General features: G+C 37.2%; 2 protein-coding genes across 2 annotated transcripts; both read left to right on the forward strand.

The window, feature by feature from the left end:
- Window positions 1–6,072: 6,072 nt before the first annotated feature.
- fam20cb (FAM20C golgi associated secretory pathway kinase b) lies at window positions 6,073–58,770 on the forward strand. The gene is made up of 10 exons (XM_084434788.1): window positions 6,073–7,343; window positions 7,767–7,942; window positions 9,051–9,129; window positions 46,738–46,830; window positions 50,315–50,430; window positions 51,682–51,862; window positions 53,258–53,367; window positions 53,463–53,544; window positions 53,685–53,744; window positions 56,423–58,770. Exons 1-10 carry the CDS (start codon window positions 6,823–6,825, stop codon window positions 56,679–56,681), a joined length of 1,677 nt encoding a protein of 558 aa, XP_084290914.1. The 5' UTR covers window positions 6,073–6,822; the 3' UTR covers window positions 56,682–58,770.
- Window positions 58,771–62,099: 3,329 nt separating this feature from the next.
- On the forward strand, window positions 62,100–63,797 carry foxl3 (forkhead box L3; the record flags this gene model as incomplete). The annotated part of the gene is made up of 3 exons (XM_084433479.1): window positions 62,100–62,284; window positions 62,933–63,101; window positions 63,381–63,797. The coding sequence occupies exons 1-3, from the start codon at window positions 62,175–62,177 to the stop codon at window positions 63,795–63,797; spliced, it is 696 nt and encodes a 231-aa protein (XP_084289605.1). The 5' UTR covers window positions 62,100–62,174.
- Window positions 63,798–72,089: the final 8,292 nt, after the last annotated feature.

Below are 72,089 nucleotides of genomic sequence, written 5' to 3' on the forward strand. Positions count from 1 at the left end.
ACAAGTTAGTCATCCATTTTTTTTTTTCTGTTCATAAAGACTGTTCATACATTTTTTAAGTTAGTTACATAAAAAACGTAAATTAGTCTAATCTGATACTGAAACTGACTACCCCTAACTAACTGCTAGTTGGCCATACTAGTTCACAAGACACAGACTTAACTTAATGGCTATGTTTATGCACCTGGCCCCTGCTGGAGACGAGAGATAGACGTTTTTGTGAGGTATAAATTCTTGAATATCTTGTATTCAAAATAACCAAATATAAACTCGCAACTGTGAGAAGAAAAGTCAGAATTGTGAGATACATACTCACAATTATGAGTTATAAAGTCCACCTTGTGAGATATAAACGTGCAGTTGCAAGAAAAAAAGTCAGAATTGTGAGGCGCACTTCCCTTTTCTATTATTATTCCATGGTGGAAACAAGCTTCCATAGTAAAGGAAAAGGACACAACATGACATTAGATTTCTCGTGACATTTGATAAGGCAACTTGAGGACACTAAAGCTTTTGTGCTGTAAGAGACTAGCAATGCTCCTGTTTACCCTCAGGGAAAGTCCCTCACACTTAAGCAGACAGGTCAGTCTACTTTACACTCGAGGAAAGCTCAACCTTCATGAAATCTAGCTCTGTCCTCCAATAGTCATGACACGGAACCTGCTTACATGTAGCATGCATTTATGTAATACTTTAAACATGCTCTGATTTTTAGACACTCTTTGTAAGATAACAGATACGACACCCGCGTTAGACTTCTAGCCCGCAAGTCCAATAAGACCTCACAGTGCCAGAATTAGCATTTTGTCTTCAGACTTCTATACAAGAGACTATTTTTAATCTGGTAATTGGCAAACGCACAAAACCACTTAAATATGTGTGAGAGTGAGACTATAGGATCCGTTTAGAGTGGCTAGACCCTCAAAACATCTAGTTTCTCTCAAGCAAGACATCTCACACCCATTTAAACAATGCTAACAACAGACTCACAGTATATATAGAGAGAAATACACAGTTCTCATTTAGCAGCATATTTTTATGAAATGATGAAGTACGTGCTGTGAAATATGTTAAGAATAATGCTAAAGCAAGGAAAAAGGTAATCAAGATCTGCAGAGCACAGCCGTTTTACTGTACGGCAGCTGCACGCTGAGGTCGCGAGTATTTCACTGGTTTTCTGTTGCTATGTCTGCCACACAGTGATGTACTTCATGTACTAAATAACTGAACTATGAGTCAAAACACCATGACCTGACAGCTCCCTTGGCCTAACTCAAGCAGAACAGCTCTGCCAATGCACTGTAATCTCATGTTTATGCTGGTGTTTGTATCCAGCCTCCTATAACAATACACCACGGTGACATTTTGCAGGGAGACAGCCCTGGTAATAAAGGTCTTAGCAAACACTGCTACCTGCCACAGCCAAGTGTCTACTAACTTATAACTGCGAGAAGCTGCTAGAAGATAACCTGCCGAGTCAGCATTCATATAATTGCCATAGGAGCTGTGAGTGGTACGATTGTAGAGAGAAGGAAACAGTCAAGACAGCAGAGAAAAAGTTTGCCTTTTCAAAAGTTCGGGGAAAACTTCATAAGGTAATTATAATGGATATTCACATTAAAAGCCTGCCAAAACATCCATAAGGCGAGTCTGACATGCTTATCAAGGGCTTGAAATTGTTGTTAATAATCTTCAACAGAATGATTAGCTAAAGGTATAAGGTAGATCTCAGCAGTCAAACCTAAGCACACGTTGTGCTATCCCTATTCGCACAAGTAGAATTTTTAATTGATGTGCTGATAACAACAACCCCTCTTCAAATTACCACGAGATATGCAAATTAACTCTCAGATTCTCGGCTGTACAGTCGGATTCATGAGTGAATAAGTCCTACATTTATTCAAATCATCTAGCTGAGTTCCTTCGCTTAGCGATGCTAGTCTATGACAACAAACGAAGAATACTTGGCTGTCATTTTCAGTTGAATATATATATAGTGCTTGAGCAAAATAACAAACAGTGTGGCACAGATGACTGTTATTTGGACAGGGCAAGGAGGCTGTTACTATAATCACTGCAGACCAGCCATCCTTAGGGATGCACATTAAAACCCACACACTGGAATAAACACAAGCCTAACGAAATCATTTGAGCTAGAAAGCTTCACTGTCAAACCTCACACTCATTAAAACCATCCGCGCAGAGCTAATTATAGTTTTATATGGGGCCTGTAGTGCGCAACTTATTTCTCTGGTTCATCCACTCAAGACATAAACATTGCATGCTTCGGTTGTGTGACCTCTCACTTCTCGACGCTTGCTTAAACAAACATATAGACGAAAAAGGTGTAGTTGCAAAATGTTGCTATAAATAAAAAAGGTGAAGACAGAAGGGAAACAGAGTGGGGGCCGCGTAAGAGTGCAGGGACAGGCAGATCTTTCATAATGTTATTGCTCTGGCTTATTTTAGTCTTGTGTGTTACCACATATCTGCTGGCCCACGAGTACAATCTCTTCATGAGTACACTGTTTACCTCTTCTGCTATCATAAAAATCATCCTATTTCTAGCTATCATATGACTCTGTTTGTTTACTGTAGCTGACTGCATATGCAGGTTAAACAAAAATAACCTGTTTTACTTTAGAAAATGTCAAAAATGATTTTTCATCTTTATAATTGAAGAGTGCCATCAGTCTCAATCTGAAATCTAAAATAGTAAACGTAATCTTTTCTATGTGTATTTTTTGTATCTTTTCTAAGTCGTGCTAACATTTTTAAAAAAGGCTGTTCAAGTGTAAAACCTAAGATTGTCCTTTTATATGCTGCACTTCATGCACAAAATAATGTTCAGTTGGTTTCACTTTCATGGACTTTTAGTTTGTTTTTTGTCTGTTTCCTGTGTTTTAGTTTTCCCGCCATTCATCTGTTACCATGGATATTCATTTAATTATCACAGCTGATTATTAAGTTCATTATCATTGAGTATTTAAGTTTCTCATTTCCTTCCATTTGTTTGCTTTTATTAATAAACCTTGTTATTATTTTGAAACTCTTAACCTGCCTTCATCATCTTTGGACTTTAAATGTTACAGAAATATAGTTCTAATTCAGTTATCATGTTTTGACTCTTTTAATTTATTTAAATTTTATTTACACAATCTAAATGTGCACATTGATTCTTAAATTCCACAGTGTTTAATTTACACATCCAAGTTTTAATTCACACCAACCTTGGTGATAACATCTATGAACTGCCTGTTTCTCAACCAAACACAACCAATATGTGTTTAATATAATATAATTATGCCACTTTTATCTATTTTGAGTCATTATAAAATTGGTGTCTTTTTTACTTTTGTGATTTTTTATCTTGATGCATTTTCTGCATCCGTTCAGTCCTTGCTACCTCAGCATCATAGATTAAGTACACTAAAAACAAAATGTGGCAATGTGCATAAATTATGTCCGTAAATTATATAGTCTCTTCAACAAAAAGAAGAAGTATAGCATTACTTAAATTGAAGTACTGTGATCATCCCTTAAGTCAAAATTAAGTTGTGTTTCTATACATTTAAGTATGCCTTTTGGAAGCATGTAATAAAGCAAGTCTCATAATATGAATAATAACTGAATGCAACAGAAACATGCTTTTGGGGAGTTTGGGAATTGTAGGTCAAGTAAAAAATATAAGCATTGTCCTGTCACTGAAATGTGTCTTACTTTAATGCTAATTTTCAGATGAAATCAATCCCATTACACCTCCTCACTGTTCCCTTCTGATCATTGACTGAAGTTGAAGCATATTGACTATACTTTAAATTAATTTCAACTTCCATCAAACCCACGCTCCCACTCTCTATCGCTATCCGAGCAAATTGTAGCATAAATCTCTGACTAAATAATGAATAGACATGTCAGCCAAAGCTTTCATGCCCTCGCCCTATCTGTATCTGTATCTCTATCTTCAGTATAATCCCCTATCTCTGTCCACAGAACTGTATCTAATGGTCCACCCTGATACCTTGCAGAGACATACAGGAGTGGTCATAAATCTATTCAGCCTTATTTACAGCCTCTGCTGTAGTCAGCGCTTTGAAAGGAACAAATCCTCTGTGTTCCCTTTGCCATCTGTGGAGCTCTCAAGCCAGTGCCATTCTGCTGGCCTGCTCACTATGAGAGATGCAACGGAGGTGGACCGAGTGTTGACACAAGCTGCGCATTCTGGTTTGAATGGCTTGTCTGTTGTCTCAGTCATTTTTGACATCCTTGCTTTTCAAACGACACATACTGTAGGCGAAGGACACGGCTGAGTTAATGTTACGAAGGAGTTATAGTTGTGTTAAGCCAGTTCTTATCATAGGAATATGATCTTATCACAGGGAATGCAATGAAAGAACAGAAGCTCTCTCATAGTGAAATCAAACCTTGTTTGAAATCAGTGATCATCAATTAGCTCTTTCCTCAGGCAAGAACCCAAACAACACTCGGTTTTGGGGTATTGGCACAAAATTCAGCAGGGAATTTGAGAAAAACTCCTTCTGCAGACAATCAGCCATTCATTGTCATCTCTGACGGTTCACTTGTCTGAAATGTGACATTTGACCTTATATATTATAATTAAGTGATAAGTGCTGTCTACATGTCTCTGTCTTGTACTGAACCTGCTCTTTGTATAGGGAGACACATGTTCATTCATGATCAGATCAAAGTAAATTTTAATTACATATTTTATTTCATTATCTTTATTGTTCCAGCCTTTATTGTTCCTGTTCATCTTTGCTGCTTATATTTTATGCTTTGTGTCAATCTCATGCATTATTTAAATACATATTTGGAGCTTTACAGCATAGAATTGTGGAGTTGATGAAATGAAGATTGCATTTAGAGCAATGCTTCTCAACCAGGGGGTCGCGACCCACTAGCGGGCCACAGCACTTCTGAAGGGGCCTAAATTTATTTCTAAACCATGGAAACAAAAAAACAAAACAAAAAACAAATATATATATATAGCTCCAACGACATTTCTCTTTACAAATTCTCGTTTTAGACTTCTAATTCGTTACCGGTGTTTTGTTTTGCTCTAAATACGTCATGCGTTGGTTCAGCAGTCACTCTTCCGCCGGAACTAGACTCGCGTACGGCCATTACCGGTGATTATAGTTTATAAAGTTATAAATATGGATTTTTTTTCTTACAAAGACGCATCGCTTCGCCTCAGAAGGCCTTTATTAACACCCTGGAGCCGTGTGGAGCACTTTAATGATGGATGGATTGTTGGATGGATGCACTTTTTTGGCCTTCAAAATGTAAGGTACCATTCACTCCCATTGTAAAGATATTTTTTAATATAACTCCAGCTGAAAGAAGAAAGTAATACACAGGATGGCTTGAGGGTGAGTAAATTATGGGATAATTTTCATTTTTGAGTGAACCAACCCTTTAAATGGATAGACCAACCCCCCAAAAAATGTCACAATTTACTCACCCTATAATGTAGAAACCTTAAAAGTCACAATACTCTATTATTCCACAATGTGTGATATATATTTCACATCTTCTGAAGCTATGCAATTGTTTTGGATATGAAAATAAAGTCACATTGTGAGTGATTTACTAAAAATCTTGAGGTCATCTTCTCTGTGTGTTCATGAGAGAATAAGTGACGTCTGATTTATGAGCTAATCAATGAATCAGATGATCCAGTTCATAATGCCCTGTCTGAACAATTTCTTCACAAATGAGTCATCCTTCTCTATTTTTGTGTTTCACAGGAGGAGTAAAATCACATGTTAGGATTAACAGTAAACAATATACAATTTTCACTTTTAGGTGAACTCACTTTAATGAGGGTTCTTTCTTCTAATCATATTATTTTACCTCATCATTTGCAGTAGCCTAGGCCTATCCCTCTTTGTCAACTGCTCCATGACATGCCACATGGAAAAAGTCCAGAAATTTTCCACCGAAATAGGTGGTAGAGAGGGCATATGCGTGTTAAATACATCTTAAAAAGTCATTTCAGACAAAAATGGGTAGTAGTGTGTGTTCAGACGCCCTCTTCTTGCACAATTTGACGCTACAGGAAGCAAGCCTGGACTGTCTGTCTTCTGTTTTCAAGCTCAGCCAATCCTCTATGTGCGAGGGGCTTCAGCATCATGATATTTAACACACCCACCCTGAACTCCGACAGAGGTATTTCCTCAAGCGCCTGTCAACGGGCAGGTATCACCTTCATACCAGCTGGATGTTCAGGATGAAACGTTGAAACTTTCTCCACAGATCCCATTTATCGACGGAAGGAGCTCGATGCGATGCCAGACTTTTTCGAAACCTGCCATGCGTTCATCGCTTTCAACGACTGAACAGCCTCGATTTGTAGCTACTGGATGAGAAAAGCGAATGAACTTGTGCAGCTGCGGCATCGAGAACACGCACTTTTGTGGATAATTTATCTGATGAGGCTTGACTTAATTATATTTCGCAAAGACTTGCAGCGTAACAGCTATTACGTGTTAAAATAGACTATGAGCGATTGTGTCGAGACTGTTCTCGTGTCTCGTCAACTGACTGCACGGGAGGACTTTAATCGCGAGCGCACGTAAATAACTGGATTATTGTTTCGCATGGATGTGGATGAGCGCTTTTTCTAAATAAACCCTAATTTCTGCCCTTAAACTGGAAAATGAAAACGAAAACGTTCCATGTGTTCTTCTCACAAAATTGGGAGCCCGTGTTTTATGTACTGTTGGCGATGTAGTGCGCTTGCTCACTTTTATCCCTGCCATTCCAAACAAGTCATTTCTCGAACAAGAGACCCTGAAGATGATCCTCTTTAGAAAATTCCGCGTCTTGATTCTGATGGTGTTTCTTATAGCCTGCTCTATGCACATTATGATAGACTTGTTACCGAAGCTGGAGAGACGGAGCAGTAGCGCGTGCTCGTGCTCGCACACACCCAGCGAAGAGCCGCAGAACTGGGCTAAGCATCGAGCCAAGCCGGGATCAGAGTCCGGCTGGCCTAATAAACACACTCTCAGAATACTTCAAGACTTCAGCAACGAGCCGAACTCAAACCTGTCCTCTCACTCGCTGGAAAAGATCACCGTTGGGGAGAGACCTGAGGCTTTGAAAAGATTTGAGCAGTTGACAGGTGACGAGAAGAGGCACGCGACGCGGGACTCTACCCTGAAGAACGCAGTTGTGAAGGGTTCGAGGCTCTCTGCGCTATTTGACCATCCTTTGTACAACAGGCCATTGCCTACTTTAAATGAAGATGAAGACACTTTATTCAATGTCAACACTGATATAAGATTTGACCCTAAAGCTGCACAGAACCCAGAGTGGTAGGTTGAGAATCTCAGGGGGTTTCTTTCTGTTTTCCCCAATTAATATCAATTTACTCATAACAACAACAATAATAAGTGTAGTGATAATATTATCTATTATAATAATAATAGCTAACTGCATGATTTGTATTATCTTAGAACTTTAAAAATGTTGGGCACTTTTTGGACACATTTTGGTCACCTCACCTCTGGTAACAGATTACTCTAAATTGTAATGTAGAAACATGCATTTTTCTGTAAAGCTGCTTTGAAATGAAATGTATTGTGAAAAGCCCTACACAAATAAATGTGAATTGAATTGAATTAAACGAATTGTTATTATCATCATGCATTTGATCTTGATGATGTCAATAAACTGATGCGTTCAGAACAACATATTATGCTTATTCATTGCATTTGGGACATGTTGTCTTTCCGCAGGAATGGGGAAGGTAAAGATGGGGATTATGCTCCTACCGGCGAGATGTCCTCAGACTCATACCCAAACTGGCTCCGCTTCCACATTGGGATCAACCGGTATGAGCTTTACTCCAGGCACAACCCAGTCATTGATGCAATGCTGAAGGATCTGGTGTCGCAAAGGATCACAAGTGTTGGTAAGACAACATTTGAGATTACACAATTAAGTAGCATTAAATGGGGAAGTGATTTTTAGGATTGCAGTGGTTGTGATGCGTGATTTGAGTGCAGCGTCATCTTTCAGTGCTGCTCCTCTTAACAGATTTAAATAGATACTTTGAATGAAGTTTCTCAAAGATAATAGCTAGACTCTTCCTGCACTCTGGCTGCGGATGCATCAATAAAATTGGACTGAGATTCACTGGTAGTGGATTCCAGCAGGGTAAATGAACGAGAAGAGCGTGCAATTTAGACTTAATCAAACGCCATGCTGTGGAAAAGTATCTCCTGCCAAGCATTCATATTGTCAAGTAGACTTGTGCTTGATGGGCTGCATTTATGTGAAGCCCCAAGGTCAATTTCTCAACTTATTATTAACAGGCTCTCCTGAATACTTGATTCTGATTGGATGATTGCTGTATTCTGTGTTCAGAATATTTTTGTATAATAATCACTAAACTACATATTTGACCACTGTCCTTGGCAACCAATCTCACTCGTATCAACCCGCTCTCTCTTTCTTCTCGGATGATGGATTTCGTGTCCATTTATTTACTTATTTGCTAAGTAGCTGTGTAATAAGTTACAGAATGCATATTCACATTATCACAAAACAAACCAATTTAGGATGATCCATTAAGGAACAAAGACCCCCTGTTTGGGATCTGTGTTTATTTAATTTTATAGGAAGTTGCATGTTAATCTACGGTGATAGTGATCTTTAAAAAACCTGGTATGGGCACAGCAGCCTAATAAGTGACTTGAGGCGGTGTCCCTTTGTTTTCTTCATCTGTTTGTGATTGCCTGCATATTCATTACAACAATTCATTACAGCTTTTAAAAAAGGTCTTATCAACTTCCCGAAAAGGACAGTGTGTATGGCCAAAATACACTTATTGCCTTTCGTTTTTTTCAACCTTGTATAATCAAAAACAAGACTATAACCATCTACGATTACAGGACAAAGAATTTTCACATTGTTATTACCACTTGCATAATGAGTCTTATCTTAAATGGTTAATTGTAAGAAAGCTCAAGTTGTTTTCCTGAGACGAGTGTTTAGCGCCACTCTTGTTCTCTCTGTAGCAATGAAATCTGGAGGCACGCAGCTGAAGCTCATCATGACATTCCAGAACTATGGCCAGGCGCTCTTCAAGCCCATGAAGTAAGTGATGCAGCAATAGGAAAATGTTAATGAAATGACTAATTTACCCATGGTTAAACATTATAGTTGTGTGAACATCTATAATCTCAGCAGCTTTGATTTTTACATCTTCTGATTGTCTTATGGGACTATTTCCTGTGCTATATAGTTGTCTATACTCTGTTATTAAATCTTCTGACGGACACCATTGTGTGGTACTTTTAGCTCATCTGCTCAATTCTATTTGGATATGTCTGTTATTATAATCGTGTGATAATATGCTGGGATCAGAGCTATTGAAAATGGATTTATAGTCGTCTGCGTAGTGATCCACAATGGACGGATCACATCCTATTTGAAAAGTAGGTTACAAAGGGAGGGAGGTTGTTTTTACGGATTTGACAACCCCTCAGCACAAATAATAGTTGCCTCCCTGTAATTTTCCAGATCTATAAATGGCAGCAAGTAAATCTTTGGTGTCATTGTCAGATTCAGAGCAGCAGCCCCTCCATCTGCATGCGCCTTAACTATCTGTTTCACAGACACTGCTTATGCTTTCTCTGGCAGATTAGTATTTAATGTCTTAGTGGTTTCATTATTATCATTGAGATCCTCTCTGTTTCCTCAATGGTTTTTCATAGCACCACCGGTTAAAGAGTAATGTATACAGGATGTGGGCCTTGGTGACTGAATCATTTCTAATGTGTTGGTCGACCGTATGTCCTGCCAGCTGAGTGCCTTTATTGGCCATGAAGCTGGTGTTCAGACTGCAGACATCCTGCATTCATAAAGACACGCTTTAGCATTGACAAACTTTAATATGAGACGCGTTTCCGTGTGTGAGCATGAAATCGAAGAGCTGATCAATATTCTTGAATTTTATATAGACAAATGTAAAATGTCCATGTTGTTTTCTGTATTCTTCGATAATGTTTTCAGAATTAAGGAAGCCAAATAGGAGGCACATGTGTCCCAGAGGATTCAGTCGTTCAGAGATGTTCTTGGTTTGTTCTTGGGGAGTATTTGAGGAGAGATGAGAACAATGGGTCTTTGGTGACAAGATGCTGATAAATGTTATTAGAGAGAGGAGGTCTGAGCCCAGGCTGTTCCTGCTATAATTAGCACAGACCAACAAAGACACATTTATTTCTTTTCCAGCCACAAGCTAAACACTTCACCCCCATCTTGCTTTTGGAGATCATCTTTTCTCTTGCATTCTCCTTTTTCACTGATAGTTTGAAACCCAGGACTTGCTCGACCTTCTTTGAGGACACGATCTCAGATGTTTGCCAGCCAGTACATTGCTAATGTAATCAAAGTCAAGATGAAACTTCAAACGTCTTTACTCATCTTGCCTTTGTTTGTAATTACATTTTGTAAATATTGTTTTCATGAACTGATTTGTCTACGTGCTTTCCATGCCTTCTCTGAAGTCAGGCAAGGATGTGTTCTTGCAACACTTGTGGTTGAGTATGACGTTTCTTTCGTTTTGATTCATGTCAAGTCAAGTCAAGTCAAGTCATCTTCATTTATATAGCGCTTTTAACAATGTAGATTGTCTCAAAGCAGCTTCACAGAGATAAATGTATAATATAACGTAAGATTGTTTTGGCTTTATAGCGGTTCTTTAATAAAGTTATTTTCCAGCTAAAGTTATTTTTGATTGATTCGCTTCCGTCGCAACGATCATTTGTTTTTAAATTAGGGGCCGCCAAGACGACACCATTCTCTCTACACAGACTTTAAACGCGAACCTGTGAGAAACGCTGATGGCGTTCAGATGCACATTAAGAACGGGTTCTATAGTTATGTGCGTTTGAATATATGTGTGCAGGTTTGGAATTCCCTACAAACCAAACCTAAACAAATTACTGGTGTTTCCTTATAGTTTTGATTCAGAATTTTATTTTATTTTATCAATTCGGGGTAGATACGCAAATTGAGTTTTCCCGACGACGCGTTATCTGTAGAGTGGGAAAGGGATCCTCCATAGGGAGAGACTAGTTGGCCCTTCAGCACTGCATTGACATCGGGTCCAGGCGAAGGTCCTTCATCAGATCTGGAAACGGCCTGGATCCGGCAGGCTGCGGGAAAACCTTGGGATAAACAAAGACACTAAAATTAGCGTAGATGCCATTCTTCTCATGATGTAACAAGTACATCAGGATTTATGGGAAGTGTTCCCGGTTCCAGCTGACCTAATCTATGCAGCCTAATATTGAATTATAGAAGTCTATAATGTATTATGTGAACGCTATGTCAAAGAGATGTGTCTTTAATCTAGATTTGAACTGACAGAGTGTGTCTGCTTCCCGGACAATGGTAGGAAGGCTGTTCCAAAGTTTTGGTGCTAAATAGGAAAAGGATCTACCGCCAGCAGTCGATTTAGATATTCTAGGTATTATCAACTGGCCGGAATTTTGAGATCGCAATAGACGTGAAGGAGTATAATGCGTTAAGAGCTCGCTCAAGTACCGCGGAGCTAAACCATTTAGTGCTTTGTAAGTAATCAGCAATATTTTAAAATTGATGCGATGTTTAATAGGGAGCCAGTGCAGTTTTGACAGAACCGGGCTAATATGGTCATACTTCCTGGTTCTGGTAAGAACTCGAGCTGCTGCGTTTTGGACCAGCTGTAGTTTGTTTATTAAGCGTGCAGGGCAACCACCCAGTAGAGCATTACAATAATCTAGCCTTGAGGTCATGAACGCATGGACTAATTGTTCCGCATTTGTCAATGAGAGCATATGGCGTAATTTAGATATATTTTTAAGATGGAAAAATGCGGTTTTACAGATACTAGACACGTGACTTTCAAATGAAAGATTGGTATCAAAGAGCACACCCAGGTTCCTAACCGACGACGAAGACTTAACAGAGCAGCCATCAAGTGTTAGACAGTATTCTAGGTTATTACGTGAGGAAGTTTTTTGTCCAATAATTAGAATCTCTGTTTTTTCAGAATTTAGAAGTAGGAAATTACGAGTCATCCAGTTTTTTATATCAGCTATGCATTCTGTTAATTTAGTGAATTGGTAAGTTTCGTTAGGTTTTGAAGAAATATAGAGCTGAGTATCGTCGGCATAACAGTGGAAGCTAATTCCATGTTTCCTAATAATATCTCCTAATGGCAGCATGTACAGAGTGAACAGCAGCGGTCCTAGTACTGAGCCCTGTGGTACGCCATACTGAACTTGTGATTGATAAGACATCTCTTCATTTACTGCTACAAACTGATAACGGTCAGATAAGTATGATTTAAACCATGCTAGTGCAATTCCACTAATGCCAACATAGTTTTCTAGTCTATTTAAAAGAATGTCGTGGTCAATGGTGTCAAACGCAGCACTAAGATCGAGTAACACTAATAGAGAGACACAACCACGATCGGATGATAAGAGCAAATCATTTGTTACTCTAACGAGAGCAGTCTCAGTACTATGGTATGGTCTAAATCCGGACTGAAAATCCTCGCAGATATCATTTCTTTCTAGAAAGGAACATAGTTGTGAAGATACTGCCTTTTCTAGTATCTTTGACAGAAAGGGTAGATTCGAGATCGGCCTGTAATTGACTAATTCTGAAGGATCAAGTTGCATTTTTTTAACAAGCGGTTTAATCATAGCCAGCTTAAAGTTTTTTGGTACGTATCCTAGAGACAAAGAGGAATTAATGATATTAAGAAGAGGATCTATGACCTCTGGAAGCATCTCTTTCAGTAGCTTAGTCGGTATAGGGTCTAACATACATGTTGTAGATTTAGATGATTTAACGAGTTTAGTAAATTCTTCCTCTCCTATAGCAATGAATGAATCAAATTTTTCCTCAGGGAGACTACAATGCACTGCCTGATGCGATACTGTAGTAGACGGTTGCATAGTTATAATTTTCTCCCTGATATTATCAATCTTATAAGTGAAGAAGTTCATAAAGTCATTACTGCTGTGCTGCTTGGAACCTTCTGTGTTTGAAGCTTTCTTTTTCGTTAGTTTAGCCACTGTTTCAAATAAATACCTAGGATTATGTTTATTTTCTTCTAATAGGTTTGAAAAATAAGCAGATCTAGCAGCTTTTAAAGCCTCTCTGTAAGCAATCGAGCTCTCTTTCCATGAAATGCGAAATACCTCTAATTTTGTTTTCTTCCAGTTGCGCTCCATTTTTCTGGCTGCTCTCTTAAGGGCCCGAGTGTGCTCGTTGTACCACGGCGTTGGATTATTTTCTTTAATCTTCTTTAAGCGCAAAGGAGCAACTGTGTCTAAAGTGCTGGAAAAGAGAGAGTTAAAAGTCCACATGTTCAAATATGTTCAAATATGCCACACACTCAGATATTCCTATATTACTGTATAGCCTGAGGAAATTGCTTAATCAGCTATAATTATCTTAATCATATTAGCTGAGAAATAATAGAAAACTTTGCTCATTTGCTCAGCTTCATGTTGTTCCAAACCTGTATATTTTTCTTTCTTTTCTGGAGCACAAAATAAGATGTTTAGCAGAATGTTCCTGCTGCTCCTCCCAATGAAAGCGAATGGTGACCAGAGGCTGTCAAACTCTAAAAATAAGAGAAAGATCTTAAGCAAATAACGATTTAAAGGTCATATGGTTCTTTTTTTTAATCATTTTTTGGCACATAGTTGCCATTCGCTTTCATTCTATGGAAACGAGCAGCCTCAAAACCACAAATAACATCTCCTTTTATGATCTAAAGAACAAAGGAAACTATACAGGTGTGGTGCAGCATTAAATGTTTCATTCATTTATTCATTTATGGCTTGTGTTTTTGGCAGAGGCACTGAGCTCCTGAAATAGAAAACTGGTTAGATTGTTAGCAAATTCCCTGTGATCATTTGATAGAATAAAAGCTGCTTGATTGGTCTCAAAAGCAGGTAATTTGGTCTGGAATTCTTATGTGGTTTCTGCTTAGGCTAGTACTTAGGCTATTTAACAGAATTAATGAAACTCTGTGATGAATGGGTGTGTGAGTGGATTAGTGGGTGGACAGATCAGAGGGAGTGATAGTTTTTAAGAACTTCCACAGTTGGGCTTCTCGAGGTTTAATAAAGAAAAGATACAAGAACTCAATGTAGGAGAGGCGAGCTCCTCTGAATGCATCATTACTCAAGCACTATTTAAAGATAAAGGAGATTTCAATAGCAAACAGACGCGTCTTAAAGGCTGCTCTCTGAGGCATGAAATGCTTAAAAATGGATCTTCCTCTGTTCTGAGATAGAGGCGAATGGACAACAACACAATTGTTCTCATCTGCTTGCGTTGTTTGACATATCCCTGTAAATATCACATGACAAGCACACAGCACTGACTTTGAGCAGTGGTTCTCCACTGGTTTTGCTTTAGGACTTAGTTTGTGAGAGTCAATGGAAATCAAATGTCAATTCAAATACTGAAAATGTTTCTTTGACAAAAGTTTACTAGATTTTTTACTGAAAATGTATTAATATTACTATGAACTGTATTGGTCCAACAATATTAGGGATGCACCGATATCAAAATTTGGGCAATACTGATAACCGATAATTCTTTAGTTGAAAGCCGATAACCGATATATTGGCCAATAAATCTGAATCCAAATGTTTTGATCACAAAACAAAAGTCTCACCATTAAAACCCATGTCCCAAGCACACAATTATAATGTTCTCATTATAATTTTATGTAGCTTATATGACAGACTTGCACTGCACATAACTGTATTTTCCTTTTTTAAGTGATTCCAATCATATTTCAAGCAATTCAAAAACATCATGGTGAACAGTGAGCATCTGAATTGTCTGCTGAAGGAAATAATCCATTATTTATCGGCTTTAATATATCGGCCATATTTTCTTTTCAGGCCGATAACGATAACATTAAAATGTAACATATTTTAGCCGATACCGATATGGTGGCCGATGTATTGTGCATCCCTAAACAATATGCAAAATTACTAATTATACACAGATTATTCTAATATAGCTTGAATGTGAACATTTTGTTTTAGATTTGATTTAGGTGTGTAAATTAAAAAAATGATATTGTGTAGTGGGCACAAACCAAAAAAGTTAAGCATATTAAAAATGGTCTTTTTTTACCATATGTTGTTTTGTTCTTAGTTTTTGAGGCATATTTGTCATATTTATTTTGTCATCCTAACTATGGTTGATTATATAGTTAAGTGCATTTTATTATTCACATTTAGCTTTTTTTATTTATTTTTTCATGTTGTCTGGACCCACCTGTTGAGGACAACTAGATAGAGAACATCTTAGTACGTGTGCATGACTATGAGTTTCAGAGTTTGAATGAAATGAATCAGATGAATGAGTGTTTGCCTGATATCTCTCACTCATGAAACCTCCATTAGTGTTGATCCACCATGAAGCTGACTGCAGCCCCCCCACAGAAACACTGACATGCTTCATCCATAATTAGCTCCTCCCTGGTCACACTAGACAGGATTTTTTGGACAAACATGCTGTCATTGATTAAGCTAATCTGATGAGTCATTCCGTTGCTGCACGTTTAGCTGTTTGACTGATGAGAGATGCTAATGTAAAATTTATTCTAGAGGTAAAAATTTCACCAAGGAGAAAGAGACAGACCACTTATAATTTGAGAATGGAAGTCTCACCCCTCAGTTAAGAGAACCAGTTAATCAGCTTTTTGTTAGTTGCTTACTGTAGATTAGAACATCTGTGTGCTTTAGCTGGATCCCCCTGACATATAGATTTTGCTAGATTGTGTGGAAATCATTTATAATAAACACAATATTGCATAAAAAAACAAGAATTGGTGACGTTAATATAATATACTATAATGTTATGTTCACTATAGTTAATGATGTATAAAAGACAGAAAACAGATAAAGAATTTATTGTAAAATAATTCATCTGATTGAATCGCATTAATTACAACCTATTTTTTCAATTCAAAATGGAGAAAATTACCAAAGAAACGAGTAGTTTGCATCACTGGATATGTTTATCTTACCTCACTCTTTCACAGTTAAAACTGAAGAGTCATGCTGCAATTCACGTTTTGGCTTCTGTGTAGAGTAAAGCCCGCCTTCTATGATTTGATTGGCCATCTCAATCATTTTGTCATTGATGAGCACTGTTAGACCACTTAAGCAGACCATCTTGAAAAATCTACTTTTAAAACTTTTTGTCATCCTAAAAACAAACAGAGTGGTGTGTAATAAAGTCCATATGTTACTGAAAAGTGATCTTGACAAGCACTTTTTGAGATTTCATTATTTTCCCTTGCATTCCCATTGCATTAAAGCTACATGATTCCATTTAGGAGTAAAAAAAAAAAAAAGGTAGGCCAGTGGACATTGGACCTAATCATCAAAATAAAAGCTTTTATTTCATAATGAAGTTTCAGCATTTGCAAACATGGATGTCAGAGTCAATCTTTCTTTTTATAAAACTGCAATAATCTAAAATAGCTCCCAGCCACTACTTGACAACACTTATGCTGTCAATACTTTGAGAATTTTCTTTGCTTTAACATTAACTAGGGCTGGACTGGGACTGAAAAATAGCCTGAGCCCAATCCTGGCCCATCACAAACCAAAGCAGATAATCTCCCACTAAATGTATCACTTATGCATATACAAACTACTGCCTGCTGTACTTTCTTGTTGATATTGATTTTGTATTGTGTGTGAAAAAGACATGTTTACATTGAAAAGGCAGTGCAATTAAATTACACAACAAATGAAAAAATCTATAAAGCTTAAGTGTGCAATTTTTTTTAATGTTCAAATACTTTCTTATATCCCAGATTTATATAAATAAGTACATTTTTTGTAGGCTCACTTCCTGAGAAATGTTAACACTGTGGTTCTGTGCATCCAGAACATCACAACACAACCACATTGGCTGGGACTATGTTTGACTAAACAGTTGGCGAGACACTTGATCTGTCCATTTGGAAAAGCCCCGGTGCCATTAACTTGTCTTTATGCGTTGTGTTTAGTCATGCTGAAAGCGTCTTTGTTATTTCATGTGGTTTATACTGATGCTTGTGATTCATAGTCTCAGAAGCATGTACTTCAGGGGTGTCTGTCATAAAGTATTACTGTCTGAATGATCTGAGGTTTTGTGCATCGACAAGGTTAATGATATCTGCCCTGGCAGCGCAGTTCTACCAGAAAGACTCGGGAGGCAAAATAACGTAACAAAGCATACATTTATTAACAGCCCAGCAAGCAAGTATTTATAAAGTTCTTTGGCGTAGGCCCCATCCGTAGCTCGCAATCCGAGGGTAACGGAATCTGCATTTCCTGCCTGAAGACGAAGGCAGGGGCGCAGCCGACCCCCCGGGAGGTACGGACAGGACCATCCTGGTGGTGGTGGGGAGGATGGAGGTAATTGATGGCATCAGCATCTGCGAACTCAGACATGTGTAAGTACCGATCTTTTATACTGCAAATATTAGAACACGATTGGTTAGATGTGAAGGTAATAAGTGACGTAACAATTGAGTCTTCCTGGCAGAACTTTTTCCACAGATCTGTTCCCATCCAAGATATGACTCTCATGATGACAGACCTTAAGTCTTCCATAAGACAGCTCAGAGCTCACTCACATTTGTAGGGCTTTTGCTTAGTTCTTGTCCTGTCTTTATCAAGGCCTTTTTGCAGGTCTTTGACTCAAAAAAGGGAAACCATGAAATTCCATGTCGCTTTAAAGAATTCATTTTCTCAGTTTTGTTTGCAGTGTTCATTTATTAGAGATCAGTAATTGATTTGACCAATATTTTTTACTGATACGTTTCTACAATACTGGGACCATCGATAAATGGCATAATTTAGTGGATCTCTAAAGATTTGCACCCAACAATGCAACTGTGCGTTCAAAAGGAAGTGGTCACATGTGAAGTAACATACTTAATTTAAGAAATATGCAACATTTTAAACTTAGCAGTGAGTCAATATATACGTATAAGTCTAACAGCTAAGTGTAAAGTCTAATTTAAAAAGGAATAATACAAATAATATTTATAATGCATATTATATAATTAGTTGTGGTACACTGAAAAAATGTTGCTGCCTTCAATTTTTAAGTACAATCAACTTGGATGTTTAAGTCATTTCAACTTAAATAACATTAAACTGACTTAAGTGTTTAATGTATTTTGATGAGTTAAAGCAATGTAAAAACATAAGGTATCATAACTTATTGATCATATCATTTACAGTGTACCAAGGGTTTTGAAATGTATTATTACTACGACTATTATACTGCTACTAATTATTATACATTTTTCTCCCAAAAACAAACGTTTACAAAAACAATATCAGCCAATCTCTGTTACGTAGTGTCTGTCTGTTGGTGTAGTTTTAACAGCAGATGGGTATATAAGCAGCATCACAGAGCACAACAGCAGAAACAGATCTATTTTATAACCTGTAGTTACTGTCAGTCGAGTACCTCGGGGAATAATTATCTGATAATTGAGGCACAAGGTAAAATACTGTTTTCACAGTTGTTAAAATTCTTGATCGTCACTCTTAATTATAACAGCACAGGCGTTACATGCACGATTTTATCTGTTCTCATTAGGACAAATTCCCTAATTGGTCCTGAATGTTTCAGATCTGAAACATAACCCTGAATAATGGCATAATTGGGGGACAACAGAATGCACACACCTTGGGGACAACAGAGTACCATAATACTAACTCTGTGAAGTTCTCTGCAGTGTACTGCAGCTTATGAGCAACACCGAAGCTTTGAAGACGTCTGTTCTACAGCTTCAGATAGAGCTGATCTGTGGAGGACGAGGACTGCTCGGCTGAATGGCCTTGACTTTCCTCTTAACTTTCCTCTCACTTGTGTTGGAGTAACGGTGAGGTTGGGTAGACAAAATAAATGATGTAACTGGCCTTGGATACAAATGCCCACAACTAATCTGTGTTAGCAGGCGGACTCCCTCCCTCTTACCCTGTCTCTTTCGCTTCTTCCCTCACATTCTTTCTATTTCTCCTTCTGCTTCTTCCAGGATTACGGCAGATACTTGTTTGTGTTGTGATAAGCGCTTCACTATATCCAGGAAAAGCACGTTGCATTGTACCTCTTAAGCCTCTGCATCAGGGCTCTTTGCTCCTCTCCATAGACTTTCATAGTGAAGGATCAAGAGAAAAGAGAATAACATCGCAGGGTCATTCCTACTGTGCCATACATTTTTATGTCCCCATCATATATGTCTTAATATATTGGAACTCACAATGTTTGAGGATTGAATTCATATTAGTTTGATTTTCTTCTCTTTTTTATCATGGTATTACAGTTATGTGAACAAACATGGGGTAATATTTGATTCATTTCACCAGTTTGCTTCGAGCAGATGCCACTTGTCCCCAGGTACACTAACTTCTGACATAAAAAATTTACAGTTTATTAAAAAATATTCTAGATTCAGTTCCTAGAATGAGAAATATTCTGGTTTCATCATATGAAGTCTCTTATGCTCACCAATGCTTCATTTGTTTGTTTAAAATACAGTAAAAAAAGTCAAATAAAATATTTTGAATATGATGGTAAAATATTTATTTTATTATAAATATTTATATTTATTCTTTTATTTTTTAAACCATTTTAAATAACTGCTTTCTATATTAATAAATTTTAAAGTGTCATTTATTCCTGTGATGGCAAAGCTGCAATTTTCAGCATCATTGCTCTAGTTTTCAGTGTCACATGATTTGGTGCTCAAGAAAAATGTCTCATTACTATCAATTTTGAAAACAGTACTTGCTGCTCAATATTTTTGTGGAAAACATGATTTTTTTTTCAGGATTCTTTGATGAATAGAAAGTTCAAAAGAACAGCATTTATTTGAAAAACAGTTTTTGTAACAATGTAAATGTCTTTACTGTCACATTTGATCAATTTGTTGTGTCCTTGCTGAATAAAAGTAACATCTTTCTTAAAAAAAAAAAACTCCCATACTGATCCCATACTTTTGAAAGGTAATGTGTATATATTTTCCTAGTCTTTTGTAATAACCCATTAACTAACAGAAATCAGGTCTTTAATACTCCAGGAAGTGACATCATTTTAAGTGGAAAAACTACAGCCAAAACATCATTATTAGCTATGAATTAAAAAAAAAATGCAATGTTCTATGGTATTTATTGGTTTCTCATTCAATCTTGGTATGTCAAATTGGTATGATAATACCCACCAACATTTCAAAAGAGAGTTAAAAAATATGTCAAAATGAATTTAACACCGTCATATATCTATGACACGTCTCAATCCTCACTGAGAAATTGCTCTTTATTTCCACCCTGTTAGATTCCATCCTGTTAATTTTATTTGATAGCCTGCCATACCCTTTTCATAGAAATTGCAACTCAAATATATTACATTTTTAAAAGTCAAAAGGTACTGCATAACAGGAATGACCCAACAATAGATTAACATCTTTTAAAACTGAAAGAGTGACAATTGTCTGCATCTTAGACTATAGGCATAATTCTAATGTGCTGTTAGACTGGGAGATGTAGGCGAATAACTGAACAGCACTAGAGCAAAACAACTTGCAGAAAACCATTGATCTGTTTACTCAGGATTGCAGAAAAAGGCAATAGACCTGAGAAAACATGTGACCCCATTTGTGGCACAGCATATGCAAATATGAGCTTTGGAGTCTAATTTCTGGTTGATGCACATGGTTTTGTGTCTAATCTCCAATCATGCAATGATGCAGCCATTATAATTTGGGCATTAGAATAATGCTGTTGCTCAGTTAGAGGATTCAGAGGAAATGGCTTTTGTCATGCACAGACACACCTTCACAATAGCCAACACCCAAAAAGCTCTTATTGAGAAACTGTCTCAAAGTTCGCCATAATCCTTGTCTCAACAAACACAGTACCTCCTAAAAAGCAGCTTAACCAACACACATTATATAAGCCTAATGAGTCATTCCAAGAGTACAATGTATGAAGTTTTTTTGGGGGGTCAGGAAGTCAATGAATACTTGCACAACCAGTATACCTAAAAACATTATGCATGCACACACTGTATATAGAGTGAGGGAACTGCAGGATATTTCTCTATTGTCTACCCTTCCTCTATAATCTATATAGCCTGTAATCTACTCGCTCTTCAGAAAGGCAGTATGCCACGTACTTCACTCTACCAGTGGGACTGCTGAGGATTTCAGGGCTTGCAGCCTAGCAAATGTGTTTTTTTCCTTCTTTCCCCTGTCTTTTGTGTCTATGCTCTGGGAATTATGAAAGGAACTTCTATATAGCTGGAAAATGTGAACTCTTCAAACCAAGCCAGCATCAAAAGTGCAGTTAATCCAAGCTTTCTCTCACAGACTTGTTTTTCCCCCCTCTAAAGCATCTCAGACTGTTTCTATAAATGTTTAATGATTTCGATTCTGGCACTGCTTTCCTCAGCGTGGCCGATATGTTTCCTATTGTGCTACGGCCAGCTACTGGATTCCATGTTCTCACCACACGGTCAATAGCGTGTGATTTCAGTTGAATTTTAGAGTATTTTGACCCTTTGAACGAAGCTATATTTCTTTGTGTTAGATCTCAGAAGCCTTTGTCTCTTTTAGTCTGTGTTGCTTTAATTACAGGTGCCTGTCTGTCATCTTTTCACAATTATAAAAGAATCAGATAAACCTTAAAGGAATTTTCCAGGTTCCATATAAGTTATCAATCAACTGCATGTGTGGCAAAAACCACAAAAATAATTTCGACTTCAGGCACTTACAATGAATAGGAGGTGAATAGGGCCAATCTATGAACTTAAAAAAGTTACATTTAAAAAAAAATGACTAGCACAACTTTACAACTCTAAGAATTGACCATGTTTGAACAAAAACAAAAATCTTATTTTTAACAAATGCTGAAAACAGTTGCTTAATTTTGCCTTCTTGTGAAAACCTTGATATATATTCTTTGAAAAAATAATAGCATTTATTTGAAATAAACATTATAAACGTATTTACTGTCACTTCTGATCAATTAAATGCAACCTTTCTGAATAAAAGTAAAACATTTAAAAAGTAGTGACCAAGTAGTGTGCTTTTACATTTATTCTTAGTTTTTACATTTCTGTTTTTAAATCCTCCCAAATTTGGCCCCATTCACTTCCAACATTGAACTCTTGTAACACTGATTTATTTTTACAGAAAATGATGGACGAATCGAAGTGTGTTGTGTTAATCAGCATTATACCACCCATACTATCGATTGATCTTAACTTATATTGAACTTGGAATATTATTTTTGAAAACACTCCTGAAGGGGAAGCGCTCGCACCTAAGTGAGGAGTGAAAGCGCAATGTCTGCGAAAGCCAGTGTTTTTTTTTTTTTTTGACGTTAGACTGTTGTAACCAGGGCTGGGCCTTTTCTTGCCCTTTAATTTATAGAGCTCTGCTTATCAACTCTCGCTTTACTTTTCCACCCACTAATTTACCTAATTTCATGGTGGGATGCTTACCACAGACTCAGGGAGTTTTTTTTCCCTGTTCATTGCTTACGGCTGCATTTTTACCTGGGCATGATGTTTGTTATGGGGGCTGTAAGGAATACTAAAATATTACTCTGGATTAAAGAACTGCAATTGTGATGTGTTGACTTTTTAAACAGAAAGTAATCTAACGTGTATTTATGGAGAAGAGGTTTGCATTAGTCTCCGTTAGGGAGTCTGCAACTGCACTGCAGGGGGCCTGGCAATTATTATTATTAGATCTTTGAGGAAAAAAATGCATTAAATAAAATGCAATATTATGTTCAACCACTTCTACCAATTCACTATAAGAAGTTAACATTTAGCTAAATGTATAATTGTCCTTCAATTCGGTAATGGATATTTTAATTGCTTTGCAATGTGAGCATCATAGCAAAGAATGTATATGCATTAAGTTTACGCGTCGTATTATAGGCCAGGCTTAAAATGTGACACTCAATTTTATATGTTATGTAACAGGGGTCTCTGGCTGTCCACCAAAGAAGTCATTGGCCTCAGAAGGTTGAAGACACCTGGTCTAAATGATTTAAACATACAACAAAGGGATGCTGCTTTTGCAATTAAGTATGAGAAAATAAGAAAACATGTTGGGCACAAGTCAGGCCTTGCCAGCACCGTTGCCACCAACAGTCAGACCAGACTCCAGCAGTATAATTACTCTAATTGTCTCGGCAATAAATCTGAAGCCAGACATGAAAGAATTCAGGGAACATCTTTAATTACACTCAGTGGGGACCAAATAAGCACTTAGCAACTTAAAAGATGTTTTATATAGAATTTATCTAGGGAATGTTTGATTTTAAAATATTTGGAGGAATGCTTCAAAAATGGTGTCTCTTCAGTTTGTTGATGTGCTAAAGCTTAAGCCTCTTTTCACTTCAGAAGACCTATTAAAACAGTGGCAAACAAGGAGACTTGTTCTCATGTCTAAATCATTTCCAAGCACAGGAAAGCTGATTGATTTTGCATTTGAAGCACTTCCAGTGCAATATGTTGTTGTCATCAAGAATTTCAGTGCGCAACCAGTCAGGAAACTGATCTTGAGGGTCCACCCATCCCCCCCCCCCCCCCCCCCCCCCTCCCTCCGTGATGGGACAGAAGAGCGTCTCTGGTGCAGGTGCAGTGTTCTGCTATTGTCCGTCTTCTGATTGCTCCCCCTCAGGGCCTGAGGAGTGGGTGTTGACTGCCCGCCTATGGGAAATACACACTATGGTAGTAAAAGGAGACAGCGGGAGACAGGAGGGGTGAAGATTTTAGCTCGGTTTCAAAACCTAGTGAGCAACCTTGTGAGTCTACGTACATAGGCAGCAGTTTAAATTAACTGAAATCGAACCTCATAAGTGACTAATGTAGAAGGCTTTTCTTAAGGTGCTGCCACATTAGTGAAGTTTCTGTGAAATTTCATGGTCAAAAAAAGTTCCATTGTCTATTGTCAATAGTGTAGCTCACACACAATTCACTTTCAAACCAAGCAGCTTTCTGTTGGTTAACCCAGCAAATTTGTGTGACCAACTTGAACCCATTTCAAAATCTGCCTGAGGGAAACTTTGAAAAATACAGTAAGTATCAGAAATACAGTAAAATACAGTACTATTGAAATAATATTACAATTTAAAATTAATGTTTTGTATTTTAATATATTTAAAATTGTAATTTATTTGTGTGAGGCAAAGCTGAATTGTCAGCAGTTATTACTCTTCATTGTCAAATGATTCTTCAGAAATCATTCTAATATGCTGAGTTGGTGTTCAAGAAACATTTCATTTTGAAAACAGTTGTGCTGATTCATATTTTTGTGGAAATGTGATGTTTTCAAGATTCTTCAATGAATAGAAAGTTTAAAAGAACTGCATTTAATGAAATTATATATATATATATATATATATATATAACTCTGTTAGTGAGTCCGATTTCTCATAAGGCGGAGCTTTCTCTGTAGTCGAAAGAGAGGAGTTAAACATGCAAAATATTTATTAATACTTTTCAGTATTTAGGGAAAAATAGAAGTATTTTTAATCTACTGTACATTTGTTCACCAATGGATCCTGCTTGGAGCACAGCTGTGAGGTTTAGGAGCATAACAAAAGATGACATGTAATAGTGTGATAATGTTATATTGAGAGCAAAGAAGTTTACTTGTCATAAACAGTACAAGGCCTCTTGTAAGAGTCTTTCTCAGCAGTGACATTTTTACCGCTGCTGTCAGAACACCAAGGACAGGAAACAACAGAACACCCTTCTGCAGGCAGATGTTTCTTCCATTCACAGCGTGGCCTCAGTAAATCCCTTTGGGCAAAGTAGCCAAGCTGTTTACAAGGAAAATAGAGACCAGCATCCCAGCAAAAGAGGAAATGCCTTTTAATCGCATGCAGTCGCTCTTCTGAATTATCTGTGCAGCTGCAAGTGAGGTTGACACCATCCTTCCTGACCTGAGAAAAAGTCTGAAAATGTCGATAAATGTCAAGTGCTTGATCTGAAGCCTGTTGACAGGGTATTATAGAAGGAAAAAGCATTTAAACATCCTGCCGATTCCCTTTTGTTTTATCGCCGGCAATTTTCTGTTTCTGCATGTGGACGGCAGATTTCCCATCCTTAGAGCAGCAATCACTAAATGCTTTGTATGCAAGCACTATGTGACTATGCTTGTATGGCTTGCAGACTTTCAGTTTCTGTGATGCATTAAATATTGTTTATGTGAATTCTGTAAAGTAAATGAAGTAAAATGTTATTATTTCTGCTTCTTCGGGGAGAGACACACAAACTTGTCTTTATTAGTATAATAGATAATATCTTGGAAGCCTTAGTAATAATAGGTTTGTAATTATAAACAAATCAGTAATGTTTTGCAGAATATGCCAACATTTTCCGGCCGAAGTGTTTAAAGCTGTCACAGAGTAATATTATAGACATTATATGTCAAATTTCCAGAATGATAATCATATTGTACAATAGGTACATTGGCTTTTCAGTCATGTGAACTATGTCAGTCAAGAAAGGCATCAAGTATAATTATTGAATAATGATTAACTTGTTTTAATCTTTTTTTGCACATTTAAAAAACATTTGACCCTTGTCCCCTTCATCTGTTTGATCCTTTCCTTCCTTCTTTCCTTCCTTTGCTCCCCTGGGTTAAGCAGTAGTTCAAGATCAAGTAAAACTAAATAATTAGGTATAAGTAATATTTGTCCCTTGATTTCTAGTCATTGGTGTTATCAATGTTATCAGTGCAATTTTGAAAATACAATAAGTTGTGGATAAATACTTCCAGGTAAAAGTTCTGAGTAAGAAGAGGCTTTTTTTATTATGTGATTATGTCAAGATGTTAATTTCTTACCATCAGATTAGATTTTTTTTTTGAGAATGACCCTTCACTCAGAACTTTTCCACTGAGAAACAGTTTCGTTCGCGTCTTGTGTCCTTTACAGCATCTTGCACATGACTTAAGTTAAAATAAGTTAAACTTTCCACTCTCCTGCGTCTCAGATTAACAGCAAAAACGCGTTCTGTTTAAAGAAAACATTTAATGAATAGTTTAAATAAATTTGTCTTACACCTACATAAATATGTTGTTTGAGTCCTAATTCCCAGTGAGAGGTCTGGTGTATGTATTTCCATGTTCCGTATCTGGTGCCAAATCTGGCTCATAACAGCATCTCTCTATTCTCCACACCCATTCTCTCTTCCCGCCCAGATAGATATCACTGCCTTCAGAATGACCATCCCCTCCGGAGAGTTTTTTCTTCTCTTTCTCTCCCGTGTCCCGCTCGTCCGCGTCTGTCTCGATATCTCTCAATGTCTTTCTGCCCTCACGCTGCGCTCTGGCCTCGGATCCTGTCCATTAAGCCGTTTCCAGCAGCTCTGTAATATGAAGGAATGGAGTGCCCTCGGCACCCTGACATTCTAGCTGTGTCATCATTAACCTGCCCGTCTGTGTATCTGCCCTCTGCGGGGCTTGCGTTTGCTGCATGGCTGAGGCGGGCGCTGGAATGGCACAAATGATGTGCTTTTTATTAGACGTTGGGGTTATCCTATTAAGGCGAAGGTAGAGTGGGGTGGATATGATATTGAGTGTAAAGCCCTAAAAAGCTCTCTGAATGCCGTCTAGAGATAATCCCTACCTTCACAACACAGACGTGCTCTTTTCTAAGCCTTTTCCCCATGCACTTATACACATTGATCCAAGAGCACTCCTAAACTGCTCACTGAATGCATGGTGATAAGAGAATAATTATTGCTATTATATCAGCTAAATATTGAGATTTTTTCAGCTCGCATATTTTAATAATCAAATAAATTATTATTTCCCCCTATATAACGGTAAAGAAAACAAAAACAATAAGATAAGTTATGTCACAACCATGAAATATGCTACTTGCTGGCCTTTATTTATTTATTTTATTTTTTGTGCCCCTATTATGCATTTTCAAATATTGCCTTTCATGAAGTGTGTAATAATGCTGTTTGTGAATGTAAAAGGTCTGAAAGTTTTAAAGGTCAAAGTGCACAACAAATAAAGTTATTGTCACATTAAATAAAGAATCGATTTGAACTGCCAAAATGAGTCGTCATCAATTCCATTCTCACTCGCCTACCTAGCATTGAGCATTGAGGAAGCCTCTGGAGCTGAAGTTCAGATATGGTAATGATCATTTCGTTTCTGTCACACGCTGTAAGCGGTAGACCAATCACAACAGACTGGGCCGTCTGACCAATCAGAGCAGAGTAGACCAGAAAGGAGGGGTTTAGAGAGACTGAAACTTTAAGAAATGAGGTGATGTGCAATGTATATTATGGGAAATTTAAAATGTTTTTTTGATCTTGGATGTATGTAAACCTGTTGTAGGAGACCTCTAGCCTGGAATTCCAGACCTAAATCTAAAAGATGAATGGTCTGGCGTCGACTAATAAAAATCGGCCAGCTCGAGGGGCGGCACCAAGCATGCATTTGAAAATCTCACTGCACGCAATTGGATAACACTACGACCAATCACAACAATAAACCCCATACGCTTAGCTATGATGCGTTGAACACACTGTTCTGATGACGCAAGAGTTGCAACTATGGCAGCTGAGAAGGCCATTCTTTGTGAAGAATTTTGTGAGCCTGATGAAGTCGGTATAAATATGTGTTTAATACTACAAAATATGCCCGATGTTACAGTTACTGCACTTGCCGCCCAGAACAAAAGAGAACATCCCAATCGAGTGAAGGGATTTGTGGAAACTGAAATGGAAGCACACATCTTACCTAATTCAGACTAAAACACATCTATTTAGCCCTCACATACTGACTTTATTTGTAGGTCATACTGTTTTAATACCCTGTATTTTCTTTCTCATTTTTAGGAAAAGCACTTAATTACCATTGTTTATTTCTATACCAAATGTCATACACTTGCAATGAAGCTAAAAATATAAACAACTACATCATTATGTTGATATCCTATATTTTTACAATAAAACTTACGACAAACATGTCTTCTAATATCCTCAGTTGTTGCATATACCGAGCTGCATGGAACACATTTGTAAATTACTTTCCATTGTGCGAGTTCACTTTAATACCGCGTGCTTTATATACATGTTGCTGCTGATTGGACTGCAGTTCTGACACACCCACCAAACAAGAGAAAACGTATCTCAAACCCCGTTGCACACCGGTACACGCCGTTTCCAGGAAACATGACGTTCAACCCGGAAACCGTAGCAAAACGTTGCGCACCGTTTTGAACTTGACCGTGCCCGTTTAGCTCGGCTCTGGCCCGCCTATATCAGATAACCCGATGTGATTGGTGCAGCTCAGATTGAGGGGCATATTTAATGAGCATCATTATTCGACACCAGAGTAACTCGCTGAGCAAATTCAACTTGTGCTCTCGCGAGAACTCTGGATTACCAGGGTAGGAGACCTCAGAAATAAAAATAGGAATCTTTAAAATTGCATAATAGGTGCACTTTAAGATAATTTGCTGGTTTTATTTTGTTTTGTTTTCTAGACTTGACAGATGTCTTGTACAGAAGACTGAAGAGACAAAAAAAAGTTATTGGGTTCCACAGGAATTCCAGTCGGAATTCTGTTACTGCGTTAAACAGAGCTAAGAGTAGCTGAAAACATAATCAAAATAGCCATAATGTTAAATAAATAAACACAATGTTGAGATTGTGTACTAATTTCCGGAGCTTTCTGCAGGCACAGATTCCATGTGGGTCTAGTTATTGTAAAATGTCTAGTTGACTCATCCTGTGCTGTAAATAATCGACCTTTAAATGCACACATACACACAACACACTCACAGCAGCTTATGACCATTAGGCTGTTGGAATGCTAGACATTCCTGGTAATGCCCCTTAAGAGAGTAATATGGGAATATAGGATATAAATTATGTAAAGCCTTCTCCCAAGAGCTCTGTCATATCCTGCTGTTTTGCTTTTGACTGCGTTGCAGCAAACTCTGTGTTGTTTTCCAGTCAGAAGATAACACCTAATGCTGCGGACCGATATTCGCCTCAGTAAAAAGGCTTTTCCACTGTAAGACAATGGCTAATGTGGTAGCTTGTATTTAACAATAAAGCAAACGTCCCCTTGTAAAGTCAAGAGTTGGTCATCCCCTGAGCAGTTATTCTGCTGTTCCCAGGGTTAGCATTAGCATTGTTTTCCTGTGGTTGAAGAATTGCCTTTGTGTTCTCAGCTGCAGGCTTTAGTCTGAGGAGAGACAATTAAGGTGTGCTACGTGCACTGAGAGCCAAATCCAAAATGGAGGACTCAGCCTGACTAATTAGTGCTAATTGCTGTATAGGCAAAGCAATTTGCTTGTTTTCTCTTCTGTACTGTAAGTCATACATCTTAAGACACCACTTTCCTTTCAGAGCTTTGCAGTGTACCATGAGCATGCTGACACTTACGATTGTTTTAGAGGCAACAGTGATTAATGGGCTTTTTAAAAAGGTGTTGTATTGTCTGATCCTTACATTTCTGTTTTATAAAGCTTTTTCACTTGACATTTTAGATACAGAATGTAATCACTCGTTTTCGGTTCTGTGTTGTTGTTCCTTTTGAAAGAAGAACATGGAGTCGATAAGATTAAGTTATGTCACAACCATGAAAGATGATTTGCTACTTGCTGCTCATTTGTATTTATTTTTTTATTTGTTTTGTTTTGTTTTTCTTGTTTTTTTTCTATATGTACAGTATTACAGCCATCCAATCTTGAGGTTGAGCATGCTTCTATGATTGTCATTCTATACAGTTTCAATAAAGATAATAAAAATAAGTGGGATTTGCGTGGATGGGGGCATCTATGTTTTGACAAATTTTAGGAGTACACTAGAATATAGATGACCTCAAAGCTAAAATCTAAAAGCCATAAAAACTAAAAATTTTGATTTTATGTAGCCTGCAAACCTGTTTAGTGAAACTTAGGTCTAGATCGAGCTGTGAAAGCCTGTAATGGATGCCACTACTATCAAAACAAAAGACAATAAAGAGCATGGAGGTTGCACCAGATACTGAAGTCAATCGATAAAGTGCCTTGAAAAATGTTAAGGAGAAAACAAAAACAAAATTTTTATTGAGATCTTTGTTTGATGGGAATCACAATAACCTCAATTATAGCCTACTTGTTTTCAGCAAAATCTCGGCAAAATCTCAGATGATGCATTTAACATTGACCTCGTCAGGGCTTTGTTCTGTTTTTATAAGCAATGAAAAGGACATGTTTGCCTAGAAAAGCATGGCTGAGCACCAGAAATCAATGAGAAATACTCACTGATCCCATGGGTCAGTTGTAATTATAAATGATAATGGCAGATGCTTTCTTGCTGCTGGAAAGCAGTGGCTGAGATGGAGCAGTCAATTCCAGTTACTGTACATGGAGGTGTTTGGAACTCCAGTATTGCACAAACTTGACATGGCCCATAAGTAGAGTCGGAAATGACAGGGGCTTGGGGCAAAAATGCCAAGTTTGTCCCCAAAATGTCCCTAAAATGTCCCTATTAGGGGTGTAAGAAAATATTGATACACTGGAATATTGCGATATTATATTTGGCGATACTGTATCGATTCTCAAAAACACTGTATCGATATTTGTTACTTTAAATCCAAGATTCGTTTCAGTGGCTTTGTGTTAGGTTTAAACCCGACCGCCAGATGGCAGTGTTATCTGAGAATGCAAACTGTGAAGGGGAGATGCAAACATGGGTGAATCGCTAGCATTAGCATTAGCAAATCCAGCTCACAAGATGATACAATTATTCCGGTTCTGGCGCGGTGATTAGTGATATAAATGCAAATGCAGATCCCACAGTTTTTGATTTTGTTTTTGCTCAGGTTTAATGCATATGGTGGTATGTTCTTTATAAAAAAAAAAAAAAATTATTACTGTCTTACAGTATCGCAATATATCGTATTGTACCTCTGTAACGTGATACGTATTGTATCGCCAGATTCTTGCCAATACAAAGCCCTAGTCCCTACAGAATTAATTTAAATCTATTATGACTTTTGCGAACCAATCACATGCATTTCTGTTGAGTGTATGAATGTAATGATCCAATCAGAGTCGTTTAGTTTAGACCAGTGATAAAGAGTTTTGTTTAGTGCTCACGCTCACTGAATTATGCTCTCTTGCGGATTCTCTCATCATAAACAATGAAGTGCAGATACAATGTAAAAGAGAATCGTTTAGCAATGTAGACAAAGATTATAATGGAAGTTTTTGCGAGAGTGCATAACTCATGCTAGACTGAAGTCATGGACTGCTTCAGTGATGGGGAATGTGTTTGCTTTCTGTATTTATTCTCAGTAGTACGAAGAACAAACCGGTTTTCGAACTAAGACAACCAATGTAAAGTCTTAATTTTCTAATGCATAAAAAGCAATAAACTGATTCATAAATAGTTTTTAACTTGTTTTGTCTGTGTAGCCTACAAGGAAGAGCCAATTTATGTATTAATCAACATTAAAAATCATTATTACAATATCACAAACAATAATGATTTGTCATAATGCAGTTCTGCCCTGTAATTAATTCCTGTTTTTTTATGTTTATAATTATATACTTCATGTAGGCTATTTGCATGCAATTGTCATGTAAATAAACATGCCATGTTAGATGCAGATTCTGTTCCACCTTTGCACTGTTCTGATTTTTGATGATGTTGATAAAATTGTATTGATAACAGTCTAAGTAATTAGTTAAATTTACGCATTTGACATAAAATACAACAGATACATTTAATAAGGTGATCATAAAAATTGCCCCTGAAAATCAATTCCAGTGGACAATATTGCCCCTAAATGGAAAAGTTCATTTCTGGCCCTGCCCATAATTAATATAAAATTTAGCATGAACTTGGTTCCTTGCAGAGCATATGCCCTCTGTTTTATAATTTAACCAATTAAACAATACAGTTGAAAACAGTAGCTCGTACTGTTCGACGTGTCGACTGATTGGGATCAAGCTTAGGGAGCCTGTCATCTTCAAGTATTGTTAAAACGAGCCAATGCACATTGGCGTGCGTGAATTGCATCACACGCTCCGCCCCGCAACGTGGGTATAAATATGGAAGTGGATGCACACACTAGTTGTCTTTCGCTTCGGAGCCGATCTGTGTATCGATGTCTCTGAAGAGTGTTTTCTATACAACGAGCGAGTGTGTCTGTGTTCTTCTGGAAGACTCTCCCAGTGCGGGTGTTTCTACAGCGAGTGCAGGTTGGTAGCATGCCATGGCGTGAAGTGCATGAGGAGGACTTCCCTGAAGTGCATGAGGAGCTTACTATGTCGTAGACAGCACCTTTCTCTGCCAGAAACCGGCTAAGTAGTTCCTCCCCCCTCAGTTTCCGTCAAGGGAGGGAGCTGCAAAGGGATATGAGGCTATCCCTCCAGTGGAGCAGTCTGTCGTGCAGATCGCAAGCTTCTAGGCTAACCCTAACAGCATCAAATTTTGTGTTTGTGTTTGTTGACGGTTGGTTAGAGGGTGTAGAAGTGAGTGCTTCACTCTTTCAGTTCAAGCGCTGCCCCAGACGAGGCAGACCCAGCCCTGGCTTTTCTCTGCTCCTTGCGGTTATAACAGGACAGAATGCAAAGCCTCAGGACCTCAGACCAGCTCGTCTGTTACGGAGACCAGCAGAAGGGAAGCCTGTTTCCAAGCTGAGGTTGGCCCACTGGATAAGTGGTTGCCATCATCTTGGTGTATATTTCCAAGGCGCATATTTCCAAGGCCTAACTCTCGGATGCACTGGTGGAACCTGTGCTGGGCCGGGTCCATATGTTGTGGTCCCTACGGCCCATATGTGTATTCTTCCACGGTACGGCTCCCTGCGGCATGCCCGTGTCTTCCCTTGGCAGAGCCTGCTCTGCCGTCACTGATTGGTTGCGTCTCCCCCTGTTATAGGCTGGAGCCACCTCAGTGACATTCCATATGTTGTGCTGCCCGGTAAATCGCCCAGTTCATATGTGTTATTCCCCACATGTTACCTCCCTTCGGTCAGGATGTGGCCTCCGCAACGTATTCCTTCCAACGAAAGGTTAATGCTTTACCAGTGGCAGTAACTTGGGGGGATCAGGAGCCTTTTTTCTAGGCACTGGAAGGTGGCAGCACTAGTGGCGTTTTAATAGGGATCCCAATCAGTCGACTTGTCAACTACGTTGAACGTGAGCGACTGAAAGGGAACGTCTCGGTTACGTATGTAACCCTCGTTCCCTGAAGGAGGTAAAGGAGATGTAGTCCTGTCGCCACTATTGCTGGACCACCGCTGACTCCGGGCTCCGCTCAGCTCCTCAGCAAAAAACAACGAGTGCGTGCATCCACTTCCGTATTTATACCCGTGCTGCGGGGCGGAGCGTGTGATGCAATTCACGCACGCTCGTTTTAACAATACTCGAAGATGACAGGCTCCCTAAGAGTGATCCCAATCAGTCGACGCGTCGACTACGTCTCCGTTCCCTCCTTCAAGGAACGAGGGTTACATACCTTACCGAGACGTATCACATCACTGCATGTTTTACAATATATTTTAATTTAACAAAAAGTCTTAAAATAAGTAACAACTGACAGGCGAATGTTTGATGTTTAAACTTTATTGGTCATTTTGACAGATGTATTGGCAGTGTGATTCATCGATTTGAATCTCTTTTTGTAACCTAGTTTATGACTGTTATTCTTGGTTAACATTCAGTGTCACGTTTGATTTTAGGTCATTACAAATCATGTGTCCCATTTCACCATTTCATCATTAACCCACCCTGGGGTTTTTTACGACCAGCAGAAAGTGATAAAGCTTGGTAATAGAGACTGACAGGGTCACAGCCTTGATCATGGATACAAAGCTCTATTTCACATCAGAGGCACCTAGGTACAGCATTCATGGCTGAACGCCCCATAGACCTCGTCTTAAACGATACACGTTTATGTTTGAATGACCAAAATAAATGAATAAAGGAGTGAGAGTTTTGATTCAGTGAGGTCGGCCAGCCAATGAGAGAGGAGACGAGCAGACCTGCAGGGCAGAGATAGGAGCTATTTGTCTCTGGATGTTAGGCCTGTGTGGATCATGGAGTTTCAGTACGCTGTCTCTCAAGGATGATACTAGGCAGTGGGTGAAATAGGAAATCGTATTTTTAAGCCCATTTTTAAATCAAAGACTTTAATTAACTTGTAAAATACGAGTAAGATGAGAACATTCTGGGAGTTCTGGGAGACCTCCAGTTAGACTTTCAGTGATTTCAGAGAGTTTGTTATCCAGTGAGGGTCTATGTGTATTGCTGCAATATTTCCACAGAGCCTTATGATAATATAAATATATAATATAAAAAAAAAAAAAAAAAAAGACATAAAAAAAAAAAATGTAACTGTAGTAATGCATTATCATTAATTATAATGATACATTACGGTCCGTTTATTGTTTATATTATTTTATATTTTAACGTGCATTTAGTTTTTGGTTATATTAAGTAATAATTATATATATATTTTTTTTATATATATTATATATACATATTATATAATATATAATTATATAAGTCCTTATTTTATAAATATAATTAATATATGTACTTATCTTTTTTCTTTAATTTGTATCTAATTTATCTTGTTTTATTTTATGTATATAATTTTTATGTTAACAATCCTCGGTTATAGTAAATAATAATAATAATAATAATAATCCTGACATAATTTTATTATATTTTAACTTGTATCTAGGTTCTCTTTTATTTTTGTTTGTTTGTTTGTTTTGTGTTATTATATTATTTGTTTTGTTGTTTTTTTATAATTTTTTTAAACATGGATTTAATTCTTGGCTATAGTGAATGATGATGATGATGATGATTATGATTATGATGATAAGCATTCTGGCAACATTTTTACTTTCTATTTTTACTATTCTATTTTATTTTATCTGCATTTAGGTTTTCTTTGATTATTTATAGTGACCCATGAAATTGTCATATGAAAGTCAAATGAAATATATACCACAATGCATCCGAAAACTTTTTGCGTCTCAAAACATATCTAATCACTAAATGTATCGTATTGTTGCCCAAACCCAGGCGATTCCCACCTCTGCCATTCCTCCACTTTGAGATGTGTGACAGCAGCCCCTTCAACATTGGAGAGCCCAGATCAAACCACAAGACTGAAAGCACACCATCCACACACTGCACACTTTAACCTGACCTTAACCACTTGTCAGGCGGGAGATGTGTTCTGTGGCTTGTGTGTGTGTGTGTGTGTGTGTGTGTGTGTGTGTGTGTGTGTGTGTGTGTGTGTGTGTGTGTGTGTGTGTGCACATGTGGGGGGTGTTATCCCAGACGTGCCATCATACAGGGAGCCCTGTCAGCCCAGGCCAGTAAATCTGTCAGAGATTATGTGCAGATGATGGATTCCTCTTTATGGCTTGTTGATCTGGCTGGAATATTTACACGATGCCATTACAGGGATGATGCGCATGAGAGGCTGATGCTGTGGTCTCACTTATTTAAGCCTGCCTGTCTTTCAGCTCAGTGTGTGCTCTCTTTTTTTTCTCTCTTTCTCTCTCTCTTCATTAACCCCTAGCTCTTCCTCTCTGACTCTCTCCATTTGTGTGTGTTTGTGTGTGTGTACTGTTTCCTGTGAGTGCCTGGGTTTTCTTTGCAGTCAGGTTCTATTAGTCCATTGTCATCTCAGAAGTCTCATGTTCAGTGATTGTGAGAGCACTCAATGCTTATCTCAGAAACACAATACATGTGCAAAGGATCTTTCATTATTTTCAGCCTAGCCAAGTTTCTCATAGCAAATTTTTTTGCTCTGTACAAAAAGCAGCCTGTTCCTGAGGTTTTTTTTTGTTTGTTTTTGTCTTGCGAGTTGTAGTCTTGTATTCACGTCAAGCCATTTTTCACACTTGTACTGGATTTAAAGAAAACAGCTGGCTCTCAGAGCTTCATATCATAGGCTACCCTTGAGCACATCTGTGAAAGTGTGAGAAAAGAGAGAGAGGTGAAATGCAAACATTACACTTGATATTAAAGGTGATATATATTTTTTCACTCTTAAAAGTTTGATTCTAGATCCTAGATTAACCTAGCCTGGATGCCAGCCGAACTTAGCCCCGCCCACAACATTTTATCCGTTGTGGAGCTATTATGCCCGAACCAAAGCTGTTCGGACCAATCAAATTGTCAGGGCGGGCTTTATACGATGATGGACAGATGATCAACAGTAACGTAATCATCCACGTCACCAAAGAGCGCTTGGGTTGAATTTGTTTACAACAAAGATGACTGCCGCTGGAGAATTGAGATTTCACACTTACAAATAAGTCAGATAGAATAAATGCGTATTTGGCGTACTTTCCGAGGAAAGGGCTCCGAGCTTGGTATTCGGCCCGAACCCAAAGTACCCCCCCGTATTTCAGGCTGTGGAAGAACAGGCCAAGAGTGAGTGGAGGGATGCTGAAAACTGTCAAGGAATGTTAGGTGAGTGTACAGAGTGAATAAATATATGCCTCCTCTCATGCTGATAGGGACTAGACATGGTAATTGTTTGATGACAAGTTGATTGGATTGATTATTTGAACGTGCTCCTCCCGAACTTTGTTTATGAAACATCATGTGTAGATTCCGCCATCGCATCTGTTATAGAAGATATCGACAACGCATTAATTTGAAAAGAGGAACAGAGAACCGCGATCAAGGCATTTGTCGATCAGAAAGATGAATGAAGAACATACGTCACTTACTCCGTTGCTCTGATTGGTTGTAGGTCTATCCAATTGAGTGCAGAGGCATTTTCCTTCCTGGTTCAGTTGAAACACACCCCTTAATCACAGCCCGATGGAGCAGTATCAGACTCATATTCTGACTAGAATCGGAGTATGATGACGTCAGGCTAAGATTAACCCTGTAAAGCCTGAGAAATATAATAATATTAGTCAGAAAAATCTCATTTTTGAAATCGAACTGTTAGACAAAATATCTTTAAAAAGTTTGCATGTGTATTTCATGTAGGGCTGCATGATATATCGAAATAATCAAATGTACATTATGATTTGCATATCAAAACGGCTTGCAATAACTGCAGGATTTAAAAAAAAAAGGTCGCCACAGACAGCAGAGAGTAGACTGGACTCATGACTGTCGCATACGTGTAATATGCTTAATGTTATTAAATGCAACATGCGAAGTACTCACACGCACAGAAAGCCGCCTCTCAGAGAGTGCATGATCCCGAGTTCAGTTCTCTTCCACAGCTTATATGGCCAAATTCACACACAGTTATGTCAAAATGCCTGTCTTGGTGAGTATTCATGTAAACACAGTCAGTTATGTCTTAAGTGGACTAAACAGTTGAGAAAGGACACGTGTAGCTCTTAAAGTGAGAGCAGCCTAATAAACCTGTTTCCATACTGTATGTGTGCTTAATGTTAATCAAACAACAAAAGACTAAGAGAAAATCACTCACTGCTCCTGACTAAACAACTTTTGTAGCTTTAAAGGGATACTCCACTTTTTTTGGAAATAGGCTCATTTTACAACTCCCCCAGTTTTCGAATCCATTCAGCCGATCTCCGGGTCTGGCGGTACCACTTTTAGCATAGCTTAGCATAGATCATTGAATCGGACAAGACCATTAGCATCTCTCTCAAAAAAATGACCAAAGAGTTTCAATATTTTTCCTATTTAAAACTTGACTCTTCTGTAGTTACATCGTGTACTAAGACCGACGGAAAATGAAAAGATATGGCTAGGAACTATACTCTCATTCCTGCGTAATAATCAAGAAACTTTGCTGCCGTACCATGAGTCCAGCAGGCGTAATGATATGACGCAGTGCCTGAAAATAGTCCCCAGCTCGGAAACTTCCAACGTGACCGGGACTAAGTTTGTCTAACCTATTAGACCTATTTTCAGGCGCTGCGTCATATCATTACGCCAGACCCGGAGATCGACTGAATGGATTCGAAAACGGTAAAACTCAACTGTTTAACTCTGGGGGAGTTGTAAAATGAACCTATTTCCAAAAAAAGTAGAGTGTCCCTTTAATAAGAATCAGTATGTATTTAATTCATCCATACCTGGTTTACACAGATGTTAAAATGAAATTTTTTACGTAATGCTACAGTAAAACACTGCTGTTAACTTTCAGAATTTATAAGGATTCTTTCTTCTCACAAAAAGAAGAATGTGAAACATGTATGTTGGTTCTATTGTTTTCAGTTTTTAAATATTTAAATATAATTGAAATTTATTCTACACACTTAAAGCATTATCGAATATCGCATTATTTAACGAGTTATCGCATATCACATTTTATGTTATATCATATTTGATACTGCATGCTTTTTTTGGCTCATATATTATGATATAGTAAAAATATGGAGCTCAAAACTCAAGGAATGTGAAAAGAGACCTAAATTGAGCAAATCTGCAATTTGGTGCTGATATGGCCAAAAAGTAAGAAGAAATTGATTTAAACAGTGAGAATTTAACAACATCAGATCACTTGCATAACATGCATATAAATATCTGTTGTCACTCTACAGTAGATTTTACAATGATATGTCTTTTCATTATGGGGGGCAAAACATAATGCAATACGAGACTGTTTGTCCAGGCAATGGAAGACAGAGGGGGCAGAGTACTGCACCATTCAGAACTTTTTAAATACCAGTTCAAATCATATTTTTGAAAGCCCATTTGAATGTGAGGATGAAGAAATAAAATTAATTGTATTTTTAGAACAGAAAAACAGATATATTCAAGTGTAGCAGTTTTTTTTTGTTGTTTTTTTTTTATGCTAACTTTAAAAAGCCTTGATGTTTGAATGTTTATAGTGGACAGAGATAATGGTAAATAGATTAATCTATTAGTTTTTGCAGACCAGGATGGAAGAACACAGCATTTCCCAGAAGGCATCACCTGTGTTGAATTTCTTTGAATTATTGTTCTGTAAATTTCTCTTCTTTTCATTCCAATTCAAATTTCCATTCATTGTGCTTCTTGTGGGTTGTGGTAATTGAATTCAAATTCACATTCAGGGAGCCAGATCATCATTTCATTTTGAATTTTGCCTAATCCTACTGGCGTTGATGGATAGATTTGGAAAAATAATGACTGCTTTCACAAACACTCGCTGAAACCTCATCCATTATTTTTGCAATCTCATTAATGCCAAAACACCAAACAACAAAAATACGTGTGGGAGTGACATGTAGGTGAGTAAATGATGACAAAACTTGTGAACTGGCCCTTTGACGCTCACAATTAAGCACATTAAATTCATAAAGCCTATATTCCAAAAAGTATATGCTGGCCTTGTGCGTAAGCAAATTTAGAAATGTAACTCAATAAACCTGTCAGAGCTTTAAAATAAAAAAAGCCGCATCCAGAGACAGAGAGAAAAGCATTTCTCTGTGGAATTTTTACAGCAGGTCTGAATATCCCCTCACATAAAGCAGGCTCAAGGTCGACGTCAGTCTCTTCTCTCATGCTCATCAACAACTCGACCGCCACTGTCAGATGCAATACTAAATACCAGACATCCCCACTGACCTGCCAGTAGCACTTCTAAGCCAGATAGGAGGAATGGTTTGGCCTTAACTCAGGAGAGGTCGCCCTTAAGAGATGGAAAAGCATCAACCACTTACATTTTCAAACAAAGAAAAATTACGCCGCTGTTTGCTTTGACAAGTTCCTTAAAACAATGATGCATGTCACTGGTGCAGAACAAGTAGAAAACGGTAGAAAAGAGGCCTGGCTAAATATATAGCAGCATTTCTGCACTTTTCTGTGTTTTTTTTTAACTCTAATGTTATTATGCAGTGCTGTGAGAAACAGCGACTGCTGAAGTTTGTAATGTGAGCCGCCTCTTGACATTACCTGTTACCTGTTATCACAAACAAGCCAGAATGTAGCTTTATTCCCGTCCTGGTGCCTCCTTCTCTAATATTTGCTCCCAACGCCATGACATTCGCTCCAAAGGTCGTTTCTGCATGCTTCTGCAGTTTAAACAATGCTCCGTTTGATCATCATTCACAGTCAAAAAGTCACTGAGTGGCTCTGGTGGAAAACAGCTTGGGAAGTGACCAAATTTAGTACTTGCACCAACAGTTTTTCTTTTAAGTGAAAGTTCACCTAGAAATGATAATTCTGTCATCATTTACTCCCTCATGTCGCTCCAAACCTGTCAGACTTTTTTCTTCTGTGGAACAAAAAAAATATATATTTTGAAGAATGTCCAAGCTGTTCCTTTGTATATAATGAAAGTGAATGGGGACAGTGGCTGGTATTGTATGAAAAAGAGCAGCTTGGCCAATACTGCTTGATAACTCATTTTGTGTTCAAGTCATTCAGGTTTGAAAAGATGCAAGGATCAGTAAATAATGACTACCGGTAATCATTTTTTTATTTTTGGGTGAACTGTCCCTTTAAGGCTCCAGAAGTGTCTGCTTGAACATTGTTTTTTCTTCATTCGCAATCGCAGTCTGACCAACACACCTCCTAAGAATGCTGGGATAAGCTTTTACAAGTGCTGCAGCCATCAGGCTTTGTGAGATGAATTTGCTTTCATGGCTACTGTGTGAGCTTTTTTCGTGTTTGTCCAGTGTAAAGCCAACTAAGGGATTTGGCAGAATATAGTGTCCTAGATACTGTGTCCTGTTTGATTCATTTGTTTGCTCCTGTGTGTTTTCTTAATAGATCAGGGTTTTATTATACATTTTTTTGGTGGTTGTCTGTACCTTTTGCACTTTGTCCATCAGGAATTTTCTAATCTGCTACTGTTTTATTGTTTGCAATGCCAGCTTTTACATGTAGCCATGGCCTTGAAACCTTATGTGTACAGTGCGAGACTGATATAGGCCTATATCTCAGCCAGGGCGATTGATCGGCTGATATTTGGCTATTTCATGCCGGGTTTGGACTAATTAACAAAAGTTCCTAGCATCTGTTTAGTGTCAGCTCCAAAACCTGGGATGTTAATTGAATGAAATCCATTAGAAACTGTTGTACAATGACTATAAATTCTATATTACTCAAAATGTCATGTTCTTTATTTCAATATACAGGGTGGGCCATTTATATGGATACACCATAATAACATGGGAATGGTTGGTGATATTAAAGTCCTGTTTGTGGCACATTAGTATATGTGAGGGGGCAAACTCCTCAAGATGGGTGGTGACCATCACATATACTAATGTGCCACAAACAGGACTTTAATATCACCAACCATTCCCATGTTATTACGGTGTACTGTATCCATATAAATGGCCCACCCTGTAGTTGCTTGCTTGGCATCCTCAAACAGCCAACAATTGAGTTAATGAACTACTAATTAGTTCAGGGGTCGGCAACCCAAAATGTTGAAAGAGCCATATTGGACCAAATAAAAAAATAAAAAAATCTGTCTGGAGCCGCAAAAATTTAAAAGCCTTATATAAGCCTTATAATGAAGGCAACACATGCTGTAAGTGTCTATATTAGCTTTATTAGCCCCCTAGTATCAAAATGATAAGTGGGCTACAAATACATAATGAGCATTCATGATTAAATGTTTGTTGACAGAAATGTTGAAATTAAATATTTATTATACACATTTTTACAATGTTGAAAAACTTTAACCCTTTCACACGTTAGTTTAAAATATTCTGACTGACCCCCCAGCGTGAGTTTTTCAAGGCGACCGTTATTTAGAATGTGTCGCTTTATGGTTTCCATGGTGACGCGTCATTGCGTGTCACGTGACACACTGCAGCAACAACATCGCTGAATGAATGATGATCTGCTTTTATGTCATTTTTCCTTTTATTCAAAATATTCACACATTTGTTAGATATGGCATGAAATATCTGATATTCCGATTGTCAAATATATGCAAGTGGAAGTGTTTTGTTGTTTAAACACCTTTATAACGATCGCGTTAGTTGAGCTGTATGCGCGATGGGCGCCGTTTGTGCCGCAGACGCAGTTCAGAGAATCGGATCTGTTGGATTTACAACACGTGAATTCATCCTCTTCTCCCGAAATACATAAAAGTAAGTGGCTGGTGAACTGGGAGGAGAATAGAGTAAACTTTAAAGTTACTTACACAATGTGTATGTTATCTGATATGAATAAAACGTGTCTAATTATAATGGAAAGGATTATTATTGCCTCTTCCTTTGACATCAGTGTGTATTTTACAAACTCTAAATGTATTTTTTTTTTAGTACTTATATGTTTGAAACCTAAAATAAACATTATGTGGTTGAAAACACTGAGAAGTTGTGATATATGACAGCTCTGAACGCGCCTGTCTCTGGCTCAGCGCCAGCCAATGCGCGAAAGCACATTTGAATTTAGCAGTTGATCACGTCATGCACTAATCACACCGATGTGATCGTACGTTCGAAAGGGTTTTAAGAATGTTTGTCATGTTTTTCCTCCTACAGAAATTATATTAAAACAAAAAATATTTTTTCCATTTTCATATTTTTGAAAAAGCTCCAGGGAGCCACTAGGGCGGCGCTTAAGAGCCGCATGCGGCTCTAGAGCCGCGGGTTGCCGACCCCTGAATTAGTTGAATGAATAATAATAATTAGAGATGCACAATATGTAAGTACAGTATCGCTAATAGCCAGTGTTTGAGTTTTTTAAAATCTTAAATATAGGCAGACACTGGATATGTAATTGCGAGCTAATTAAATGTTCAAAATGAATATCCATTGTTAATATTATACATTATAATGTTGTGATGCCTAAGTTCACTTGTAGCATTCATTTCTTTTTATTGTTTTATTTGCAATTTATTTACACAAAATAGTATTAAATGTCAGTATCAGCCATTTATGGTTATTGGCCATAACATAAAAATATAATAGTATTATTCCAATATTGCCGTTTATATTGCCATTATATAAGTCGACGACTAGCGTTTATACTAGTGTCTTTGTTAGCCTGTTTGCATGAATCAATAATCTATTGGCTTGGCAGGAGTAAACAGAGTGTTTACCTTGAAGTGCAGGGTCATGGAGAGCGCTCTCTCAGCGTATTTTGATCACTAGAGACATTCTGCTCTCAGCTGAGTTGGTTTTAAGATCCCAGAGGGCGGCCCATCTTGAGGCTCATTTAAGTGTAGGCTACTTTAAGAGTGGCCACCATTCCCATGGCGTCTTTTATGGTGAACCACATCCACCGATCGCGCATTTGAAGAAAATGTAGGAAAAAAATCACCTTGAGCTGAGCTTTCAATCTATATCCCAACAACCCCCCACGCACACAGATTGCACCTGTTTTTCCTTTTGTTTTTATATTCAGCACCTCATAAACTTGTCTTTGTTGGTTTGTTAATTTAATGAAATCCATTAGAAACTGTTGTTACTCTAAATGCTATGTTCTCTATTTTTTTTTATTTTTATGTAGCTGTCTTTACATTTCTATATGTTGTCTTTAAAGAGGTTTTTTTTTTTTCCTCTCTCCGAGGTGTAGTTAATGTCGAATGTAGGAAACTAAGCGTTACAGAATTCTTCGGAGGGATTGTTTTGACCCTTTGACAGGCTGGCCTGTGTCTGGTTACTTTTGTTATAATTTTCTGGTCCAGCAGCCAGTCGAATGTTGTTTTCCTCATGTCTCTCTGGGGTTTTACGGGAATAAATGAGAGCTCTCAAGCTCCAGCTTAACAAGGTTGTCTGGAGTGCCAGCGTGAGTGGAGGGAGTTTCGAGTTCTCCACCCACAGAACACTCCTCAGAGGGTTTTGCCATCAGCTGCGGTCTATGAGCTTTTAAAAAGCCTGTGTATTATTATTATTATTTATTTTTTTCCTTTTGGGACCATTTGTGTTATGGAGCTGATGTTAATCACAAATTTTACCTTGATGGAATCCTATTTGATGAATAGCATATACAGAATAGAGGCAGATGTGTGCAGATGCTAAGTGCTGTCACCGCAGCGGAGGCCTCGGCTGGGTCAAGTCCTTGGGCACAGTGGTGCTCAATAAGTGCTTAGAGACTTAATATTACTTTACAGTGCATTAGACAGTGAGCTATCATAATAACTGTGAAAACAAGCCTGATGCGGTTCCCGGAGTACTGAAATTATGAGCTAAAGCAAGTGGAATTGTGGTACACTGTCTGTCACACAAGTGAACAGGTGTTTCCTTCAGAGACTTTTATGTCCAATTATGATTTTTATTAAAACAGCTTTGTGCTTTGGAAGGTGTGTTTTTTTTTTTCTTTGTTTGTTTTTTGGTTCTTTAAAAATGTTGTATAAATGTATAGAGATACACTATCGTTCACAAGTTTGGGGTCGGTAAGATTGAAATTTATTTGATCAAAAATATAGTAAATTTGTGTAATATAATAATTTAAAATGTGTTTTCTATTTTGATATTTTAAAATGTAATTTATTTCTGTGATGCAAATCATTTCTGTCTTTAGTGTCACATGATCCTTCAGAAATCATACTAATATGCTGATTTGGTGCTCGAGAAACATTTCTGAATATTATTATCAATTCTGAAAAGAGTTGTGCTGAAACCATGATACAGTATTTTTAGGATTCTTTGCTGAATATTAAGTTCAAAAGAACAGCTTTTAATTGAAGTAGAAATCTTTTGCAACATTATAATTGTCTTTCACTTTTAATCAGTTTAATGCATTATGCTGAATAATAGTGTTCATTTCTTTGAAAAAATCGAACTTTTGTACAGTAGTCTATTTTTTTAAATCTTAAAATGAATTTTTTTTAAATGACCCAGTATTTCAAATAGACAGTGGTGTTGGCGAAGAGCTTGTGTGTGAATAAACATCTCCTATGAGATATTTTATTGAGATTTATATTGTGCATCATTTCTAGTCAATTTTGTTACACAATTTCATGTGTATAAATAAATATTTAATATGTTTTTAATCGTAAATAGACTGTCGTGGACAAATGAAGAAAAAAATATTGTGAGAGTGAAAAGTCCTTTAGGGGTGTTTACTTTCCACACACACACAAAAAAAAAAAAACACATACACACTTCTCTGCCAATTAAACATCTGAGCGTCTGAGGGCAAGCGTCCAATGGGTTCATCACCAGGACACTTCTGGGTTTGTTGCAGAAGTAGGCCTGTTTCTTCCGGCAGAAACACAAATCCATTTTAATTCTCTTCATGCCTGAAAAGAGGTTCACAGTTGGCGAGTGGAGCGATATTATCCGGGGCTCTGAGGAGCGAACTGCAGAAGAATGTGAAGTTGGAGACTCTCGTTTGGCAGGTCCCATGCTGTGTTATTTAACGATCGGTGAGCGTGTCAGTCTCACAGCTGCGCCTTGAACGACTGCCGCCAGCTGAGGACGATACTGAATGCCTGATTTCGCCAAGATAAGGATCTGTTTCCATTACAGAGCTGGCACTCCTCCCGCCAGCTACCTTGCCTTCGGTTTGCCACAAAGATGTTGGGATGTGACAAGATTCAGTTCCCAGAGAAGTCATTGTTTTGAACCGTCCTTACATGATTAAGGCTGTTACGAAAGGCGAGAAACCCAGCTGGATTTAATTGTTCTGACATTCGGACAGCATTCAGAGAGAGAGAGAGAAGGGAAGAGCAGAGAGAGAAATCTCAAGTATGTTTGAAATGGAGTCTGCTGAAAACATTTCAGCGGGACCGTATGAAGTCGGCCCAGGTTAAAAATAGTTTCTCTGGCTCTTGTCTGTGGAGAAATGTTTGCCTGGAACTTGATATGTCCTCCAATGACCTACAAGTATTGATTAAATGATATTGTTTTCATATTGTTTGGCCTGTTATTAACTGCTCATGTACAATATCATAATTTTGGATGTTTCAATGAAATCAAAATGGAAGTTCTGTGGCTTTAAGTCCATGTCAGTTAGCTTAAGAGCCATCAGTATGGTAGTGTACTCCTAAACGCTAACAAAATTAGCCTTTAGAAATATAACATTAATGGGAAAACTGACTGGGAAATGATTGATGACTCATCCTGCACTACACAGATTTCTGTCCAATGAAATGCTCTCTTAGACAAAAATATCCCTCCCCCTAAAACGTCCTGCAAATTCTAACAATAGCAGATCATGGCCCTTTGATTACTATTTAAAAAAAGAAGGACAAGCCATTTGAAATGTCCCATTCAAACATACTCTTTCCAGAGGAAATAAGGGGATGTTTACACGACACCGTTTTCAACTAAAACCGTAAAACTTTGTATGCGTTTTGGCCGTTCGTTTACACGACAACGCAAACGTTTGAAACCGGCAGCTGAATAGAGCGTTTTAGTCGTTTTCGTGGATCCGTGTGAATGGGAATCGTTTTGACAATGGTGTCGTCTGTACGCGGAAAACTCAAAAGGAAAAACTTCTCCGTTTTAAGCATATTGTTATTGTGTCAAAACAGGAAGGAAAACTGTTCTTCAAGCAATTTTGTGATCTTTAATATACAAGCTTTAAGGTATTAGCATGAAAATGAAAGTTATTGTCTCTGTCAATTATTTTAGTAATAATTAAAATAAGGTATTTTTTCAAAAATATGTTAAGAAAAGACATTTCCTTCCAGACATCAATCCAGAAATAATGGAGTTTTCTTGACAGGGTGGCTTTAGTTTCAAGGGCTAGGGCTGTGATTATGGCTTTGTTGATGAAAGGGGCTCACAGCAGATTAACCTTTGCCTTGCAGGCAGACACGGGAGCAGGAGACACCCCCAGACTTCTTCTACTTCTCCGATTTCGAGAGGCACAATGCCGAGATCGCAGCATATCATCTAGACAGGTAAAGCGCCATAAATGTCAGCCTCTGGCATGAATAGAGTGTGTGGGATGTTTGTCTTCCTCTGAATATATGTGTATGGATACATGCACCACATGCTACTTATAAGTATGTTTGCCTGCTTGTGTATATGAACCTGTGGGGCCGCGTTTGTTTGCACAAGAATGTTTTGTGTGCGTGTGGATGTATAACGCTTGTGGTGTCCTGCATGTTTTCAGCACGTTTGAACTTGTGTTTGTATGTATGTGTGAAAGTACAGCATGTGAGCATATCTCGGGGCAGTAAGCAGTTTGAAACCTGCAGTTTAACACTTATAAACACCAAATGCAGAGAGAATATAATGACTCACTCCGAATGAACGCAAACACATCCGTCAGTATCTGATCACCGATCGAGCTCCATCCAACAATGTCTGCTTATTGGTGATTACCCTTCTGATGAATGTCAGTTAGTGATTGAGAGGCTTTAATTTGTGTCAGCCGCAACAACCCGTGTACATCTGTCATTGTCAGCTCATTGCAGCCGAGTTTATTGGTTGTTTGCTATGTGAGTCAGATTTTCCTCGATTGTGATCTGAGACTCTGGGATTTATTCCCATTATAGTTCATTTCCATTCTCATCTCGTTTTCTCCTCATCATTGTGATGGGTGTGAACATCCGGAAACATTGTCCGGCCCTGTCGAAGAGGAGACTCAATGGATAAAAAACATTTGAGAAAAAAAGTCTAATCTAATCTAATATAATATAATATAATATAATATAATATAATATAATATAATATAATATAATATAATATAATATAATATAATATATTATAATATAATATAATATAATATAAAATAATATAATATAATATAATATAATATAATATAATATAATATAATATAATATACAGTTCAAAAGTTTGGGGCCAATATGAATTATTTTTAAAGAAAGAAATACTTTAAGCAAGGATTCAGAAATACACTCCCACTACTGTCTAGCTGTTTTTTTAGAACAATATCCTTATGATGTTTATGCAAACCAGGTGTGCATGTAAATACATTATTTTATACAGTATATTAAGTATATGGAATACTTAATGTGAACTTTTAAGTACATTCCATCAACTCCATATAGTTTTTTTTTTTTTTTTCATATAGCTCACTTTTTTTTTATGTATATTACTTTAAGTTTGGATTTAATTCTACTTATTTAATTCTTTCTCTCTATTCTCTTGTGTATATTTGTATGTAAGTAAGTATCTAGAGCTTCTGGAAACCAGACCAAATTCCTTGTGTGGTTTTGCACACCTGCAGAATAAAACACACATTCTGATTCTGAATTTGATCAAAAGTGACAGTAAATAGATTTATAATGTTACTTTTGAACTTTCTAATGAATGCTGAATGCTATATTTATTAGTGCTGTTAAATCGATCAATCGATTAAAATTTTTGTTTATACAAAATATGTGCATATATATTATATTATAGTGTCTGTGTGTATAAATATACAGCACTAATAAATGTGACCCTGGACCACAAAACCAGTCAAATTTTTTGCAATTGAGATCTATACATCATCTAAAAGCTGAATAAATAAGCTTTCCATTGATGTATGTATTTGTTAGGATAGGACAATATTTGGTCGAGACACAACTATTAGAAAATCTGGAATCTCAGGGTGCAAAAAAATCGAAACATTGAGAAAATCGCCTTTAAAGTTGTCCATTTATGTTCGCGATTGTGCTGCATTCACTCACAAAAATAAATGTTTTATATATTTACGGTAGGAAATGTACTTAATATCTTCATGGAACATGATCTTTACTTAATATCCTAATGATTTTTGGCATAAAAGAAAAATCGACCATTTTGACCCATACAATGTATTGTTGGCTATTGCCGTGCCAATGTTACTGGTTTTGTGATCCAGGGTCACATATATATATATATATATGTATGAAAATTAAGCTTTTCCATCAGAGGAATACATTTTAATAATATAAAGAATACATTTTAAAATATATTATATCGGTATATCATATAACACAGAAAACAGTTATTTTAAATTGTAATAATATTTCTCAGTATTATTGTTTTACTGTATTTTTGCTCAAATAAGATAAGAAATAAAAATTAAGAACAGAATAAGATGTTAGGTGTTAGTATAGATGTTAGTAATTATATTTATATTTAGTCTTATCTTACACAATTTTACTTCTCACATATTTACCAGTATTATTTAGTTTGAATATGTTTAAGAATGCTTATTTTAGCTAGAAAACAAATATCCATCAAGAAGATGATTTTTGGAGTATAATGTCTACTTGTAGTTTCTCGGGAGAGGAGGCCCAACCATACACATCTGAAGGTCCCTCACATGATCGGCGTGTTGTCTTGTCCTGTTCTGTTCTCTAGCCGGCACTGGATCCTCCTCTCCGGCAGTGCGAGCGTGAGTCAGACTGAACCCAGCATGAGTCTTGGGCACAATATAATCATTCAGCAGGCCCAGACCGGCCTGGTCCGCCTCGCTTCTGCACATCTGGCCGGGAGTAAAATCTAGTCAGAACACACAGGCATGTGTGTGGGTAGAAAGCGCAAACCAAGAACATGAAAAAAACACCAGCTTTTCTAAATAAAGTTCATCTGGGTTAGACAAAAGTGCAGGTTGTTATTTCTATTTTAAAGCGCCATCACCCAGTGGGCCTCTCTGCCCTCGCAAAGCCCACCACGGCTAAATCTGACAACGTACCATTAATTATCGGATTTTAGCTGATGGGAAACGCTTATTGTAGCGTGGCTTTGGGGAGGAAGACGGGATTGAGGGAGAAGAGAGGTTTGAAAGGACAACTTTTCATTTGCCCCACAGTTCCCACTGAGTTATGCATCGGACAGTGAAAGCGCTCCCGCACACAAACTCTCTCTGTCATCTCTGTCAGCATGACTGGGCAATTAGTAGCTTCAAGTGCTTTTATCCCTTCGGCCCTCGTCCATTAGTTGTTTTCAGGGTGGGTTTTTTTTCCAAGTTGCCCTGTCAGCAGAGAGTCTACACTTGCACGCAGGGTGAACATGTTTTAAAACATGGATGAGCAGACCACGCTCACAAATAACCAGGAAGAAAGCCAACACATTTATGTTACATTCAGTAATAAATTCAGCTTCGTGCAAGGTCAGTTCCGTCAAAAGATACAGTATGAAATATGAAATATACAGTAAGTAAAAGGGTTTTGATAGGAAACGAATGTTTCATCCCTTGACAGGCTAGTGATTTATTATTCACAATCTGTGAAGTGTATTTTATGTAGTGTACTTTGAGCGCCCTCTACTGGTGAAAGTTATTACCAATTTTACCTCCCATAGTTTCTTCCCACAATTCTCTATGAATGAGTGTTTTTATTTATTTGAGCAAATCTGTACATAAGCTGCAACATTTTTTATTGGGCTTCGATCCGTATGTGGTATCCATGTAAAAACGAACTTATGTCTCATTTGATTGATGATCAGGATCCTGGATTTCCGCCGAGTGCCGCCGGTGACTGGGCGACTGGTGAATATGACCAAAGAGATCAGAGATGTGACCCGTGACAAAAAACTGTGGAGAACCTTTTTCATTTCACCAGGTACTCAACATCCAGCAGTCACTCTCTCGTCACTTATTATCAATTTACTGACTAAAGGGGACTTATCAAAATCAATAGTTTTGGCCCAAATAGCCCTTACTGAGGCAAGATCATTTCTTATCACCAATTCAAACTATGCTTTTTCTGATCTTTCTGATCTCTTTTGTGCTTATCTTTATTATCTAATCAGAGGATTCTGCGATTTTCTACTACTGTAGGTAACCAGTAGATGGCGCTGTTGGTCAATTAATTGTCAAGTGAGAACTCATTTGACACCACCTTCAGATTTATGCCAAATAATCCCCTTGATAGGCTGCAATTAAAATATGTACACTACCTTTATTGTGAAATAAGCCTATTATTTATTACAATTAAAAAATAACTGTTTTCTATTTAAAAATAGCAAAGCTGTATTTTTCAGCATCATTACTCCAGTCTTCAGTGTCACATGATCCTTCACAAATCATTCTTATTTGCTGATTTGATGCTCAAGAAACATTTCTTATTATCAATGTTTGAAACAGTTTTTCCGCTTGATATTTTTGTGGTAAATGTGACACATTTTTTCAACATTCTTTGATGAATACAAAGTTTAAAAGAGCAGCATTCATTTGAAATAGAAATCTTTTGTAACATTATAAATGTCTTTACTGTCATTAAATGCATCATTGTTGAAGAAAAGTATTAATTCCTTAAGTTCTTTTACAAAACAAAATCTTTCCGCAAACTGTCGTGTATATTAACGTCATGACAATGGTTTTTAATTAACTAATTATTTGATGCTGCCACAGAATTTTAAAACAAAAATCATAATTTAAAGTCAATGTGAAATGCTATTTACTTCCAATACAATAATGTGATAGTTTTCCAAGTGAAACCAAATATTCAACAACAACTGTTTGATCTCAATATTTATTTGCCCTTAACCTGCATGTGAGTTTTCCTTTCAGTTAGAGGAACCAAACAGCACATTACATTTTCATAAAATTCATAGTAATCTAGACACATGTTTAAGGAGGATGCATGATAATTACTCATTTTTATCTATATGAAACAATATACCAATACAGAGTAAATAAACAGCAATACTGAGCTAAATATATATTTTTCGTTTTTATCATTTAATTTCTGGAAATTGGGCTTAATAATGCCAGGAACATGTATTTGGATTTAATGTTGACTTTAAAATCATCATTATAAATATATCGAACTGTCTGTCTGTTTTTTTATCACGCTCTATCATCCCTGCAGCCAATAACATCTGTTTCTACGGTGAATGTTCATACTACTGCTCCACTGAGCATGCTCTGTGCGGGAAGCCTGACCAGATCGAGGGCTCTTTAGCAGCTTTCCTGCCCGACCTGGCCTTGGCCAAGCGCAGGACCTGGAGAAACCCCTGGAGACGATCCTATCACAAACGCAAGAAAGCAGAGTGAGGAATACACAGCACACCTCATTTAGAGAAATACATCCCAAGAAACGTTCATATATTTGCTGTTAGGGTGCTTTCACACTTGGTCCGATTGCCTGGTTCGGACCCGAGTTTGATTGCTCCCTCCTCCATTATTTGGGTCCAAACGATGGCGCGTTTGCATCATCAAGGCAGCAGCTGTTTAACCCTGTCTCTTGGTGATGACGATGCAGGAGAAGGAGAAAACAGCGTTCACATCATCCAAACCAACCGAACTCTGACGTCAATCGAACCCGAGTGAGCACCAAAAGTGCTAGTGTGAAAGCACCCTTAAAGGGATAGTTCACCCAAAAATGAAAATTAGCCCATGGTTTACTCAACCTCAAGCCATCCAAGGTGTATATGACATTATTCTTTTAGACGAACACAATCGGAGTTATATTTTAAAATATCCTGGCTCTTCCAAGCTTCATAATGGGAGTGAATGGGGGACGAGATTTTGAAGCCCTAAAAAATGCATCCATCCATCATAAAAAGTAATCCATACGGCTCCGGGGTGTTAATAAAGGCCTTCTGATGAGAAGCGATAGGTTTTTGTAAGTATAATATCCATATTTAAAACGTAAAAAAAATAAATGCTATAATAACTAGCTTCCGGCAAGGCTAACCCCTGACCTGACGTATGACGCAATGACGAACGTGGAAGCGCAGAGGATTGAGCAAAACAAAACACCGGTCACGAATTAGAAGTCTAAAACAAGAAATTTTAAAGAGAAACGTCAGAGAATTTCGATATAAGAGAAGAAGAGCTTGAGTTTGTTGCACAGCTTACGACACTCTTACATCCTGCGTCATATATTGCGTCAGGGGTTACTCTTGTGGCGCGTAGTATGTGTACGGTCGTCTGCTGGAAGCTAGTTATTATAGCTAACAAAGTTTTAAATATGTATTTTTTTCTTACACAAACGCATCGCTTCGCTTCAGAAGACCTTTATTAACCCCCTGGAGCCATATGGATTATTTTTTATGATGGATGGATGCGCTAATTTGGGCTTCCAAATTTTGAATTCCACCCATTCACACCAATTATATGTTTTTGTCCAGTTTTTGTCTGAAAGAAGATAGTCATATACACTTAGGATGGCTTGAGGGTGAGTCATTTTTGGGTTAACTATCCCTTTAAAGATCACTGTTTCATTGGAACTGTGCTGAATTGATTCAGATGCCAAAATGTAGGACATATTCATTATAAAACTCAGTAATAGTAGTGTAGTTGCTCACTTCTAATCGTCCAGTTTCTCCTCAGATTATCATGATAGCCCTCCAGTGTCTCATTACATTGAGTTTCAGCATGTTTTTCTTTGTACAGTGTGTGTGTTAGCGTGACACTAATGAGGTGTGTGTGTGTGTTTGTAGGTGGGAGGTGGATCCAGATTATTGTGAAGAGGTGAAGCAGACGCCACCCTATGACAGCGGCACACGCCTGCTGGACATCATGGACATGACCATTTTTGATTTCCTCATGGGTAAGACGATCTCACAGAAGTGCATCATTTGTACCTGAACACAAAACTAAAGCTGAAATTCAGTCAAGGTATTTATATAATAAATGTCTTCAAAGGAAACATGGATCGTCATCATTATGAGACTTTTGAAAAATTTGGAAATGAAACTTTCATTATTCACCTTGATAATGGGAGAGGGTAAGACATTATTCTCTCTCTTTTTTTAACTGTCAATGAAAAAAGCTTCTTAAATTCATTACTATTAATGTGCTGTGTGTGTTTTCTGAAGCATTGTCATACAAATGTCTTTTCTATCTGATTTGTCTCTTAATCTTCAGCTTTGGGAAACATTCTCATGATGAGCTCTCCATACTGGTGCCTTTGAGTCAGTGCTGCAGGTCAGTATTATTTATTATTCAGTATTTGTCATATCACTGCAAGAATCTCCAAAAGTTGTTTAGATCAAGGCTGTCAAACTTAACATGTGAATGTGATTGTGGCGTTTAACAAAAGCCATTTCACTTTGTATGGTAGAAATTAATTATCAATTCAGTAGTTCGCCTGCCCATTAATAGTTAATGGTAAACGAACATGGCTTGCTGTCCTTGAAGGAGGCTCGAACCCAAGACTCGGCTCAAGCTCCGAGCTCTGAACTAAACCCCCTATAACGGTACTACATAATGGAAGAATGAGAGAAATAGAGGAGGTGGAGGGATGCTGGAAGACGTATCGCTGGGGCAGCAAGATATGCTCGTAATGATGATCGTCAGGACTGAATGATAAGGCTCCTCCCAAACCTGCGTTTGGAACTTCATTAAAAGCTCAACAAATATCAAATGTTAAATTGAAACACAATCATGTTATTTGCACAAACATGAATGAAAAGAATAAGATTAAATACACAAAGTGTAGGAAAAGTTATATTATTATATATCATGGTCTGTCTAAATACTTTGATTCTAATTGGCTGGAAGGTGTGAATTTTACAGTACAGTACACTCGCACACGGAGTCAGAGATGAGAGATGGTGCACACACAGAAACATTCAGGAGCACAGAAACTCTTCAACGCTGCTGCGAGACTTTTAGAAATAAAATAGCTTCACTTATTCGCTACATGATATTTCTCCGCAACTGTTTTTGAAGTAATTAAAATCACAGCTTCACCGTTAGTAATTCACACAGGCATCTCTCTCTCTCTTTATATATATATAATTCATAATTTATTCACATTTATTTGAATAAATTATAGCATTTATTTATAAATAAATAATATATATATATATATATATATATATATATATATATATATATATATATATATATATATACACTCACCTAAAGGATTATTAGGAACACCTGTTCAATTTCTCATTAATGCAATTATCTAATCAACCAATCACATGGCAGTTGCTTGTGTGGTTTAGGGGTGTGGTCCTGGTCAAGACAATCTCCTGAACTCCAAACTGAATGTCAGAATGGGAAAGAAAGGTGATTTAAGCAATTTTGAGCGTGGCATGGTTGTTGGTGCCAGACGGGCCGGTCTGAGTATTTCACAATCTGCTCAGTTACTGGGATTTTCACGCACAACCATTTCTAGGGTTTACAAAGAATGGTGTGAAAAGGGAAAAACATCCAGTATGCGGCAGTCCTGTGGGCGAAAATGCCTTGTTGATGCTAGAGGTCAGAGGAGAATGGGCCGACTGATTCAAGCTGATAGAAGAGCAACTTTGACTGAAATAACCACTCGTTACAACCGAGGTATGCAGCAAAGCATTTGTGAAGCCACAACACGCACAACCTTGAGGCGGATGGGCTACAACAGCAGAAGACCCCACCGGGTACCACTCATCTCCACTACAAATAGAAAAAAGAGGCTACAATTTGCACGAGCTCACCAAAATTGGACAGTTGAAGACTGGAAAAATGTTGCCTGGTCTGATGAGTCTCGATTTCTGTTGAGACATTCAGATGGTAGAGTCAGAATTTGCCGTAAACAGAATGAGAACATGGATCCATCATGCCTTGTTACCACTGTGCAGGCTGGTGGTGGTGGTGTAATGGTGTGGGGGATGTTTTCTTGGCACACTTTAGGCCCCTTAGTGCCAATTGGGCATCGTTTAAATGCCATGGCCTACCTGAGCATTGTTTCTGACCATGTCCATCCCTTTATGACCACCATGTACCCATCCTCTGATGGCTACTTCCAGCAGGATAATGCACCATGTCACAAAGCTCGAATCATTTCAAATTGGTTTCTTGAACATGACAATGAGTTCACTGTACCAAAATGGCCCCCACAGTCACCAGATCTCAACCCAATAGAGCATCTTTGGGATGTGGTGGAACGGGAGCTTCGTGCCCTGGATGTGCATCCCACAAATCTACATCAACTGCAAGATGCTATCCTATCAATATGGGCCAACATTTCTAAAGAATGCTTTCAGCACCTTGTTGAATCAATGCCACGTAGAATTAAGGCAGTTCTGAAGGCGAAAGGGGGTCAAACACAGTATTAGTATGGTGTTCCTAATAATCCTTTAGGTGAGTGTATATATATATATATATATAAATAAATGCTATAATTTATTCAAATAAATCTAATCTTTCCACACTACTTATTTATTATTATACTATCTTATTATATACATATATATATATACACTATCTTATACTATCTTATATCTGATTTAAAGCGGGCAGAATGCTAGTACCGTAACTGATGAAAGAACCCCTATAACCGTAACTAATGAAAATAACCGCCTATTTTACCCTTTCGGTCAAATATTGTGCTGCAAACATCAATAACCGCTTAACTTGTCAATGCTGTCAAATGACCATGGTATAAGTGGAATAATCCACGGCTAACTGTGAATTAAACAATTTTTCCGCTTAATGCACAGTTAGCCGTGGATTATCCCTTACTTATTTAATCATGTTTTGAAATAGTTATTTATAAATATTAATTATTTCTATGAACTGTTATTATAAATAATATTTGATTCATTGAAATAAAAAATATTTGATTAGTCCTAAATAATCAATTGATTTGATTATGTCTGATCTGTTCGACTCAGGATGAAGAAGTCCACTCATTTACGGCTTCAGCTGCTGGCTAAGGAGGAGTACAAACTGAGTGTTCTGATGGAGGAAAGTCTACAGGCGGACACGCTGACGCCCATCCTCATTAAACCTCACCTGGAGGCCATGGACCGTCGGCTACGCCTGGTGCTTCAAGTACTTACCGACTGCATTGAGAAGGAGGGCTACAGTAACGTAGTAGAGGACGACCTGGGCACAGAGGGCTTGAACACGGGCACGGTCCCACAGAGGTAGTGGGCACAGACTGATCATATGCTCCCTGCGGGTCCTTTGAAGTCCCGCCACAGCTCTATAGACCATGAACGTCTTGCAAGAGATGACTTTTCTGAATTCAGTGAATTCCAAAGACTCATTCCTCAACCAATGGACCACGTGTTCAAATAAGGACACACCGTAGACAGAGAAAGCAGTCCAGCATTTATTTGATCCAAAATGTAAGATGATCTTCACATGTAACAGCCGGTTTTATAAAGCAGTGGTTCTCAACTGGTGAAGCATCACCTAAAATGAGGTCACAGACTTGTTCTGATGACGTATAATTATTATTTATGTACTTTATAAAAAGTGGCCATTTTTCCTATTCAGCCTATATCAGGTTAAAAATGTGGCATACTATTGGGTTTATACAGTTCTTATTAGGCCTAATAATCATTTTCAGTGTAAAAAGGATATTTTTAGTTTTATTTTTTTATAGTGAATAACTTTGTTCCTATGTTGAGTTGCCACTTAATATGAGATGTAAAGCAAAACCAGTTGAGAACCACAGTTATAACAGATCTAAATACATAACAAAAACGCTTATATTTCCATGTCTTTGCAGAACATCATTTAACCAGTATTTGCTGTCCCTTTGGGAAAGTATTTGAACTTTAGAGATATATCGACTATTTTTATTTTATTTTAAAGTTTGGCTGAAGTATTTGCAGCTAAAGAAGGTTCAAACTACAGCTTCACAAACTCTTTCGCCGCTGTACATGACATGTGCATCTGTCTGAATATATGTGGACTTTCAAATAAAATACTTTATACTCTCTCCATACAAGGAGGAATAAGAGGGACTGTGCATTCATATAGCAACGTATTTTTCATGACCTTATTTCGGACAAAAAGCTTTGAGTGAAATATTAGTTTTCTCCCAAAACTGTCCCCGACTGTCATGTAATGTTATAGCTGATCAGAGATTATTTATTGAGTTTCATATTTATTGTTCTTTAAGCATGCCACTCATACATTCTGTTACATGAAATCAAAGAGGTAAATTTATCTGATACATTAAACCAGTTGCAGTATTTGTGCTATAGCGAGTAGATAAGTAACAATGTGCAGTATATGTTTGAAAAAAGTTGATGGTTTACTGCATTGTCCTTAACATTTAACAACTCACATCATTCTGGCTTTGCCTACTCTACCTGCACATCAAGATCTGTTTTCAGTGAAATCGAAGGCGATATCGAAAATTCAACATTCAAATATCAATAATCAACATTGTCAGTGACTGCTGCATTTTCACCCACATCATGTGACCTGTAAATGGAGCCCTTAAATTGCACAAGGATGCTGATTAAATAATGTCAGATTAATGACTAGAATTTTCATGCTATTAAACAAAAATTGTGAAAACAATGTGAAATTATGTGAATGATGTTCTTTAGATCTAATGGATGATATACACATTTTTTTGGTCCTTTGACTTTTTGACCACGCTAAAAAAAAAACATTTAAAATTCTTCAATTCGTTTTTTTTTTTTTCATTGACACAGCTCTTAAAGAAACAGTACATGAGAGTTAACATGCATGAATACCACTCGGTTTAGTCGTCGGCAGTAGCACAGAGGTCATGTTAGTTTTGCTGATTGAGCTTTTTTCTTAGTATAATTTTGTATATGATATGCTGCAGCGTATGTATAGACATGCATGTACACTGTAACATTCGTTGTCTTTTTAGTTCAGGGTGGGAAGGATGTGGGTGTTTATGTCCAGCTCTCTACAGCCTTTGTTGTGCTACAAAACACATTTCTACTTACACTGCTGAAAACGTTCTGTAAATACCGTGTGAATCCAGTGCCTGTGCAATTAGAGAAATACTTGAATACTCGGTTGTGGAGATGTGAGAGTAATCAGCAGAATAAATGTGGTTTATTATATTATGGCTACATTGCAATTTCATACGATTTGTTGTTTTCTTCATACCTACAGTTAGTATTTTCACAGTTTCAAAGGAGTACAGTATGTTTTGCTGTTGCTGTCATATTTTGTCTCTTAACGGGACCTTTTGTTTCAGTTTGTCCATTGGTTATGGTACAATAAACAGAGATTAAGCAAATGATGGAATACAGATAATCTTTTTTAATGTAACCTATATAATAATACCAGTGTAGTAATCATAGACTTTTAAATACGGACTGCTTTGCACTTTTTTTCATAAAGAATGTGATATATTATTAGGTAACGCTTTACAATAAGTCTCATTTGTTAACATTAGTTAATGCATTAGGCTAACTAACATGAATTAACAATGAACACTTTGTTCTTACAGCATTTATTAACCATTGTTAATGTAAGTTTATAAAAATGTTCATGTTCATGTTAGTTCACAGTGCATTAAAGGGATACTCCACTTTAAAATGAAAATTCTGTCATCATATACTCACCCTCATGTTGTTTCAAACCTGTATGAATTTCTTTCTTCTGCTGAACAGAAAGGAAGATATTTAGAAGAATGTCAGTAACCAGACAGTTTCTGGTCTCATTGACTTCCATAGTAGGAAAAAATATATACTATGGAAGTCAATGAGACCAGAAACTGTCTGGTTACTGATATTCTTCTAAATATCTTCCTTTCTGTTCAGCAGAAGAAAGAAATTCATACAGGTTTGAAACAACATGAGGGTGAGTATATGATGACAGAATTTTCATTTTAAAGTGGAGTATCCCTTTAACAAATGTTTAACAGATAAACCATTGATCATAAAAATGTATTAATAAATGTTGAGATTTACATTAGATTAATAAATGCTGTATAAGTATTGTTCATTGTTAGTTCATGTTAACTAGTAAATGAAACCTTATTGTAAAGTGTTATCGGTTACACTTCATTTTAAGGTGTCCGGTTTACAGTGTAATTATATATGGACTGAGTAATATGAATTAACTACATGTTCTTACTATATGGTTAGGGTTATGAATGGGGTTTGATTTAGGGTTAATTGCATGTAATTATGCATAATTTAGTACTACAGTTACTACATGTAACATATGTAATAAGAACACTGTAAAACAAAGTGTTACTGTGTTATCTTTATCACTAAAAATATATTCAGAAAACAATTGCTTCAATTTAATACCTACAAAATCACCTTTAGAGCAAATGTTTGTTCTAATAACAATCAAATATAGAAATTTGTTGAAATAAGTCCAACTGATCAATCATCTCTAGATCAGCTACTGACCATAAATGACCAGTTAGAGGCCTATGTAAAAAATCGGTAATAATTAAAGGGATTAGACAATTAATGGGCTGTTAACATGACATGGTTATACATTAGCTAATGATGGTATTAATTAATGATCCATCTGAACAATTTTAAAAGCTGTCCAACTGTACCTGAAGCCCACTGTTCCACTTTAACATGATCAGTTAAATGGGACTTAAAATAGAGCTTCAGAAATCATTAGATATAGGTACATTAATGTAAGCACTGCAGATGTTAATAATGTTTTAAAGTATTTTATGAAGTGTTACTGAGCACAGGAATTTGTTTTATTATCTTGGAGATCAATGAGTTTGCTGTGTCTAAGAGGTTCCTATCTGTAAAGGTTGAAAACTCACACATGTCAAATAATATTAAAGAATATTAAGGAAACATCAAGGTATTCTTTCAAATACAAATACATTTTTATTCATAACAAGTATGACTTAATTATAGAATAAACTTTAAAAGGAGCTAAAAAGGAGCTGATAATGATATACAGTAATGCAATAAATACACTTACATAAATGTATTTCATGTAGATTTTGTAATTTGAAGTGTTAGTTCACCCAAAAATGTTGTCATTATTTACTAACCCTCAAGTTGTTTAATACCTGTATGAGTTTCTTTTTTCTGTTTGACACAAAATAAGATATTTTGAAAAATGTTTGTAATCAAACAGTTGACTGGAGCCATTGACCTCTATAGTAGGCTACACTATAGCCTATAACATTTATACTATGGGAGTCAATGGGTGTCGTCAACTGTCTGGATCAGTTTAAACATCCTTTAAAATATATTTTTGTGTGTTAGGAAATAGAAACTCCAACAGGTTTGGAACAACTTGAGGGTACGGAAGCCCTAAGAGGCCATGGATTATATAGCCTATTTATTTCTATGTTGTTTTCTCGTGATGACGACTTAAATTTCTCGTGATCTCGAGATAACTTGTTATTTACACGAGAAAACAAAATAGAAAAACATTATAATCCATGGCCTCTTAAGGCTTCCGTATGAGGGTGAGTAGTGATGACAAAATGTAAATGTTGGGGGGTGAACTATCCCTTTAAATAAGGATTTAAAAGCCTAAACATATGTTAAAAGTCTATTCTGACAGCTGCATGTCAGTGTATTCAGTGGCAAAAATCCAAAGGCATATGTAAATGAAATATATCGAATGTTATTATAGCCTACGCCTATAACATTTGATACAACAAACATTTTAAATATCTGGGGCAGTTTTGCCTCAAGCCCTGGCTAATGGCTGACCTGTCCCTGATGCACAGTGTTGTTGTGCTGGTGCAGTAATGGTCTTGTGGAGTGGTCTGGTCTGGTCTGGGGGGACAGGGACTGCAGTAATCAGAGCAGCCGCAGACGGTCCAGCAGAGGAAACGGCGTCATGGGAACGGCCCGGGATTCCGCAGGGAACGTTATCAGATCGCACTCTCTGTGCACTCAAGAGTCTGACAGGAAACGCCACATGAGCGCGAATATCTGTGTGATCATTACAACGCAAAACAACTGGACTTTACTCATTGACTGTTTAATTCTCACCTGCTAAAATATCAAATCACGGCCAACTTTTAACAAAGCGTAGACTAATAACAAAAGCAAAAAATAACGATTTTTGTCCGAGCGGTGTTCAAACATGGCAGCGAGATCGATCTCAGGCCACACACCGACATCTCGCGCCGCGGGCTGTTTGCTCGTGTTTCTCAGTCCTTCATACGCCACTTAAAGTTCTTTTGAACACACATCCCCTTTTTAGTCACGGAAACACAATTTATGGCTATTATGTCGCATTATAGATTGCATCTACAGAAGCCAAGAGTTAGTGCCGAGAGATATGTGATTCAAGGGGCCACAACTTTGTGAGAGGAACACAAACAACCTGAAAGAGTTAAGACTAAAGACACGAGATACATGTTTGTTAATGTTTCATTCGTCGTTCAATTATAGTTAAGAGGGTCAGACTATAAAAAGAAACACGACAAAACAAAACATCCAATCCAGAGTAGGACTGGACCACCCAGAATCAAAGAGTGAATGAGTGACTGGAGTTTGTTGATCACGCCCCGGGATCAGACGTTTACAGTAGTTCCAGTCATGTACGCCCATTACATGAGCATCTGAGCAGCAGCCGGTCACTTACACTACACACACACACACTTCTCATGAGAGCTGCTTCATTTATCTTGGCCAGCTAGAGCCTTTTTTATTATTATAAATTTCAAAGGCTTGCCACCCTGGACGTCTGATGATGTTTGACAGCTCGCAATATCCTTATAACTGTTTTAACTATGATGGAGAAGGATATCCCTCTTGTGCCACAGATGAAGAGAAGAAAGTGTGTCGTCCGGCTTACAGGTATTTCATTATTTATTATTATTATTAGTATTAATAATATTTTTTTTGCTATATGATATATAGAATAAAAGGTAGTAAAAAATATATATATTTGAGCACTTTTACAATCATTTTATGTTAAGTTAAATACATTGTTGTAAAAGTTGTTGATATTTTAAATTATTGTTTTGTCTTGCATTGTTTTATTATTTTATATTTCAAATTCTATTTCTTAATGTGGCGAATGGTGTTGAGCATTACAGAGGGTAATAATATTTATTATATATTTAGAAGATTTAATGAATGAAAGTTTATTATATTATATTATATTATTAATATGAAACATTTTAAAAGTTATAATGTATCAGCTATATACTATGTAAAATGAAAACAATATGTAGTAATTATAATTACAGTATTTTTTTATGAAATTATGACAATAAGTTTATGCTGTTGTCTAGATCAGTGAAGACTTGCAATAAAGCTTTTGCAATGTTAGCAAGATTAATAAGTGTTTCAGAACATTTAAAGCATATTATATTCTTAGTATATTTTGTATTGATTATTTGTGAATGATTACAAACGAGCATGCATCCCTTAAATTAGGGCATACAAGCCTCTTTAAAAGGACAAATCTTCGCTAACATGCGTTTTCTGTCTCTCTATTAGTTACATTGCACTAATAGCGATGGCTATACAGCAGAGCCCAGAGAACAAAGTTACCCTATCTGGAATCTACGAGTTCATCATGAAGAGATTTCCTTATTACAGATCCAACCAGAGGGCTTGGCAAAACTCAATTCGGCATAACCTCTCTCTAAACAGCTGCTTCATAAAGGTATGAGGATGGAGGCTGGATGTGTATGCTAAAATGTAAACGTAAAGTACCTAGATTTAAAAAAAAAAAAAGTGGATGAACAATTTTCATTATACAAATATAACCAGATTGTTTTGTTATGCTGTGCAACCAGGCTTGACTGGAAGTTCTGAAATCAACAAACGTTTTAAGAAAAAGTAAAGAAACCCCATAGTTATAATTGTAAGGGCATTATTACTAATGGTTTTCTTAACTTTAGGGGTTTGCTGTAACTGGCTGCTGATTATTTGTTTTCCTCAGGTGCCCCGTACGGAAGGTAACGAGAAAGGAAAAGGTAATTACTGGACGTTCGCCACGGGCTGCGAGTCCATGCTGGACCTCTTTGAAAATGGCAACTTCCGTCGCCGGCGCCGCAGACGCAACTTAAAAATGGGCCTGAAGGAGCCAGCCGAGACCTTTGTTGCCACGGACACTCATCAGGGCGTCGCAGTAAGATCCACAGAATCAGATTCGTTCTGCCCCGTGAACACCAGTCACAGACCGGCCCAAAACAACCCACCCCTCAGCAAACCTGAGCCTGAGATCAAATTCAGCATTGACTACATTCTGTCCACGCCGGACCCTCTGCCAGGGTTCAGAGCCCCTAACAGTATAGCTGGAGCTGTGATCCACCACCTGGAGCCACAACATCTCAATCTACACTTCTGGACCATGTAACCTAAACCATAGGAGGCAGAACAGATTCAGTAAATACCTGAAAAAGACAAATTAAGCTTCAATAGTGTGCAAAAAGTTCTTCCCATAATGCAAATTGGCTTGTCAATATAGGCACATGCAGTTTATTGTGTGCTAGTGCTCTCGTCAGTAAGTCTGCTGTCGCTCATGTTAGAAAAGCTGTTTAATAAGAATGAAAACTTATGAATATATAATTATTTAATGATTAATAATAGGACTTTGAGTATATATATATATATATACAGTATGCTCACTTTGAAAGGTCACTTCTAATATGGCCATGAATTTTTGAAAGCATAGACAGTTGATTTTGATTAAATCAATCAGTTAGACTGTTCATGTCAAACAAGTAACACAATTTGTTAACTTAAGTTAACATAAAATGGTTTAATAACATGGAAAATATTTCTAAAGCATTCATTAATCTCAGTTACTAATGCATTATTGGTTACACTTTATTTTAAGGTGTCCTTGTTACAGTGTAATTATACATTTAAGTATGAGTAATGTTACTTACTATGGGTTAGGATTTGGTTTAGAGTGTGTTGCATGTGATTATGCCTAATTTATAGTTACATAGTTACATACCAGGACACTAAAATAAAGTGTAGTAACACTATTTTACAGTCGTTACATGTACTTACTGTATCTCTAACCCTATATATATAGTTCATGTTGTTAATTAATATTACTCAGTACTTAAATGTATAATTATACTGTAACAAGGACACCTTAAAATAAAGTGTAACCTACAGTGTTACCGCATTACTAAAAACAAAAAAAACATTATTTAATGGACCTGAACAAGCACAGTTGTATTTTTATTAACTGACGTTAACAAAATGAATAAATGCTGTAACAAATGCATTGTTGAATAATGAATTAACTAACGTTAACTGATGCGACCTTACTGTAAAGTGTTAGCAATACATAACTCACAATTAGTGCAAATTGCAAATTACAAATATTAATTACTGAGGTGTGTTGGTGTTGAGGACAAAAGGGTTTGCCGTTAGTGAAGTGTTTGCAAACAAATGCGCTAACATGAGGTTAGTGTAATCAGCATTCCCTGCTCACTGCACAACTGCTGAACGACTCTATTGTTTACATATGTTGTTTATAATGTGTATCATTGGCCCTTGACAGTCTGTGATCCGTATCAATCACTGATAGACTGAGAATATGCTCCCCTGGGCAAAACCAGAGCCCTCCATATCTAAAGCCCTCCCCGGGGTGTTATTCTGCTTTTGATGTTTTATTTGGGAATCTCTGTTTATTTTAAAGCATCTTTAAACTTTGTACAAAGATGATATACGAAGGAGAGTTTTCAAAGGAAAAAAGTGAGATGTGCTGCACTATTCTCAGTCCTAATTGTTTGGCTGATTCAATATCACATAATAGTTTGGTTTGGTCATTCGTTTTTAGTTCAAATCAAACCTGCTTGTATATATATATATATATATATACACACAGTATATTATATACCATAGCATCTGCTAAATTCGTAGGTTTATAGGAGCAATGCTGAGATCTATGAAATATTGTTTAAATGCCAATATAAGGCAATAAAGCAGTAATTATTGAATATAAGGCCTCATTTCTTCCAGTGACCAACATTCATTATTCAAGATTTGAGAAAATATTCTATAGGGTATATGTTGTAACCTCCTAACAAACAGTTATTCTGACATAAAAAGAAAAAATTGTTAAATGTTATAATTAAGATTAAACAAAAACAGGTTATAAATAAATAACTCTACATCCCAGCCAGCTTTAATAATAGTGATTCCTTTCATGTCCTATATATATATTATATATATACACACATGTATTCTATTTTCAATATATATATATATATATATATATATATATATATATATATATATATATATATGAAGAGTTCAGATGCAAAAGCCTCTAAGTGCCATCTGAAATTTTCTTCTAGAATGATCATTTTTATCAAGCTCGTATATTTAAATTCAGTAATTTCACTTAAATGACAATTCATAGGTAATTTTCATTGCCATTTAAGTGAAATTACTAAACTTAAATATACGAGCTTGATAAAAATGATCAATCTAGAAGAAAATTTCAGATGGCACTTAGAGGCATGTATATGTAGGCCTGTAGAAAGTCCATTTCACATGCCATGAAAATGTTCCTTAATGGTATAGAAATGCATTTGGCATATTTGAATAGACATAACTGAATATTAGCAAACTGTCAGACAAGTGCAGTCTAACCTTCTCCAAATCTCCCTAATCTCTCTGACTGACCTTTTCCATTTATATGAAGTCCGACTAATGCGATCCAAACACTCTATTAGAATACATATCACTCATAAAGCTGGGAGTTTAGAACGGGAAGCCTGTTAACATTTATTTTCCTTCTAAGGTGTATCAATCATGGCTTGCATTGTGCTCAGGAGGGGACATTTTTCAATTTAACCTTTATATTACGGAGTGACTGCATCAGAAAGGTTTCAACACACTTAACATGAGTGGCATTTAATATAGCATTACACTTGCAAGGTTAGCCAGAGATGTGACCTTATTCAAATCCTGCTGCCACTACAACACCTATCCTGATGCAATTATAATTAAACGCCTTATGCCGGCTTGCAAATCCTCTGATCGATCACTGATATTAAGGTAAATATTGCACTGCCCCCAGTGAACATCTAACTCTAAAAGTGTTATGGATCAGCAGGTTTCTATTAACAGCATTGTTGATGTTGTGTGCTCTGGTGTGGATATATTTGGGTAAATTAACTTAGCATAAAGTGCTTCAAGGCTTGATCTTAAAAGGCCCAAGATACCCCCCCTCCCTCCTCTCCCCAAAAAAACCCTCAAAGCTCTGGCTGCATTCCTTTACCCTGCCATGGCGTACGGATTAATGTTAGTTTAAGGAGTAAACGCTCATTTTTGCTTTGCTTTTTAATTAAAACCAGTTTACACTTCACAGATTAATGTGTCTCTGGAATATTGTGACGGTGTTGTTCACTTGCCTTGTCTGTTGTTGTACAGATCTTGAGATAAAAAAAAAAATTATCTTTCCCTCTTATATTTGTAAATAAACCCTCTTTTTGTGCATATATTTATTGCGTTATACTGAAGCATTGTCGGCGAGGTGAAATGAAAGGCTTAGGGCTAGGTAAACAGCACTGAACGAGGAAATTGGGAAATCAGTGATGTGCAACGATAATAGCACCCATATAATAAACATAAACAGCTAATTTGCTCAAAATGTTTAGCTTTCATTGCCTTTTCCCCTGTTTTAAAATTGGATTTTGGCCAGGAAATTATTACAAAAACAAGATAGCGATGAAACCTTTAAGAAATACTTATAATGCAATAATAAGTCCCTGATTAACAATCATGATTTCCTTAAGGTGTGATTTTTAGTGCACGCTAAGGATGTAGCGTTCATTGAATAACTCCCAATCTAATGAATCCGGCTGGATGTGCACATATGCTTCTGAATAACCTGGTAGCTAAAGAGAGCTCTTTAAATAACTACGGGTTATGAGGTTTGCTAATGTATGTTTTGGACTGACAACAGTTAAATGTACAATTTTTTTTATATACTGTATATTATCATGTTTGCAAATGTGGCAATCAAAATATTTTGTGGTAATCAACATCATCTCTAAATACCTAAAAATTCACAGGAGAGCATAAACTGAACAGGCCATGTCATAAAAACGTACAGTCGTCATTTCTGCGTTTCTATCAATACAAAGCCATGATTATCAAGCCATGTTTTCTATGCAATACTTAGTCATTTGAGGCATTGAGGTTATCACATTAATTACAGAGCTTAAAAAGCGAACACGTTAATGGGCCGTTGCACTTTGATCAGGAAATAATTAATTTCTATTGCCCTAGATGAAAGTGTTCATGCACTTGTAAGTGTTTACTACTACAGCCTTTCTAAGTCATTTTAACCCTTAGTCAGGAATGTGCCACGCGAGCCTGATTCTCATTGGTGCTTGCATCATTTCCTCTAAATTGTTGTCAAATTTGTCCACATGCACAGAGGATTCTTGACTTCAAGGGTTTACGAGAAACAACGTAACCCCTTCACTGGCAGTCACGTAATTAATACTCATGAAATAAAGTGGTTATGATAAAGACACTCACCTTTTAGATCTTGAGCTGCTCTTCACTCACTTCTGTTTGAGATCATTTCCTGCTGAAAGTTTTAGTAGTCTGAAACAGGTTATCTCTTCTTCCTTCTCCTTTTCTAGGCTGTCTGTGTTTGGAGTTTCACCACGATTGTATTTATTTGATCAAAAATATAGTAAAACAGTATAGTGAAATATTATTATGATTGAAGATGAATGTTTTCGATTGTAATATATATATATAAATATATTCATACAGATTATTAGGAACACCTGTTCAATTTCTCATTAATGCAATTATCTAATCAACCAATCACATGGCAGTTGCTTCAATGCATTTAGGGGTGTGGTCCTGGTCAAGACAATCTCCTGAACTCCAAACTGAATGTCAGAATGGGAAAGAAAGGTGATTTAAGCAATTTTGAGCGTGGCATGGTTGTTGGTGCCAGACGGGCCGGTCTGAGTATTTCACAATCTGCTCAGTTACTGGGATTTTCACGCACAACCATTTCTAGGGTTTACAAAGAATGGTGTGAAAAGGGAAAAACATCCAGTATGCGGCAGTCCTGTGGGCGAAAATGCCTTGTTGATGCTAGAGGTCAGAGGAGAATGGGCTGACTGATTCAAGCTGATAGAAGAGCAACTTTGACTGAAATAACCACTCGTTTCAACCGAGGTATGCAGCAAAGCATTTGTGAAGCCACAACACGCACAACCTTGAGGCGGATGGGCTACAACAGCAGAAGACCCCACCGGGTACCACTCATCTCCACTACAAATAGAAAAAAGAGGCTACAATTTGCACGAGCTCACCAAAATTGGACAGTTGAAGACTGGAAAAATGTTGCCTGGTCTGATGAGTCTCGATTTCTGTTGAGACATTCAGATGGCAGAGTCAGAATTTGGCATAAACAGAATGAGAAAATGGATCCATCATGCCTTGTTACCACTGTGCAGGCTGGTGGTGGTGGTGTAATGGTATGGGGGATGTTTTCTTGGCACACTTTAGGCCCCTTAGTGCCAATTGGGCATCGTTTAAATGCCACGGCCTACCTGAGCATTGTTTCTGACCATGTCCATTCCTTTATGACCACCATATACCCATCCTCTGATGGCTACTTCCAGCAGGATAATGCACCATGTCACAAAGCTCGAATCATTTCAAATTGGCTTCTTGAACATGACATTGAGTTCACTGTACTAAAATGGCCCCCACAGTCACCAGATCTCAACCCAATAGAGCATCTTTGGGATGTGGTGGAACGGGAGCTTCGTGCCCTGGATGTGCATCCCACAAATCTCCATCAACTGCAAGATGCTATCCTATCAATATGGGCCAACATTTCTAAAGAATGCTTTCAGCACCTTGTTGAATCAATGCCACGTAGAATTAAGCAAGTTCTGAAGGCGAACACAAGGGGGTCAAACACAGTATTAGTATGGTGTTCCTAATAATCCTTTAGGTGAGTATATATATATATATAAAAAAAATATGACAGGTTTTATTTTACTATAAAAATAAATAAATAAAAAGCTCACAAGAAAAAGCACTACAAAAGTTATTCATATTTTGTTGGTACTCTCTTATTTTTGCATGTGTTCCACACAGCTGCACAATTTGGCATTTTTCATTGAGTTATAAACTATTTACTCCAAGCACAACTACGCAATATGCTTACAAAATATTGAACAAATACTTAATAAGGTTTGAATAAAGGGTGAACGGTCTTAAAACAGAGACAAAGGCACCCTTGGTAAAAAAATGAACAAAATTGACAGTAGAAATGTCTAACCTTTAATTAAAGTCAAATATAAAAAAAATATATATATATATATATAAAAAAAAAAAAAATTACCCTCTGAAATGTATTCCACAATTATTGGCAACCCTTAATTTAATACTTTGTGCAACCTCTCAGCTCTAGATCTTCTCCTATAATGCATAATAATCTGAGAGCATCATTCTTCCATACAGAATCTCTTCAGATCCTTCAGATTCAGAGGTCAATGCTGATGGACTCTTTTCTTCAGCTTATCCCACAGGCTTTTTATGGGGTTTGGGTCAGGGGACTGCTATGTCCATCTGCAATTCTCCAACTGTGATCCTTACAACTCCTGTTGATTTAAACTTCCTAGTTATTGCCCAGATAGTTGAAATGAATATTCCAACCATTAACTATTGTAGCCATTTCATGATTTGTGCAGCTCAACAACCTTTTGTCACACATTACACTGTATTCTCAGGTCTTTCCCATAATGATGGATAACTATAGGCATTTAGCCTGTGTCACTTCATATTTACAGCCCAGTGAAACATGGAGTCATAACACTTAAGTGTTCCTGATCACTAAGTGAACATACCATATGAATGAGAATATACTTCAGTAGAATTTGTAAGGGTGCCAATTAATTTGGCACACATATTTTGGAGAAAAACATTTATTTCATTTATTCCACATTTATATTTTGCTTAAATGACCTTCAATTGAAGGTTATTTTGTATATATTTTAAACAAATCAAAATCAATTTCAGTCAGTCACAGTCAGTTTTGCTCATATTTACCAAGGGAGCCAATATTTGTTGAGTCCACTCTATATAAACACAACGTGCGTGGTGTGTGATACCTGTGATTTGTCAGAGGCGCGGAACTTTTCGTCTGGTGTGAATGGAGCTCTAGAAGATAAGGCCACTTTTTCAACCTGTTCTCATAGGATTTTTTTTTTATGGATGTCAATGGAGGAGAGGCTTCAATCTTCAACAGGTTTACAATTAAAAATACATTTTGGAATGAGCTATATTTGGAAATTACAATAAAAAACACTGTTCCCTTTCGTGGTCACTACGAGTTTCGTCAGTGACGGCGAAACCCCATTCCTCGTCACTGACGTAACGTCTCCGTTCCCTACTCAGGGAACGAGGGTTACATACGTAACCGAGACGGTTTATAAGATAAGTCACAGATTTTTTTTTTTTTACTTTATTTGTATAGTATCCACAAACAATTATTGACTGTTGTAAAACTGATTAAGTCATTAAGATTCAGAAAACGATTTTATAATAAATATTTCCAAGAAAGACCTTAATAATCTGGTTAATTTCTTCTTTTTTTTGCTATAGCAGAAGTTCTGATTGGCCGGAACTTAGCATATAGCTTAGCAATACAATTTTAAATTCATAATAAAATGGCTAGTTCAAAATAAAAGAATAACAGCACTACTTTTAAACATAAAATAATAACAGTGAACTACATTTTAACGTTAAATCTATAGTGCTGGACGGTATATTGGTTCGACTGGTACACCGGTTTCAATTTCACGTACAATATGCATTTTTGAAATAGCCTACCGTCATACCGTGTGTGGCTGAAACAATCTATTCAAAGGCCACGAAGAGCGCTGTGTGTAGAGTGCATTGAGATCTCTTTTAATCCTTCTTTCTAATAACTTTATAACACAACAATAAATAATCCACACACAACTAACTTTCTATATTGTAAATACCACGTAGAGCCCTATGATTTCCACAATGCAGACACGCAGACGGAATCACTGAATCCATTACGACTAAAAATAGATGTTTGCCTTCTGTAAAATGTAGCCTATTAGATGCATGATTGCGAATAAACATCTTAAATGGTATAAAAAATGTCATCATTTTAAGAGGTTTCCAATTTGGTTACGGAAAAAACAGCATAAAGGCTAATATGATAATTACATTTTAAAAGGCAATTATTTAATTAAATAAGTAGGCCTACTACCACGGATGAATGAGCAGCATGGCAGAACGAGTGTGAAGGAGACGCGCTGAATGAAAATGCAGATTCGCTCTCTGACAGCAGGTGGAAATGCAGCCGTTACCTCGGTAACCCCGTAAACAAAGCAGCTGTGCTACTTTATGACTCATTTGACAACGGGGTATTTGAGTTTTGTTAACGAGGAAAACGGAGTTGGCATTACTTAAAGGTGCATGTTGAAGACATGTAAACTATATTTGGTCAAACACAAATTTGATGAGTTCAAAATACTTAAAGGGACAATGTGTAACTTTTTAGGTATTTTATTATCTAAAATTATTATTTTTATTCATAAATATGTCCTCAATGGTGTACAAATACCTCTGCTAATTATCTGACTTATCCTCGTAAACG

This window comes from Rutilus rutilus (genome assembly GCF_951802725.1).
Source record: "Rutilus rutilus genome assembly, chromosome: 16".
NCBI classification, from domain to species: Eukaryota; Metazoa; Chordata; class Actinopteri; order Cypriniformes; family Leuciscidae; genus Rutilus; species Rutilus rutilus.

Excerpts from the sequence above, each read along its gene's own strand:
- fam20cb (XM_084434788.1), top strand. The coding sequence starts at position 6,823 with ATGATCCTCTTTAGAAAATTCCGCGTCTTGATTCTGATGGTGTTTCTT. Across the intron at positions 50,431-51,681 it reads AACCTTTTTCATTTCACCAG|CCAATAACATCTGTTTCTAC; the intron begins GTACTCAACATC and ends TCATCCCTGCAG. Across the intron at positions 51,863-53,257 it reads CACAAACGCAAGAAAGCAGA|GTGGGAGGTGGATCCAGATT; the intron begins GTGAGGAATACA and ends GTGTGTTTGTAG.